We start from the raw sequence: 72,089 nt of genomic DNA, 5'->3' as shown, positions 1-72,089 counted from the left end.
CCATTCATTTTACTCTTTTGCGCCAGGACACGTGTCATGCTCACAATCCGCTTCTACAGTCGCACATCGGAAATATGAGCATAGTGCACGCCTCCCAAGGAAGGGAGAGAAACCAACGGTACGCTACCGCTTGATCTGTAATCTTATATTTACTAAATCCGTACTTACTTAAGCATCGGACAGCCTTCGGCCGGTACCACACCGGTATCCCAAGGTCTTACCGAACGTGTCCTTTTGAAGGGACTTCATCTTCCGAACGGTTATTCCCTACCGAAGACATAATATCACTAAGTTGGGCGAACCACGTGCCGAACCACTTTTTCTTATCAACAGCTTCAATTCCAAAAGAACAACCACTCAAAGTAAGTTTAACATATGGCTTAAAGACCAGATATACAATAATATCAGGAACATCATATGCTTGCCCACATGTTTCTGGAGTGGTTGCATTGTTAAAAGTTGCATATCCCAAATGGAGTCTTGCTAGCCTACTATTAAGTTTTTCATTATGATGAAAGAATAATACTATTGTTACCACATTTGTCTATTCCTATACCACCTTACGTGGCAGATGAGGTAGACGCTTGTGACCTTAGTTGGAAATAAAAAATTGACAACATTAGGAAATGGGCAGGTATAGTTTCTAAGGCTAGAGATGAAAAATACATACCCTCGGCGCCCACCTTGGTTGAGGGGTGCGTTGGTGGCAGTGGAGAAGGCACACCCTCAGCGTCAAGCACGGACGAGGGCATAGGCGTTTGATGCATGGCTGGCCCTCTTGGCGACAAGGCTACTCGCGGTGAAGGCACCGAGTGTGTAGGCCAAGCGGATGATGGTGCCGGAGGTTGCGGCGCTGGTGGCCGACTTTGAACTGCAGCTGCGGGTCATGGCATAGGGACCGAGCTCTTGGCCGTGGACCTTCTCGCCTTGCTCTTTTTAGGAGAGAGGGGGTCCCAGTTAGCCAAGGCACCCTGTAAGGCTTACCTGACCGTCTGAGCAAACTTGGCCAAGATATAATCATCCCACCAAGCCTTGCAGTCATCGTCCACGACATTACATCATCTCCAAGGAACAAGGGTAAGGAATTTCATCCCCCTCTAAAGATCTCGGCCAGACCATGGTTGTGGCCAACATTAACTCTCGAGGACGACAACCGATTTTTGGATAGTGGGAGCATGGGGACTAACTATATCAGACTGAATTGCCTTGCCACATTCTTCGGAAAATACACTCCAGCCCCGCCTTTGGTGAGACCGCAATGAAGGTCTCTTGAGACCAAGAAAGAGCCCCAAATCTTGTTGAGGTCATTCTCTGTTTGGCCGTCAGGAATGTGAGAAAGGTTGTGTGCCAGGTACAGAGGAAAAGGCCAATTTAAGCATACTCGAAACTGCGCCCTAGTGAGGTCGACCAAGTTGTAGAAGAATTTGAAGTAGAAGGCCATTGTGGTGTGCTTTCTGGGGCACCAAGTAAATGCATTCGCTAGCGGCTCAGTATCCTCTATAGTCACGGTTCCTCTCAGCTCTGGGAAGTAGGTCTAGAGCAAGAACTAGAAGGCCCAGAGAGGACCGCCATGCTTCAACTTCATGCCATTGATATCGATTTCATGAAGGATTCGGTAGATATGACCGAGGCGAAAGAGACCGAGCGCCAATTTCCTTCTTTGGGCCAAGTAGTTAGCCTAGTGGGAAACTCTAAGGTCACCTTGCTCGCATGGCCATAGAAGAAGAATTTGCACAACCAGTTAGCAAGAATGCCGAATGCTAAACCTCTCCAAGGGGAGCATAGGAACCATTCTAGGCATCATCTTCCACGCCGAAGGAGTGGTAGAAGCTGGAGTAGTTGAGCACGTTCTTTGCCTTCCCAGCTGTGAGTCTGGCCACTGTAGGCCAAGCGACCTTGAAACTTCCTTTTGGCTTCTGGGCCGTGAGGGCCGCGACCATGTCTAGAACTGTCAGTGTCATCATGTTGAACAGTAAGCTCAGGGTGTTCGTCATCGAGGACCAGAAGCTCAAGGCCGTGGCCAGCAATGAACGATCCATGACAATCGGCCTCTCAAGCAGCTTGATCAAGTGATGATCCCTTCATCCTTCTATTGCAAACTGAAGAAATGCTCCATTCTCGACATCCATCTCTCCCAATCTGGGGTTGAGGTCAACCATTGGGTTTGAGGACGAGTAGCATTCCAATTCTGGTAGTCACCCTTATGGAAAGAAGAAAGGTCTACCATCTCGTCCTTTAGATGGGTTAACCAGCCTTTGTGGCATGCCGCCCTTCAGACGAGGGCCGAGAAGATGAAACTCTGAGGAGGCTTCATCGTAGACCCAAGGAGCAAGAATGTCGCCCTCTACTGAGCCTTGAACTATCGGCAGATGTTCTCGAGCTTGTGGTAGAAAGCTTAAGATCGAGTATCAACAAAAGAAACTGTTGTTGCTGCCATTTGAGAAATCAAAAAAAGGATGTTTCTAAAAATTGTTGAAGCCGATGAAGAACATGAAGAACACCGAGAGCTTAAAACTCAGGAATCGACAAGAAACTCGGGATTTGAATGGGAAACATAAGGGAGTGACCGAAATTTTCAGTATGAGCAAAAGATCAACAGAGGAAATAGAAGAAAGAACGCTAGAAATCGAGTTTGAGGTTCTGAAATTTCAAGGGGAAATTTTGGCAGAGTATGGTCGTTTGAAAATTTTGGAATGAGCGGATGAGCTTTTATGTTGGCGCTTGAATTCGAACAAACGGTCATAACAGTCTCGAGTAGCTCGACTGTCTGGCAAACACTCGAGGGGTTGTTGACGTGTCAAGCCCTTAAAGGTTGTCGTTTCACTTGACAAGTGGAAACGACGGGTCACTCGAATCAAGGCAATAATGAACTCATAACGGAGAGGGGGCAATGTTTGTGCCTAAAATTCTAGACCCTAGGAGCCGACCATCTGGTGACATCCCAGTGGCTGAATTACGGGCCACATATCGAAAGAATCAAACATGTCCCGGTGAAGATCATCCTTCCGCCCAAATAAAGGAAAGGCATCACTAGCATTCCATGGGTTCGAAGCCACGACCACAGTATCAGGGGTTGAGTTCGAACGGTCAGCAGACAACAGATAATGGCTATGAACTGTCCACAATTTCGAGATGTGCGAAGAAGAGGTCCCTTTGAGGAAAACCTGGAACGAGGTTCCTGGGAAAGCAAAAACTTTCCACCCTACAACTATATAAGGGGGAATACTTTAAATCTAAACCATAATGTTGTGGGACCCACATCAAAGTCATAATTACAAGGCAGGCTGTTCAGACCGTGCTGGAACTGGCGAAGCAGACCGTAGGCCAAAAGTTTAGTCATGGCCACAGACAACAGATTCCGAGGATAAGGACCAAGAGTCAGAAAGATGCGCCCATTAACTTGGGAAATGTGCTGATTAACAGCCACTTGAGCCACTAGGAATAAATAAAGGGGCTATCGCCAAAACTGGAGAGATAGATGATGCTCCTCATATCATGCCTTCACAAGCTTCATCTTCTTCCTATAAATACAAGACCCTCAGCAATGTTCAAAGGGTCCCCGGCCAAATAAGCCTCCTATAGAGAAAATTATCTTTACCTTTCATTTATCTTCCTGTAATGCAATTTCAATATCTTTAAATGTTTTCCTAGGAAAGTTCTTCCATCCATCAATATATCGTACGACCCTTGATTTTCAAGGCATCGGAGCACCATCCCTGTTACTTTTCCGTCCAACCCATATATCATACAACCTTTGCAATCGAGCGACGCGTTGGAGCACTATCCAAATCCACTAGCCGTCTTCCACCATCAACCCCAATCAATGACCTTGTAGCTCAGGCCATGAACCTAACGGTCAAGAACTGTTCCTCTCTTAGCCATAATCGCTTTGAACGAAATCAGATCCAAACAAGCACACTAATCCATCCATCCAAATCATCTTTGAATGCATGGTAGATCATGCTAGCATGCCCGTGCAAACCTACCCAACACAAAGTAGGACGACCTGTGTTGGTGCATAATCCCCTCGCCCTGGAGCACCAGGCCATGAGATTTTGCGCAGTCAACATCTTTGGCACGCTCAGTGGGCCAACATTTCTAACCATCGGCCGAGCCATATTCGACGGGGTTTTGTCAAAAGTTTGCGGTAGGAACTTCGTCACATGCGAAACTCAAGAACAAAGAGGCCGAGATGTCCTCCGAAATTCTTGAGTCAACCTCGCCAATTCTGACTATCGAAGCCCAATGTGGCGAGTAGCCCAATGCCTAGAAGCTTCGGTTGTTTGTTCATTCCTTAACGGGCGTAGCATTTTCCAAGTTCATCAACCTTTTGCCGAATTCGGTTAGAGATTGGTCAGATATGGAAAGAGTATTCCATGAGCACTTTTATCGAACCAACCGAGAGATAACCATTGCCGAACTTACAAGGATGAGCCAGATGCCGGGCGAGACTCCCCATGATTACTTACAGTGCTTCAAGACATGTAGGAATTGATGTCAAACCAACCTGCCTGAGAGGGAGTTCGTCAAGATGGCTAAATAAGGTTTGGAATTCGAATACGATAAAAAATTCTAGGGTATCGAGTTTCGTGACATGCATGAATTGACCAACAAAGTTGACAGATACGCGTCCCTTTTGAAAGAAGAGGTTTAGAAGAAAACGGCCACAAAAGGGACATACTACAAAAATCAAGTCGTTAGTTATGCATAAGCTGACGACCACGACGTGGCCAATGATGCCAAGGTAGAAGTCAGTTCAGGCGAAGTTAACATAGACAAACCTTTCATGTGCAAAGAGCTTGTCAAGGCCGACAACAGTTAACATAGACAAACCTTTCATGTGCAAGGTCAAGCTATCGTTTGGCCACAAGATCCCTAAGGGGAATAAGCTCAGAGGAAAGACGCTTTGCAAGTATCACAATTCTTGGTTTGATAGCACTAACAATTATATTGTCTTGCGTGATGTCATATAGAAATTGATAGAAGAGAAGAAGCCTAATTCTAGGAGAAGCCTGCCAAGAACTCCATGACCTAAGGCAATACAGACTGAGGCTAAGAAAGAGGAGAGGTAGGGAAGGAAATCAAAATCCGAAAGAGAGGGGAAAGGAAAAGAAAAAGAGCCAAAGCTCAAGCTTGAACCTGTGATCTATGACAGGGGCATAATTGAGATCGGCCATCCTAGGTCAAGAGAACATAAGAGGAAGACAGTCGATCCTGCCCTCCTGGCAGTCCATAGCTCTCTAGATCGGCCGAATCATCAACCCTGGTCTAGTGCCCTATTTGATCGGCTGGGGGCAAGGCCTTTGCCAGGACACAAAGCGCTCGGCCGTGAAGAGCAGGCCATTCTATAATTGTCTAAAACCTTCAAGCCTCAGGTCTTGCAGGATGACCGGTGTTATAGAACTCGTCCTGAGGGCAAGGCCGAACCCTTGACAAAAACTTAGTTAAGGAGGATGTAGAGATATGCTCAGCAAGACAGATTTGAATTCGGACAGGCCGAAGGATCCAAAAGCCACAACAAGAAGACGGCCTTGAGCACACAACCATCTACCCCAACCGAGGGTTCCACAAGAAGGAATATTTCTACTGGGAGCCCGAAAATCAGACGGTCTTGACCGAGAGGGAAGTACCCTATCAGAGTTATTGTCAGCCCTGAAAAGTTGAAGGTTGTGATCCGGGAGAAATCAGAGGATGGCATCATTGACGTCTACTGTGGGAAGGATCCCCCTTTCTCACCTACTAGGTTATCATTCCTTGAGGAATTCCAAAAAAGACATTCGGCCACCGATCTATACGAAATGGTCTCGAAATACCGAGAGATTATGGAGTTGGCCCTCAAGAACCCAAAGGCCAAAGAACCAGTGACCAAAGCCTTGTACCTATCAACTGTGAGGCTAGGGCTAAAGGGTTATCAACGTACAAGCCTGACATTTGAGGTAAAGATTCCGATTGGCTGGCTAGATGACACCTAATGGCCAGAGACTCTTTGATCGAAGTTAAGAAACTCTTTGGAGGGAAGGCCAAAGCTTCTACCAGTGAGGTCTCTGATGTTAAAACGTCCACAGCCGAAGAGGATTTCTTTGAAGAACTGACAAAGACCCTAACGGACAGCCTCACCAACCTCATGCCTGAGGATGAACTGAGGATGCCCCGATTAAGAATGAATCTACACTGGGTTTATCCGACGTCAAATTTGGAGGAGCCTTCGGACAGGCCGAAGGGTAAACAGCAAAGACTGTGACACGACCGAGGAGCATTACAAGGCAGAAGAGGAGACCAACGGCGATGATCTATCAAGATCAAGTGAAATGAATATCAATATGGTCTTGGTCCTAAGGACAAGCTGAATAAATATCGGCATCTCAAACCATTGTATATTTCGGTTTTTGTAGAGCGAGTGCCTATTCCTAGGGTCTTCGTCGATTGTGGAGCTACGGTCAACATCCTTCCGTACTTCCTGATGAAAAAATTGAACAAAACGAAGGAGGACCTCAACCCTAACGACGTAGGTATGAGTAGCTTTGTAGGTGATAAATCCAAGACTATTGGAGTATTGTCGTTAAAACTTACCATGGCCGATCAAACTGAAGTAGCGGCCTTCTATGTTGTAGAGTCGAACGTGGACTACAACATATTACTTGGCAGAGACTGGATCCATCAGTCTGGCTGCATACCATCCTCACTCTTCCAGTTACTCTTCTTCTGGGACGGCCAAAAGGTGTCAACACACTCGACTGATGAGAAGCCTTTCGAAACCCATGCCATGCAAGCATGGATTACAATGACGACACTGGATGGGTCATCTTGATCGGCCAAAATGCAAATGGCTGACCAACAAGAACTTTAGCCAAGAAGGTCTTGGAGCTAGGTGCCGAGAATGTCCAGAAGGATTCGTCACGAGAGGTGTTGATCGATCTTACCAACCTTTACTAATGTCAGACACCATGACCAGAGAAGAAGGGGCAGCAGCCATGGGTAACCAGTGGAACGACTACTGGAATATTGGGCGATCAGATCAAATTCTTACACAAGTCAGATGAAGGCGACGTATTAACCATTGATGACTTGGACCCTGCACCGGTAAAGTTAAGTTCTTCCATCCATCAATATATCATACAACCCTTGATTTTCAAGGAGCCGGAGCACCATCCCTGTTGTTTTTCCATCCACCCCATATATCATATAGTCTTCACAATCTAGCGACACGCGCTGGAGCACCATCCAAATCCACTTACCATCTTCCATTATCAACCCCAATCAACGGCCTTGTAGCTCAGTCTGTGAACTTGACGGTAGAGAACTGTTCCTTTCTTAGCCATAATCGCTTTGAGCGAAGCCAGATCCAAACAGGTGCACTCAATCCATCCATCCATCCATCCAAATCATCTTCAAATGCACGGTAGAACCTGGTGGCACGCCCACACACACCTAACCAACAAAAAGTAGGACAACCTCTGTTGGCGCATAATCCTCTCGGCCTGGAGCATCTGGCAGTGAGATTTTGCTCAGCTAACACTGTCTTTCTCCTTGCCTGCTTTTTCCTACTCTACCTGCTTTGGACCTCTCGAACCACCTGCCGATGCGTTTATCCATCATTCTCTCTTCGAGAGCACCAAAATATTTTAGCAAAATTCAACACATGGAATATTCGCGGGTGATTCCTTGTCTTTCGATGCTCTTCTCTCTTCCTAATTCCTTGTGAAATAAATAGAAGTAAATAGATCATACCTAGGGTTGTTGGCTAAAGGTCATCTGATGCCTAAGTTAGTTCAATTGGATCTTTGATAAAAGATACGGCAATAACTAAAATGGATGGAGTTTTCTCCCACAGGGAGAGCCGGTTAGCCGTGGCCATGTGAGGAGAGAGAGATGAGAAGGGGCGATAGCAAGAAGAGAGAGAGGGTTTTTTCTGTTGAGAAAGAGTTACCTCAAATGTCTTGTGTAGTTATGTATTTATAGTCTCCTTGTGTGCTAGGGTTTTGGGAGAATAATCCTTATTTGGTTAGGATTATTCTTCCCCAAAAAGATGATAGGAATTACTCCAAGAGATTTGGTGGAGATTGTTTCCTTGATTTTGGGATATATTCCTATCTTAAATCAAAGATAATTTCCTTTGGATAATTATTTTGACCTAAGGAATATTCCTTTTCACGTGTCGTCTTCTTATTGGCCGGTGAAATATGTGTTCCCACAGTATCCCCTTAAGGGATGGGTGCAAGTCACATTAATCCAAATCAAGCACTAGATCCTGGTATGATTTATGACATAACCCCATAGGCATATGTAAATTTATTATGTTCTTCAAGGTATAACCAGGTTCAAATGAATGCCATCACAAAACCAAGAGTCTATCACTGTTCGAATACAACTTTTGATCTTAATTATCCATCATTTATATTTTTCTATGTGAATTCTTAAATTCAATAATTTCAAAGGATTGTAACTAATGTTGGAGAAGGTGTTACAACTTACAAGGCAATATCGAATCACCAAAAGGATGTATAGTTATAGTCTCGCCAACTGTTGAGTCATATTCTAGTTAAGTTTTCTTTTGGTTTCCCTTGACAATGTTGTAATAGGACCTGTAATGTAATTACCCAAGCTCAAGGTTAGACTAAGTTAAGTTGTTCTCCTCTGGCTGTTATCTTCAGAAGGCTCAACATAATCATGGATTGGCAAAGGTAATTTCTCACATTACTTTCATTAGAATGCATTAGGTTATGACTGGTCGTCTTGTACGTGTATGACTAGTCATCTTCATTGCATCATAAGGATCGCCAACTCATGTGTGATTCCAACTGGGTTCTAATGAAGTTTTTTCTTATTCTCTTATATTCTTCTGCTGCCATTTGTCCTTTTCTAACCTAGAAAAGTGAAGTTTTGGGTAAATGGGCCCTTCATTCCTTTTTGGCAGCTGTCACTTCAGATAGGGTTTTTTGAGAGGTGGTTGTTTTTCTCTCCTCCGCACTCTTTCTCTTTGAGTGAACTTCCCATTTTTCATGAGTTTTTCAAATTGTTTTTGAAAACTGCTTTGGAAAATAAAATCTACATCTAGCTAAATCAAACACATACTCATATAGATCTAGATCAGATTCTAGATTGATATATTCAAGAGTATGGTTTCTTGAAGAAATTGATCATTTCATTTGGAATCCAAATTTCTTGTTCATGTTTGGAATTTGAGTTGTGTAAGGTGGTGCCATGGATGAATGAGCTAAGGAGGTAGCTGCCATTGGCATGAAGGACTAGCTGCAAGCTTTGCTACGTTTGGAAAAGAAGATTGCGTGGAGGATGTATAGCTCTTTTCCTAAATAGATCTAGGTTTCCGTGAGCTTGCTTTGTGATTTCTCTGTAAGAATCTTTTTTGCTTAGTGGATTGCCTAGTCGGATTATGACTCCCAGTTTTTCCCAATGGCGGGTTTCTGGGTTCGAAGTACATGGTTTAAATTTTTTTTTTTCTGGTGTTGTGTTCTTGTTGTTGACTAGTCATCATCTGATTATTGTTGTTTATTTGATTTTGATGTATTCACACACACTTCTCACTTTAGTTGTTGTTAGCACAGAGGATGCCTAGATTGATAGTTCCCTTTGAGTGCCTAAGTTGTCATTATAGTGATCTTCTAGGCTTGCAGGTATTGGTTGTTTCTCTGTGTGTGTGATTGTTGCTAGATTTATGACAAGTAGTTGACTAGTCGTATTTCTCTCAGATTAAGTTAAGCTTTGTGTAGTTGTTGAGTATGTTAAATTAGCGTTTAATTTACCCCCTTCAGCTAAGTACCAATTCCACCAACGACATTAGCATTTAAAAGGAAGTATGAAAGTAAATCTTATACTCTTATTATTGAGTATGATTGGAATAAGAATTGGACATTTACATTCGGTTCTTTACTTTGGGTGGAACAAAACTTGTCAAGTTTAGAGCCTAAATATACAGTGAGAAGTCCTATTGCGGTATTACCTAGATACAATTATTTTTAAGTTTGCTCGAGACTTTTATATGAATTTATCGAGATTAGTGTTAAAATTATAATCCATCTTGTCTAATTCTAGATATTGAGCAAACTATCATCATATGAAGTGAACATTGCCAACATCTTATTCGGAATCTCATTTTTTTGTTCTTTCATATAATTGTTCACCCATTTTGATTTAATCCTATGATGGTAGGGTAAAGTTCTCCATTGGCTTGACAACAATTGGTGGTCAACAAGTCAACTTTCTTTTGTGTGTGAGGGTGCCACTGCAAGCGGCTTGAAACCCTAGCAGACTTCTAAAAAATAGATAACTTGCGCCCCAAGTTATTGATTCTTAAACAAGCAATTGTGAATTTGGGTAAGGAATATCTCCCAAGTAAGTTCTTTTCTTGCCTCAGACTGGTGAGGACTACATAATTTTTTACAGTACAAAATTGGTAGTTCTGGCCAGAATAGATAAAGAGAAGACAAACCGTTTTAGGCAGAATTGCCTTTTACAGGACTCAAAAAGCGAATTGGCAACTGTGAAAAAAACAACAGAACATTGGACTTCAATTTATTCCTGGGTAGCTACCTCTAAACTGGGCTAGATTGGATATGTCTATGCTGGATTGAATCGTCAACACCTTCAACTGATGAGTTTCAACTGAAATCGATACGAATGTTTGAGTTTGGCAGAGCTTTAATTAATTTCGAGCCATGGAAGGCTTGTTGAACGGGCAGAATTGAGGCCTCTTTTGTCTGAAGAGGACATAAGTGGCTGGATTAGTGGTGACTGAGCTGGAGTTGCGTTATGGTACCTGTTCTACTTGACCAAGGCTTTCTGTAAATTTGTTGAGGTTTTCATATTTGTAAAAATTCGGACTCTGCTTGACTTGGCTTTATGCTGAACCAAATTTTTAATGAGAGAAATCTCGCTTTGTAAAAATGTTTCTCTAAACTGAACTGAAACCAGAGATTTGAATTCTAACTGATTTGTTTCTTGTGGATCAAAGAGCTTTTGTTGCTTTAGGGTCTAAAAGCTTTCGAGATCAGTTGATATTTTTGAGTTTGTCAGTTGTGACTTTGAGAGTTTTTGTCTTGATTGATTTTTTGGCTGTCCTTTGATCCGTTCACCTCCTCTCGCATTTATAGGAAATGCTAGAGTGGGTTTTTTAATCTTTAATTATGGGCGGCAGATCTTTCAAAAGATCTTTCTTTTTAAATGCCACAAAAAGGGAAGCTATTATTTTGGCAGAGAAAAACCATCAACAATCATCTTTCATGGAGGTTTTTTCCTTGTTTTTTCTGAAAGAAAACCAACTCTCTTTGTTCCCTGTTTGTTGTTTGTAAAAAAAGAACAGTATGTCCTGATAGTCAGTTTGCCTTTTCTGGTGAGCAACCTCCTTTCTCCTTACTTATCTCTTGAAAACGTAGTCTGCTTATCTCTTGGAAAGGCCACCTGCTTATCTCCAAAGAGTCGTGCCCAGAGCTCTTCTTCTCCTGTTTCTCCTACCTATATTTCTGGGGTAGGCGTGGATAATCATGCTATTGAGGTCTGAAGAAAACTCCATCTATTTGCCCAAAATAATCTGGACGAAAACGTTCTCCATATGCTAGTATCCTTTTAGTGAAGTGAGGAACAGCGCAGTGAAGGGTCCGACTGGATTGACAGGCTTCTCCTGAGGCATGGAGCTTACTGGAAGAAGGCTAGAATTTACGATGCAATTCTTCTGTCCAAGTATTCTATCAACAGACATGAGAATTTGCTGGCTGCTGCTCTATGCTTTTGGAATTCTGCCAGCAACACTTTTGACTTCCAGCTGGGCCCCATGTGTTCAGGCCTCATGGAAGACGTGCTGATGCTCTTGGTGACTATGATAGAGGGAAGAATCGAGGGAGATTAGCTAAACCCTTCACCATTCCTGCTGCCACGATTAACCAGAACTGCTCTTTCTCCAACTATTTGAAGAAGTTCAGAACTGAAAGGGATAGGGACCAATAACACATGTTGTTCCTTCTGTATTGGTTGAACATATTCATTTTCCCCAATCGTTCTTTAGCAGTTCTACTTGAATACAAGCATTTGGCAGAAGCTTTGCACAACCATATTGATGTGGGGCTTCGTCCCATAGTTCTTCCTCATCTATACAAGAACCTTCACAACGCCACCTTGGTGAAGTCTATCATCCCAACTTCTGTGCATGGCAGCTTGGCTATCCTTAGCTCATTCCTCTCAAATCCTACAGAAGCTGTAATCGTGCTACCTCAATGAGGGATTTAGATGATCTAGACGTGCACAAGGACTACAGGTGCTCGATGAACAAGATTAATAATAGTGTGGATGCCCTCTATCCATCCTGGGAGCCTAATTCCTGTAGTTCTGGCGAGCTTGATGCCTGGTGGAAGGCTCGGTTTGCTGGTCTATCTATGCAGAGCCAGAAGCCAAAAAATTCATAGTGCAGATGGTCAAGGGCATAAATGCTCAAGTGATTGAAGGTAAAATTGCCAGTTCTGCTCCTTTTGTTTTGGATTTCTTTATTCTGAGATATGTCTTAACTATGTTCTGTTTGTTTGTTTCAGATCCTTCTATGACAAGCAATCTTTGGGGACAAGCCGTCCAAGTTGGGGAAGTGGTTGGTAAGTTCCTAAATTTTGTCCTTGTACTTTTTCCTTGCTGGACTGCCTGCTAACTTCCCTTTATTGTGCAGTTACTTCTGTCATTGCTGCTGGAGATCTGGAGCTCCCTTTTGGGGATAAAGAGGATCAACATGAGTCTTTAGGAAAGAAGGCTCCAGAGGTGACTCCTTCCGCCAAAAAGAACAAGAGAAAAGAGACTGCCCAGGCTCAGAATAGTACTGTCCAGCCTAATCTTCCAGGTAAACTTTGAGGCCCCGTTTGGTTCACGGAATGAATTTGAGGGGAAATCATTTCCCATGTCATTTCCCAAGAGATGGGAAATGGAAGATTCCTTTCCCACGTTTGGTAATGTTGGGAAACTAACCGAGAGATATCACTTTATGTCCTTTCCCACGTTTGTTTTGAGTAGGAGTGGAAAACAAAGTTTGTATAAATTTTCAATTATACCCTTATTAAATCAAATAAAAAAAGAATGCACTTAATGATTTATTGTCATGAAAAATATTTATTTAATATTGGCTCATTTTCCCAAACTTTCCCATGAGGAAGGAAAACAAAATCCAAGTTGGGAGGATGACTTACTTTCCCCGCTACTTTCCCATGGGCTAGGAAATGATTTCGCATGCCTGGACTTACCAAACATGGGAAAGCAATTGATTTCCCATCCCCAAGTCTCCTTTCCCATAAACCAAACGGGGCTTGAAAATAACCACTTGCTGCCTTATTCTGTCCTGTTGATTCGGAATTTCTAACCTTGTTCTCTATTTTTTTAGTTGAAAGTCCCTCTCTTCCTCCAACTAAGTAAAAGAGGCTTAGAAAGAGAGCTATGGTGGAGTCTGAGGAGATAGAAGAGCCTGCACCAGTTCCTACAGCCACCTTTGAGACTGATGAAGAGCTAAGAGAGACTTTCAAAGGTGTTGAGAAGGAAACAAAACTCTCGAATGGAGACAAAGAGAAGAGTAAAAATGGAGAGGAAGAGGTGAGATTTTTTCTTTAGCACAGAACTGATTCATTTTGCATTTATACTTCTGCTGACTTGACTCTGTTCACCTGTAGGAGGAAATTCCTGCTGAAGTAATAGTAGAAAGTATCGTGCTAGCCAAGAAACAACAAGAGGCTCAAAGGACAGAGCCTACAAGCTCAGAATTGGCCCTGTTTGATGAGGTGGAAGCAGAACACTTTGCTGCAGTCCCTGAACCTGAGGTATTTTTACCTTTCCTAATCCAGCTTTTGTTTCTTTAATTCTGCCTAGTCTGGTTTCTTCTAATTAATGCTTCTGTCTTCTCAGGTGGAAGAGGACAGAACTGCTGGGTCTTTAGCTATGGTGACCAACCCTCTCAAACCTCCTATTGTGGCTGTAAGTATTATTATGCCTTAGTATTTTCTTTATGTAGTTACTTGTGTGTAGAACTAACATGAAGCTCATTCTTGCATATCCTTATCCATTCTGTTCCAAGCTCTGCAACCACGGCCTCCTTTGCTGATCCGGAATTGGCAGAGTTTGAAGCTATGGATTTAGATGCTCAGCTGGACAGACTTGAGTAGCTGGCTGCCACTCCAATCAAAGCTAAGTCCAGGGCAGTGGATGAAGCAGTGGAAAGGGTGAGGATCTGGGAGTCAACTGAACTGGATCTAGATGAGAACAAAGAAGCTATTGACCAGTTGATGAAAGATCTGGATTTGCTGCACAAAGGGAACATGGCTCCTAGGCCTATCCTTGAGCTCAGCTTGGGTATGGCAAGAGATGTGCTCAACCTTCACAACCGCTATGAAGATCTCAAGCCTTCCTTCCATGCCTCTGTGTTCTGCAAGACTACTCATGAAGCCAACTTGGCTGACTACCAGAAACATAAAGCAGAACTGGATATGCTGGTTGCTGACTATAAGGAGATCAAGTCTACTGCTGATAAGCTGGAGAAACATATTGAAGAACTCTAGAAGCAACTGGCTGGATTAAGGAAGAGGCAGAACAAACTTGGCGCTGGACTGGGGGTGAAGACCAAAGCCCCTTTTCTTGTGCAGAACATGGTTTCAGCTTCAAAGCCTGCCTTAGAGATTGCAGAAGCCTCTATCCATCAGGGAGTGCTCTTCCAAAAACAAATATCCATCAAGAAGACTGGATTGCAGGAGACTCTTAGAAAACTAGGAATTTAAATTCCCTCTCTTGTAATAAAACTTAGTCATGTAAAGATGACTATATTTCATAAAAAGTCCTGGTTATTTTTGTATTCACAAGAACTGACTAAAAACAATTAAACAACAATTTCATCCTTCACAGCCTTGATCCCAGGGTTTGTTTGTACTGCCTGTGAATCCCACATGGTTGGATAGAACTTCTTCAACCTTTTACCATTGATTGGTGTAGCATGTATGTCTCCATTTTGGTCTTGTAACCTGTATGCCCCCAATCCAAGAACTTGATTAATTATGAAAGGTCTTTCCCATGTGGGTGACCACTTTCCATAACTAGCAACGTGTGTTCCAAGGGGCAGAACTGCCTTCCAGACAACTTCTCCTTCTTCAAAACTCTTGTTTCTGACTCTCTTGTTATAGGCTTTTGACACAACCTGTTTTCCTGCTAAGAGTTTGTTGAGGGTATCAATTCTACTTGCATCTAGTCCCTCCAATTCTCGCAACATTGCTTGTGAGTAGTTTTCTCCAACTAAATCATGTTGCTGGGCAATTTTGATGGACTGAACTGCGATTTGCATGGGAAGAATTGCGTCAAGCCCATAGGTTAGGGCATATGAAGTCATGCCAGTTGCTTCTCTTTTTGAAGTTCTATAGGCCCACAAAGTTTCTGACAGTTTTTCGTGCCATTACCTTGGATTTTCCTCAAGCATTTTCCTGATGATGTTGATGATAACCTTGTTGCTTGACTATGCCTGTCCATTTGCCTGTGCATAGTAAGGAGTGGATTGAAGTAGCTTGATTTTGAGCCCTTCTGCCATATCTTGCATTTCTCTGGATATGAAGGAAGTTCCCTTGTCAGTAGTGATTGATTCTGGTATGCCAAATCTTTGCACAATCTGTTCTTCTATGAAGGTAATGATCTCTTGAGATGTGGTGGATTTGATTGGCTTGGCTTCTACCCATTTGGTGAAATAATTTGTAGCCACAATGATAAAACAATGTTGTTTGCTACAGGCAGGATAGATTCTGCCAATGAGGTCCATCGCCCATCCTCTGAATGGCCATGAGTGCATGATGCAGGAGCATAGGGGTGGATCAAGATAGATATTTACCATTTACTTAGTTATTTCATGATATATTATTATTTTCTTATTTAGGTAGTTTTAGGATATCTTTTATTATTTATGTGTGATTTTGTAATTAATTAGTTTACTTTTGGACCAAGTAGTCTTGGTGCCCAAGTCTTTAAAGCCTATAAATAAGGCTAATGTAATAGTTGTAGGGGATATATGTCGATGATTAATAAAATAGTTTATTTGTGGCATGGATTTGCTATGATATATGTGAGTTTGCACTAGCCCTATATTTCAGTGCTCGTGTATGTGGTTGGTGACCTATGTCCAGACCCTGATCTCCATCAGTGCACAATAAGGCAAAGTCCGCTCTTAGTACAGCTTAAGGATTAGTCACGTGCCACTAAAACCAAAAAAATGTATCAGACAACGGTGGACCACAGTTGTCTAATATGCTCACTATCATCTAATGTGCTCCCAGACCGCCGTATAGGTGAACGCCATCTAATGTGACATTTATATGACGATGGATCATTGTCGTTTGTTAACCACTTAGACGACGGTTTTTTGTCAATAACTGTCGTTTGTTAATCATGTAGACGACAATGTTTGTTAATAACTGTTGTCTTATTGACATCTACATGACATTTTTATTTATTTTTTTCTCGTCTTAATGGCCATTAGACGACGATTTCACAGTTCAGATGACGGTGGTGTCAAAATAGGCAATTAATGGTCATTAACCCTTGCAGTGTTCGTGGGAGTCACCTTTTTTTTAGTCAAAACAAAAAATACCCAGAAAACCAAATAAGAAACAAAAAAGGAAAATGAAGACCAACAACTGGCGATAGTCTTCCATTAGGGTTTAGAAAGGAGGAAGAGATTCTTAGAAACTCAAGTACTTCTTAAATTTCATCAATCTCCTGCTGGCAACAAATTGTTAAGACATGTGCATAAGTTAGATTCATTGAGCTCCAAACTTATCAATATTCAAAGATTAACAAATCTCATAAATTGCACAAGAAGCAAAACCTATCACAATCTGCACACCCCAATCTCGTATTACCGAACCCATAAAAATTTAACAAACTCCATCAATGAATCCACCAACCAACCAACAGTAACAACGAAAGTTTATACCTCAAAAAGACAAAGATACCAACCCATGATTAATACTAAAAAGTGTGAATTCACCTCTAAGCAAAAGATAATGGGAATTCACCTGCACGGTGCACCCACCGTACACAGGTCTGCTTAATTAATCTATGCGCAAAAATCTTGATTGCAAGGAACCAATTTATTACTGGAAGAATGCTTAACATCATATGGTATAACATCAAATCAACTCAATAGTACAATATCAGTACGTTAAGACCAAGGTCTTAAATATCGATAGTTTTGGAAATATTGATGAAATATCGATGGAAATATCGGGAAAATATCGATATCGATAAAAATTGGATAAAAACCACGGAAACTATGATAAATACATGGAAATTTTTAATGAAACTTTAGAAGAAGTTTATTTAGTCAATCATATATTATTTTGACACAAAAAATTGGAAGGAAATGCATTGCATAGTTGGTTTGTGTGATTTAAGTTGATTATATTGCGACCTGACAGACTCTGTGATTAGAAAATCTGAAGTAATTAATGAAAGAGAATTAAACACCCCTTAGTAATTTATTTATCATTTTTTAGTACAATATTTTACACTTTATAAATTGCATGATAAGATACATGAGTAACCTTATTTCACGTTATTCACTGGACATGGTACACGTTGTTATATCTATTAATTTATCAAAAATTGAAAAATAATTAAAGATGTAAACAAGCTTGATTTGTCATGAAAATTAGGCACTTTACCATGCTTAAAAAATAATAGTAAATATTGAAAATTAACTAAGAACATAAATAAATTTATCCAATGAAGAATTAAATAGGAAATAAAGAAAATGATTATAGAAATTTAAGTAATTAAGCAACAATTTATTTCACGTTATTCATTGGACATGGTACACGTTCTTATATTTATTATTTATCAAAAATTGAAAAATAATTAAAGATGTAAACCAATTTGATTTTTCATGAAAATTAGGCACTTTACCATGCTTAAAAAATAATAGTGAAGATTGAAAATTAACTAAGAACATAAATAAATTTATCCAAGGAAGAATTAAATAGCAAATAATGAAAATGATTATAGAGATTTAAGTAATTAAGCAACAATTTGAAGGAGAATTTAGTAATGTAAGTACTTATAATGAATAATAAAATAATCAATAACATTAAATGGATTAAATAGAAAAGAAATATATTATATTAAATAATTTAGTCACATTTCCCACTTCTCAAGTACTTTCACGTTTCCCTGCCTCCCTCTTCCACTTCCCAAGGTTTTTTTTTTCCTTTTTTTTGTCTGAACTTCCCATGGTTGCAGATACACGCAACCTGCCTTCTCTCTCTCCTTTGGGCATTCACCCATCTCTCCCTTTTTATTTTATTTATTTATTCCTCTTCTTCCTCTTCCGTTTCACACACATACTCTCTCTCTCCCTTTCTTCTTCTATCTCTCCATCTCTCTCCCTCTCTTTCTCTTCTTCCTCTTCCCTCTTCTCTCTCCTCCATCACAATCCAAAACAGTAAAACATAAAGACCCACTCCACACCTTTTTTTCCCTCTTCTTCCCTTCTCTCTCTCGCTCTCCTGTATCTGCTTTTCTTTTTCTTTCTTCTTCTATCTCTCCGTCTCTTTCCCTACTTCCTCTTCCCTCTTCTCTATCGCTTCATCACAATCCAAAACAGCAAAACATAAAAACCCATTTAAGGCTGAGTTTAATTTTGTAAGTTCATATCGCGATATATTGTCCATTTAAAGCTGCAACTTGAACGAAAATATTGGCGAAATTATCGAGGAAATTTTCAATAAATTGACTATATATATATATGAAAATGTGCTAAAATATCGCTGCCCCAAAAAAACGATAATTTCGCCGAAGTATCGGCGAAATTATCGATATTTTGATCTATGGTTATGACCCACTTTCCGAAACATAACGAATAAAGTAACTTAAGGCAAAATCATTTTAATCAATCGGCAACCATGTAGTCAAGATTTGTGTTGTTTGTAACGGAGCTAGGAATTTATGTGTGGTTTTGGGGGCGGCCGCGGGGGGGGGCGGGCCGGGGAGGGCAACATATAAACCAAATAAGACATTAAAAAATTTCAAAATTTCAACCTTAACAATGTTTAGAAAAATAAAATTCAGAAAATAACTGTTTATTCAATTAGGTATCAAAATAACACTCGTCGTTCTTTCATATCTCGAAAACCTTTTATGATTGAGTCAATTAGGTACGAAGCTAGTAATTGATTTCAAATGAGTATCACCAGCACGTTGTAAGGTGCCAATTTGGTTCATTCCTTTCCCAGTCTCGAGCTCATCAATTGCAATCATATGCTCAATTTTACTAGCTTGAGTATTTTTCAGTTCATCATTACGCTTGCATGAAGCACCAACAATATTTACAATAGAAGTCAATTTAGTGAAAAAGTGGTGAACATGAATAAAATCCCAATCCTTTTTTATTTGAGTAAAAGTCTACTTCCTATTTGATAAAAGTAATTTTTTAAAACTTTATTTCACTGGCTGCTATTTATTTTTTATTAATATATTGATGTACATTAAATTTCACTTTTAAAAAACCAAAGCTAATATTAAGTTGAAAAACTTAATAGAAAAACCTGGCGCATGGATCTAGAAATGTTCACAGCCTTTGATCAAGTGGTGATTATTATATATACTTAATTTGGAAAGAGAAACACATCTTTTCTTTATTATGAGGGAGCCACAAGCAAAATTATTATATATCCTTCCTAAAATTTGTACGAATAAAGGACCAAACATCAAATATTGTCAAACTTTTAGGGGAGGCCCTGGCCCCTTCAGTCCTTCACATAACTCTGCCACTTGTAAGAATAATGGTAACCCTTAAATTCGCATGATGGTACTATTGACGCCCAAAATAGAGTTCAACTTAGATAGATGTGGAGTGGTAGATGATGTGTGAAGACGTGGGCCTTCAGCATGTATATGTGCCTTCGACAAGTTATTGTCTTCGGCAGTTAGTGACATTCAGCGTAAATAAAGTAAATAAGCATGCAGAAGACACGGTGTACGTGGTTCACCCGAATGATGGGCTACATCCATGGAGAATGATGTTCTCATTATGATAATGTTTGTTTACATTTGTACAAGGGGATTAGACCTAAAGATAAAGTGAAATGGCCCAATGCTTGTGGTACAAAGCCCAAGAGTCTAAGGCCCAAGGGTCCAGACCCTTTTCTAACTAAAGAGTTATCTTCTTTTCTAGGTGAAGGGGAGTTTCCAACTCTTGTAGTCTTCCAATGTGGGACTCTTGACATTGCCCTTAGTTGCGACTTGTAACAAGGCTTCTTTGACTAAGGTGATGACCTCCCAAAGCATGGCACGTGGCTAATCTTATTTAGTTAGTTGCTCAATTAATCACGGTATTAACAGTTACAAACTATCATAACTGAAAAATAGACTGAGAAAGGATGACATAATTAACTGACTCAATTAGTAGAACCATCCAAAAAGAATCAAAGCAAAAGTAAGTCTCAGATGTAGATTTTATGATTTCCTACAAAATAGTTAAATTAAAGTTCTACGTAAGAGATTTAAAGTTCACATCATGACAATTTGTTTGCATGCATGCTGGTCTAATCCCCCAAAGTTTAGGGATTATTATTATTTACGCTAAAATTCTGCACGCCAGCTTATTTTTGTCGAGAAGCCCATGAACAAAATATTTGGGCTTTTATCTACAGGAATTAGAAGTCAAACACCAAGATATTGAAAAAGCCCAGACCTTTTTGAGCAAAATACAAATATAGCCATAATCTGAAGAAAAAAAAAAATATTGCCAATTAAAAAAACTAACACACACACCTTTGGATAAAAGCCCAACTTCTAAAAAATTCACACCACTTGATCTCTACACCAAAAAATCAAGTCAGCAGATCTTTTTCTCAAGAGAACCCCACGCGACTTTCTAACTTTGGAAAAGTCAAAATTTCAACTATCACAGAGGAGTTGATAGAGAGTTAATGAAGGCACAGACTTCTCCATTTTTTGCAACCAAAAGAAAGAACATCAAATCCCTTTTTTTTACAAAGAACAAAGAGGGAACAAAGAGAGTTGGTTTTCTATTAGAAAAAGCAAGGAAAAGACCTCCATGAAAGTTGATTGTTGATGGTTCTTCTTTGCCAAAATAATAACTTCCTTTTTTGTGGCATTTAAAAAGAAAGATCTTTTGAAAAATCTGCCACCCATTATTAAAAATTAAAAAACCCACTCCAACTGAAACTCATCAGTTGAAGGTGTTGAAGATTCAATCTAGTATAGACACATCCAATCCAGCCTAGTTCAGAGGCAGCTACCCAGGCAAAAATCGAAGTCCAACGTTCTGTTGTTTTTTTCGGAGTTGCCATTTCGCTTTTTGAGTCCTGTAAAAGGCAATTTTGCCTAAAACAGTTTGTCTTCTTTTTATCTATTTTGGCCAGAACTACCAATTTTGTACTATGAAAAATTGTGAAGTCCTCACTAGTCTGAGGCAAGAAAAGAACTTACTTGGAGATATTCCTCACCCAAATTCACAATTTCTTTTTTAAGAATCAGTAACTTGGGGCACAAGTTATCTATTTTTTAGAAGTGTGCTAGGGTTTCAAGCCATTAGAAGTGGCATGCTCACGCACAAAAGAAAGTTGACTTGTTGACCACCAATGGTTGTGAAGCCAATGGAGAACTTTACCCTACCATCATAGGATTAAAATCAAAACCGGTGAACAATTTGGCACGCCAAGTGGGACTTCTCAGTATACGTACTCCTAGAAGATATTTCTTGGTGTATGAATATTGGAAGCACCAGCCAGAATCCACGTTGTGCCATGGAAAGAAATCAAGTGGCTCTCTAGGAAGGACATGAATTAGAGGAAAGTGACACTAGGCATTCATCCCATGGCAGCACTAGGAGTAGACGTTCCAGATCTAGTTCTAGAAGGATGAACTAGATACAGGATGTTTTACTCTGACAAGAAGCTGCAGCACAAAGGAGCAAGGATACTCTAAATAACATGATAGCCATGATGAAGTGGCAAGCCAACAGGCAGTTCAGGAAGGATCGTTAGGCTATTTTTGGAAGAATTCCAAACCCAGATGTTGTGGTCAAGCAGCTAGACCTCCCTTTTGGACCTCCGCAAGGATTGGCGTGGCCATACCAAGAGAATCGTCTGATCGCGCAGATAGCTGGAGTACCAGGACAGGGAGAAATCCAGGTTGGACAAAGAGGAGGAGCCTTCCCCATCCAAGAACACGAAGCTTTAGTTCCTCCAGAAGGCCCTGCACCAGTTCAGGTCCCCCAGAACCAGCCAAAACCTCAACCTATTCCACGACTAGTGGTCCCATGCGATCAGCTAGTAGCACTTATGCCTGAGCAACCAGCCGTGTTACCCTACAGACCTACATAACTCGCAACAACGAGTTAAAATAAACCACAAACTAAAAATAATAATACAAATAACATAATGAAAGTACAGCAAACATAATATCACAATTATGTAGAATAACAGTTATGCAGAATGTTATAATTCAAAGATAAAGTAAAATATATGCACTTGTGACGCCGTTCTCTTCCAGTCGAGGGTTCGTGGGCCCAATTCTGAGGTCGGAGCCCAGATCTGCAGTTTACCTGATTTGCCGCTGCACGCGCGTCGCTCCAGCTCCTCTTCAGTTGCTTCCGCCATCTGTCCTACGTCACCCCATTGAGCTCGCCTCCAACTAACTAGGCGCCGAAAAGGAACGAAAACGAAAAAACAGCGGGACCGAAGCACTGCCGAAACTGTTGAGGTTGTTCGCAACTTCTTTTCGGTTCAATTGTCGTTGGGTAGGCCCTGCGGCCAATTAGAATAGGCTGCTCGACAGGCCTGCCCGTGGCCTGACAGCTCATGCCATTCCATGCGACGGCATGCCATTTTACGCGGGGGGGCGTTGGATAGCCCCGTGACACAGCGACAATCGGGGTAAAGTTTGCTCAAATACTCCTAGAAAGCCTAGGATTAACAGGGGAATTGAAGCAGGAAAATAACAGAGTTTCTGAAAACTGCGAGAACTGGATTTCGGGCTAGTAAACGATGTCGGATGCTCGAAAAAGTCCATAGGTCATGGCATGGCAATGAGTTTTACTCGTGACACCGTTCTCTTCTAGTCGAGAGTTCATGGGCCCAATTCTAAGGTCGGAGCCCAGGTCTACGGTTTACCAGATTTGCCGCTGCACGCACGTTGCTCCAACTCCTCTTCAATTCCTTCCGCCATCTGTCTGCTATCTGTACGCAGCCATTATTTTTGTTGGTGAAGGTAACCAAGGTGTTTCCTAAGGCCTTATTATCCTTTTGAAGCATTCTTGGGGCTTGATTTCTGAACTCAGGCACAGGGGACAATTTCTTCAGTTTGCTCCTTATGGCAGACCAACCCATTTGCAGCTGCCGGAAGAAAAAAGCCCCTAAAATGCACAACGTAACTATGCAACTACAGAGAAGGAATCACTGGCAATTGTCTTCGCATTAGAGAAGTTTCAGTCTTATTTGGTCGGGGCTAAAGTGATTGTTTATACCGATCATGCTGCATTAAAATACTTGTTGTCTAAGAATGATGCAAAGCCTAGGTTGATTCATTGGGTTCTTTTACTTCAAGAATTTGACCTAGAGATTAAAGACAAGAAGGGCAGTGAAAATGTTGTGGCTAACCATTTATCTAGATTAATTATTCCAGCAGCTACAGAGGCAGATTCTCTACCATTGAGTGAAAGTTTCCCAGATGAACAGCTATTTGCTGTCCAAATTGATACACCTTGGTTTGCAAATATTGTCAATTATTTGGCTAAGGGTGTGGTGCATCCAGATTTTTCCTACCAGTAGAAAAAGAAGTTTTTATCTGATGTGAAGCACCATTTTTGGGATGAACCCTACTTATACAAGTAATGTCCAGACCAGATTATTTACAGATGTATTCCAGAAGCTGAACAGGAAAGTGTTTTAAAGTTTGCTCATCACTATGCCTGTGGAGGACATTTTGGGCAGAAAATGACAGCAGAGAAAATCCTACAGAGTGGGTTATTTTGGCCAACACTTGTTAAAGATTCATAGAATTGGTGCACGGCTTGTGATAGGTGTCAAAGAGTCGGCAATCAATCCAGAAGGAATGAGATGCCCCAGAAAAGTATCCTAATTGTTGAACTATTTGATGTTTGGGGTATTGATTTCATGGGACCATTCCCATCTTCTAATGGGAACCAATATATTTTAGTGGCTGTGGAATATGTTTCAAAGTGGGTCGAGGCCATTGCAGCACCAACTAATCAAGGATCAGTGGTCCTAAAGTTCCTCCAAGGGGTTATATTTCCACGTTTTGGAATTCGCTCGTTATTCTTAGAGATGGGGGGAAGCATTTCATTAATAAACCGTTTGCTAACCTACTAGCTAAGTATGGGATTAATCATCGCGTGGCTATACATTACCACCCATAGACATCTGGTCAAGTTGAAGTTTCAAACAGAGAAATCAAGTGTATTTTGGAGAAAACAGTGGGCTCGACACGCAAGGATTGGAGTTTAAAATTAAATGATGCTTTGTGGGCATATAGGAAAACTTATAAGACTCCTACTGGGATGTCACCATTGTCGGGGAGGTAGCTGGGGAAATCATTGTTGGACGCCCTTGTAGTAAGTACAAGTACATGCAAATTTCAAAAGGCAACTGGGAAAGGGGAAACTGGCCAACCACCTGTGTAGTCAAATCGGGCAAGTTGCTGGGGAAATCATTGTCGGACAACTGTGTACTAAGCACAGGTACACGGAAATATCTCTAAAGGCAACTGAGAACAAGGAAATTGGCCAACTACCTGTGTAGTCAAATCGAGCAGGTGGCGGGGGAAATCATTGCCGTACACCTGTGCACTAAGTACAGGTACACGCAAATATCTAAAGCCAACTGGGAACGGGGAAACTAACTAACCACTTGTGCAATCAAATCAGGCAAGTGGCTGGGGAAATCATTGTCGTACACCTGCGCACTAAGTACAGGTACACGCAAATATCTAAAGCCAAATGGGAACTGGGAAACTAGCCAACCACCTGTGCAGTCAAGTCGTGCAAGTGGCTGGGGAAATCATTATCGGACACCTGTGTACTAAGTACTGGTGCACGCAAATATCTAAAGCCAACTGGGAATAGGGAAACTAGCCAACCACCTGTGCAGTCAAATCGGGCAGGTGGCTGGGGAAATCATTGTCGAACACCTATGTACTAAGTACATGTACACGCAAATAACTAAAGGCAATTGCGAACCGGGAAACTTGCCAACCAACTGTGCAGTCAAATCGGGTAGGTGGCTGGGGAAATCACGGTCGAACAACTAATTGTGTTCTATGCACAGGTACATTAAAACATTTAAAGGCAACTAGGAAAGAGGAAACTGGCCAACCACCTGTGCAGTCAAATCGGGCAGCTGGCTGGGGAAATCATTGTCGGACACCGGTGCACTAAGTACATGTACAACCAAATAACTCAATGCAAATGGGAATGGGGAAACTGGCCAACCACCTGTGTAGTCAAATCGGGTAGATGGCTAGGGAAATCATTGTTGGACAATTGTGTACTAAGCACAGGCACAAGAAAATATCTAAAGGCAACTGGGAACGGGGAAACAGGCCAACCACCTGTGCATTCGGATCCGGCAGGTGGCTTGGGAAATCAATGTCGGACACCTATGTACTAAGTACAGGTACACGCAAATATCTAAAGGCAAATGGAAACAGGGAAACTGGCCAACCACCTGTGCTGTCGAATCGGGTAGGTGGCCTAGGAAATCATTGTCAGACACCGGTGCAATAAGTACATGTACAACCAAATAACTCAATGCAAATGGGAATGGGGAAATTGGCCAACTACCTGTGCAGTCAAATCGGGCAGGTGGCTGAAGAAATCGTTGTCGAACAACAAACTGTGTTGTAAGCACAGGTGCACAAAAATGTTTAAAGGCAACTAGGAACGGGGAAACAGGCCAACCACCTATGTTGTCAAATCGGGTAGGTGGCATTGGAAATCGTTGTCGGACAACTAGCTGTGTACTAAGCACAGGAACACAAAAATATCTAAAGGCAACTGGGAACGGGGAAACTGGCCAACCACCTGCGCAGTCAAATCAGGCAGGTGGTTGGGGAAATCGTTGTCGGTTACCTGTGTACTAAGTACAAGTACATGCCTATTTCAAAAGGCAACTGGGAAGGGGAAACGGGCCAACCACATGTGCAGTCAAATCGGGCCAACCACATGTGCAGTCAAATCGGGCAAGTGGCTAAGGGAATCATTGTCGAACAACTAACTGTGTTCTAAGCAAAGGTACACGGAAACATTTAAAGGCAACTGGGAACAAGGAAACTAGCCACCCACCGGTGCAGTCAAATCGGACAGGTGGCTGGGAAAATCACGGTCGGGCAACCAACTATGTTCTACGTACAGGTACACATAAATCTTTAAAGGCAACTGGGAAAGGGGAAATTGGCCATCCACCTATGCAGTCAAATCGGGCAAATGGCTGGGGTAATCATTGTCCGACACCTGTGCACTAAGTACTGGTACAGGCAAATATCTAAAGCAAGCTAAGAACGGGAAAACTGGCCAACCACCTGTGAAGTCAAATCGAGCAGGTGTCTGGTGAAATTATTGTCGGACACCTGCGTCCTAAGTGTATGTACACGCAAATAACTAAAGGCAACTGGGAATGAGGAAACTAGCCAACCACCTGTGCAGTCAAATCAGGCATGTGGCGAGGAAAATCATTGTCAGACACCTTTGTACTAAGTACAAATACATGCAAATATCTAAAGCCAACTGGGAATGGGGAAACAGCCCAACTACATGTGCAGTCAAATTGGGCAGGTGGCTGGTGAAATCATTGTTGGAAAACTGAGCACTAAGTACAGGTACACACAAATATCCGAAGGCAACTGGGAATGCGGAAAGTGGACAACCACATGTGCAGTCAAATCGGGCAAGCGGTTGGCGAAATCATTGTTGGACACCTGTGTAATAAGTACAAGTACACGCACATATCAAAAGGCAACGGGGAACGGGAAAACTGGTCAACCACCTATGCAATCAAATCGGGCAGTGGTTGGGGAAATCATTGTCGGACAACTGTATACTAAGCACATGTACACGCAAATATCTAAAAGCAACTAGGAACATAGAACTTGGCCAACCACCTGTGCTGTCAAATCGGACAGGTGGTTGGGGAAATCATTGTCGGACACCTGTGTACTGGGTAAGAGTACACCCACATTTCAGAAGGCAACTGGGAATGGAAAAACTGGCCAACTACATGTGCAGTCAAATTGGGCAGGTGGCTGGGGAAATCATTGTGAGGCTCCAGTGTACTAAGTACATGTACACGCAAATAACTAAAGGCAATTGGGAACAGGGAAACTGGCAACAACCTGTGCAGTCAAATCGGGCAAGTGGCTTGGGAAATCACGGTTGAACAACTAACTGTGTTCTATGCACAAGTACACAAAAACATTTAAAGGCAACTGGGAACGGGGAAACGGGCCAACCCCCAGTGCAGTCAAATCTAGGAGGTGGCTGGGGAAATCGTTGTTGGACTACTGTGTACTAAGCACAGGTATACGCAAATATATAAAAGCAACAAGGAACGGAGAACTTGGCCAACCACCTGTGCAGTCAAATCGGACAGGTAGCTCGGAAATAATTGTCAGACACCTGTGCACCAAGTACATGTGCACGCAAATAATAAAGGCAACTGCAAACGAGGAAATTGGCCATCCACCTGTGCAATCAAATCGGGCAGGTGGTTGGGGAAATCACGGTCAAACAACTAACTATGTTCTATGCACAGTTACACGAAAACATTTAAAGGCAACTGGGAATGGGAAAACTGGCCAACCACCTGTGCAGTCAAATCGGGGTAGGTGGCTAAGGAAATCATTGTCGGACGACTGTGTACTAAGCACAGGTACAAGCAAATATCTAAAGGCAATTGGGAACTGGGAAATTGGCCAACCACCTGTGCAGTCAAATCGGGCAGGTGGCTACGAAAATCATTGTCGAACACATGTGCACTAATTACAAGTACATGCAAATTTCAAAAGGCAACTGGGAATGAGGAAACANTGTACACGCAAATAACTAAAGGCAACTAGGAACAGGGGAACTGGCAACCACCTGTGCAGTCAAATCGGGCAGGTGGCTTGGGAAATCACGGTTGAACAACTAATTGTGTTCTATGCACAATACACAAAAACATTTAAAGGCAACTGGGAACGAGGAAACGGGCCAACCCCCAATGCAGTCAATCTAGGAGGTGGCTAGGGAAATTGTTGTTGGACTTCTGTGTACTAAGCACAGGTACACGCAAATATATAAAAGCAAAATGAAAGGAGAACTTGGCCAACCACCTGTGCAGTCAAATTGGACAGGTGGCTGGGAAATAATTGTCGAACACCTGTGTACTAAGTACATGTGCACACAAATAATAAAGGCAACTGGGAACGGGAAAATTGGCCATCCACCTATGCAGTCAAATCGGGCAGGTGGTTGGGGAAAACACGGTCGAACAACTAACTGTGTTCTATGCACAGGTACACGAAAACATTTAAAGGCAACTGGGAACGGGGAACCTGGCCAACCACTTATGCAGTCAAATCGGGCACGTGGCTAGGGAAATCATTGTCGGACAACTGTGTATGAAGCACAGGTACAAGCAAATATCTAAAGGCAATTAGGAACGGCGAAATTGGCCAACCACATGTGCAGTCAAATCGAGCAGGTGGCTAGGAAAATTGTGGTCGAACACATGTGCACTAATTACAAGTACATGCAAATTTCAAAAGGCAACTGGGAACTGGGAAACAGGCCAAACACCTGTGCAATCAAATCGGGCAGGCGATTGGGGAAAACATTGTCAGACACCTGTGTAATAAGTACAAGTACATGCACATTTCAGAAGGCAACTGGAAACGGGGAAACATGCAAACCACTTGTGCAGTCAAATCGGGCAGGTGGCGCCGGAAATCATTGTCGGACAACTGTGTACTAAGCACAGGTACACTCAAATATCTATAGGCAACTGGGAACGAGGAAATTGGCCAACCACCATTGGAGTCAAATCGGGCAGGGGCTGGGGAAATCACGGTCGAACAATTAACTTTGTTCTAAGCACAGGTGCACAAAAATATTTCAAGGCAACTAGGACCGTGGAAATTGACCAACCGCTTGTGCAGTTAAATTAGGCAGGTGGCGATGGAAATCATTGTGGAACAACTGTGTACTAAGTACAAGTACACGCAAATATCTAAAGGCAAATCGAAACAGGGAAGTTGGCCAACCACTAGTGCAGTCGAATAGGACAGGTGACTTAGGAAATCATTGTCAAGCACCTGTGTACTAAGTATAGGTACATGCAAATATGTAAAGGCAACTGGGAACGGGGAAATTGGTCAACCACCTGTGTAGTCAAATTGGGCAGGTGGCGAGGGAAATCATTGTCGGGCACCCGTATACTAAGTACATGTACACGAAAATAACTAAAGGCAACTGCGAACAGGGAAACTGCCCAACCACTAGTTCAGTCAAATCGGCCAGGAGGCTGGGAAAATCACGGTCGAACAACTAACTGTGTTCTATGCCCTGGTACACCAAAACATTTAAGGCAAATAGGAACGGGGAAACTGGTCAACTACCTGTGCAGTCAAATCAGGAAGGTGGCTGGGGAAATCATTGTCGAATGTGTACTAAGCACATGTACATGCAAATATCTAAACGCAACTAGGAACGGAGAACTTGGCCAACCACCTACGCAGTCAAATCGAGCAGGTGTTTGGGGAAATAATTGTCGGACACTTGTGTACTGGGTACAAGTACACGCACATTTCAGAAGGCAACTGGGAATGGGAAAACTAGCCAACCACTTGTGCAGTCAAATCGGGCAGGTGGCTGGGGAAATCATTGTCGGGCACCTGTGTACTAAGTACATGTACACGAAAATAACTAAAGGCAACTGTGAACAGGGAAACTGGCAGCCACTTGTGCAATCAAATCAGGCAGGTGGCTGGGGAAATCACGGTTGAACAACTAACTGTGTTCTATGCACAAGTACACCAAAACATTTAAAGGCAATTGGGAAAGGGGAAACTGGCCAACCCCTGTGCAGTCAAATGGAGCGGGTGGCTGGGAAAATCATTGTCGGACAACTGTGCACTAAGCATAGGTATACGCAAATATCTAAAAGCAACAAGGAAAGGAGAACTTAGCCAACCACCTGTGCATATATATATATATATATATATATACTGTTTAATCATTATGAACAGAAGTTGGTTGTCTGATAAAATAATAGATATCTAGAATTGTTATATTTTATTTTTATTTTTATTTTTCTATAGCTGTGTCATTTTGATCGAATAAAAATTAGTATCGTTTCTTTATAATTATGATGCAATTATATAAAACAAATTTGTACTATGTACTTTCTTTATAATATGTATGCATGTATGTAGATACACACACATATCCGATCCAAATATAATTCAATCATTTGTTTATTTCATAGCTTGGATACACCAAAAGGTAAGGGACTAGACATTTGGATTCTGCTATCATTTTCGAGGTATAAAAACTCTTCCAATTCATTGTTTTCTAACATTAACCAATATTAGTCATCTTAATCATCTTAATCACTTGATTTTAATCATTTTGTAAGATTTTTTATTTTATTTTCATCGATTGTGCTTGCATACAAGTTATTTACAAGTAATCTTTATTTTGTTGATTGATACAAGTTGAATATGCTTTGATGCTAAAATTTTCCCCCATTTTTAAATATTTTCCCCTTGATGTTCTAATTAAGCATTTTATTTAAATTATTAATCTGGTGAGCTTGGTTGATTATAAATTTTCAATTAAATGTCTCAACTATACATATCGGTTTAACAAGGCTTTATATTAATATATATATATATATATACTGTTTAATCATTATGAAACGAAGTTGGTTGTTTGATAAAATAACAGAGATTTAATTGATGTATAAAATTAAATATTTTTGCTTTATGAATTTAATTATTTGGATTTGAACCTATTAACAAAAACTGTTCTTCTACTTATGTATTTTAGGTTCTTGCTATCGTCCTTCTTTTGCATACGTGTTGGTACAAGTGCTTGACAAATTTTCTCATTACAGGTCAGTATTTTCTAACTTTTCAAAAAAACTGTGCATATCATTTATAACTAATTGATTAGCAAATATTATATCATTTCAAGATTTTCATTTATATAACTCTATTATCATATTTCTACATTTATTTTGCATTCTTAGAATTTAAATGTTATTAATAATGTGAAACATTACTTATATATATATATATATGTTTTTTTTTTCTAGATATCAACCTGTTTTTGGGAAATTGAAATCTTCGTTGATAATGTCGAAGAGAACTAGAAATACCACGAGAAAACAAATCATGCAAGAACCTCATAATCTCATCATTTCAAATGATATACAAGTCCCAAATAAAAATGTTTCTCATATTAATAATGAATATCCAAGCGAGAAAATTCCCATCAACAGTGATCAAAACATTTCTCAAGCTGATAAAAAAAGACAAAAATGTGTTGAAAGTACATCATCTATCAATGTGAATACAGTTGAAACAACACTAGATGAAATTCAATTTCATCGTTTTAATCAAATAAATAAAGGTCAAGCAATCTTTCAAAGAAATAGGCAAGGTGGGTGTTTCCCTTTGCTTCAAAATTTTCTTCAAAACTTGAACTACATTGTGCTATTACTAATAACCTACATTTATGTTTTCTATTCTCTCCATTCTATACCTCTATAGGAATAATCCAAGAATATGCTGATTTTGGAGAGAAGAACCATAAGTGCATTTATTGTGGTGCACTTTTTTGGTTACAAGAATCCATTAAACAAAGATCAAAAAACAATGAGCCTCTCTTTACTCTTTGTTGCCAACAAGGAAAAATTAAACTTCAAAGTCCAAAACCAACACCCTTTTTTTTAGAAAATTTGCTGGATCCTAAAAAAGGGAGAAAAAGTGTATTATTCAGAAAAAATATCAGGGTTTACAATTCTATGTTTGCATTTACTTCAATGGGAACCAAAATTGATAAATCAATTAACAATGGATCAAGCCCTTATGTTTTTAAAATTAGTGGTCAAGTTCATCATTTAATGGGTTCTTTATTACCTCTTGATGGTCAATGTCCTAAATTTGCCCAACTTTATATATATGATACCCATAATGAGGTTTTGAATCGGCTTGATGCAGTTAATTGTAATCAAAAAAATGAAAAACTAGATCAAAACATTGTGGAAGGTTTAATCCAAATGTTTGATCAAACAAATGAATTGGTTAAACTTTTTCGAACAATTAGAGATAGATTTGAAAAAGGTTCTCTTCCTCCTCTAAAGATCACATTGTTAGGCAGGCAATCCAATGATAGCAAACAATATGAACAACCAACATGTGATGAAATTGGTGGTTTAATAGTAGGAGATATAGGCCTTTTTGATTCAAATAGAGATATTATAATAGAATTTAAAAGTGGAGAGTTAAAACGCGTAACAAAATTAAATCCAAAATACATGTCTTTACAATATCCTCTTCTTTTTCCTATTGGTGAAGATGGGTATACACCTGACTTAAAATGCCATTGTACAAACTATGAATCTAAACGAAAAAGAATTTCTATGAGAGCTTTTATAGCTTATCAAATACAAGAAAGAGTGTTTCAATTCGATACATTATTAAAAGGTGGAAGATTGTTCCAACAATTTTTAGTAGACGCTTATGCAACACTTGAAGAAGATCGATTAGATTATATTAGGAAAAATAAAAAAAAATTAAGAAGTGAGGTCTATAAAGGCATTTATGATGCAATTTCAAAGGGTGATAATGATGCTAATAACGTAGGTCAAAGAGTAATATTACCTAGCTCATATACTGGAAGTGCTAGATACATGCTTAACAATTATCAAGATGCTATGGCAATTTGTAGACAATATGGAAATCCTGATTTATTTATAACTTTCACCTGCAATGTTAAATGGCCTGAAATTGTAAGAGAGTTTAACGCAAAACCTGGATACAAACCAGAAGATCGGCCTGATATAGTTTCAAGATTATTTAAAATAAAACTTGATGATATGATTAATTATATCAAATGAGGAGAACCTTTTGGAGAAATCGAAGCAGGTATATTTTAAAAACACACCATTTATACTACTCTCCATTTTTATCATTTTATTAAATAATAAAACTAAGAATTTTTTTCCCTTTTTTTGCCCACTCAACACAGATGTTTGTACTGTCGAATTCCAAAAAAGAGGATTGCCACATGCTCACATGTTGATCTGGTTAAAACAAAATTATAAATGTTATTCAGCAGTTGATATAGATTCTATCATTTATGCTGAATTACCGGACAAAACTGTAAATTATGATCTTTATGATATTGTGGCTCAATTTATGATCCATGGTCCATGTGGACAAATAAATCCTCATTCTCCATGTATGCGAGAAGGAAAATGTTCTAAATCTTTTCCCAAACAATATAAAAGCGAAACAATTTTTGAAACAAATGGTTACCCTGTATACAAACGCCGTGACGATCCAACAAAATTTGTGATAAAAAATGGAATGCAAATTGATAATAGTTTTGTAGTACCTTACAATTCTAAATTACTACAGAGATATAATGCTCATATAAATGTTGAATCCTGTTGTCAATCAATGCTTATAAAATATCTTTTCAAATATATAAACAAAGGTTCAGATAGAGCTAGAGTAGTTTTCCAAGAGAACCAACAAGATGAAATACTTGCCTATCTAAATTGTAGATACATATCTCCATATGAAGCTGTTTGGAGATTGTTTCAATATCCTATTCATTTTAGAAAACCCTCAGTTGAACGATTACCAATACATTTACCTTTAGAACAAAATATTATTTTCAATGGTGATCAATCGCTTCAATCAATTGTTAACCGAAAAAATGTTGAATCTACAATGTTAACAAGTTGGTTTGAAGCTAATAAAACTTTTCATGAAGCACGAACATTAACGTATGCAGAATTTCCTTCAAAATTTGTGTGGGATTCTCGCACTAAGATGTGGAAACCTAGAAAAAAAAAAAAAAGGATCCCTTGGTAGAATAGCTTATGTACATCCTGCATCTGGTGAATTATATTATTTAAGAATGCTTTTGAATTTGCAAAAAGGGGCTTTTCACTTTAATGACCTAAAAACTGTTAATGGTATTATAGAACCATCATACCAAGCTGCATGTAAATCCCTAGGTTTGTTAGGAGATGATAAAGAATGGATTGAAGCCTTAGCAAATGCTGTCAACACAGCCACATGTCCTCAATTAAGGCAATTATTTGTCACAATCATTTTATTTTGTGATGTAGGAAATCCTCAAATCCTTTTTAACACTTATTGGCAAAATATGTCTGAAGACATTTTATACAAATTACGACAAACTTTCGAAATGCCAAATCTAATTGTATCAGAATCTGAATTAAAAAAATTCTCTTTTATTTGAATTAGAACAGCTTTTCAATGTATCTTCTAGCTCTTTAAAAGAGCATCACCTTCCTATGCCTGATGAATATAAAATGTTAGAACTTAGAAATAAATTGCTTAGAGAAGAATTAAATTATGATTATAATAATTTAGAAAAAGAACATTCCATTTTAGTTACACAACTTAACAAAGATCAAAAAGATGTATATGATTGTGTTGTAAAAACTGTTGAAGAAAAAATGCCATGTCTTTTTTTTGTCCACGGTCATGGAGGAACAGGGAAAACTTTTTTGTGGCATACCATAATAAGTAAAATTCGATCCCAAGGAAATATTGTTTTAGCTGTTGCTTCATCAGGAATAGCATCATTATTATTACCAGGTGGTAGAACAGCTCACTCTAGATTTAAAATTCCCTTAATTATTAACAATTGCTCAACATGTCAAATAAAAAAAGGAACTCATCTTGCCAAATTAATTGAAAAAGCTGCTTTAATTGTTTGGGACGAAGCTCCTATGAATCACAAACATTGCTTTGAAGCATTAGATAAATCACTTTCAGATATTTTATCACATTTAAATCCTTTAGATAACAATGTTCCATTTGGTGGAAAACCTTTATTATTAGGTGGTGACTTCAGACAAATATTACCAGTTATTCCAGGAGGAACAAGAGAAGAAATAATAGATGCCTCTCTCAATAGTTCTTATTTATGGCCTTTTTTTAAAATATTCCATTTAAAAGAAAATATGAGACTCTCGAAAAATGGATTAAACATTGAAGAAAAACAAAAAATAAATGATTTTGCTACATGGATTTTGCGCATCGGTAATGGTCAAATTATTGATATAGATGATCCAAATGATAAAGATGCATCTTGGATCAAAATTCCTCAAGATTTGCTTATACATTCATACACACATCCTATTCATTCCATTTTTTTAGCAACATACCCAAATTTTGAAAGAAATTTCAACAATTTTACTTATTTAAGAGAACGAGCTATTGTAACACCTCGAAACACAACTGTAACTGAAATAAATAACTATGCAATTGATTTGTTACCTGGACAAGAACGCATTTATTTAAGCTCAGATTCTTTATGCTCATCATCTGAAAATTCTGAAAATCTTACTATTCTATATCCTACAGAATTTTTAAACAAACTTGAATTCAATGGTTTACCTTCATACTATTTAGCTTTAAAAATAGGAATGCCCATCATGCTATTGAGAAACTTAAATCAATCCTCAGGTTTATGTAATGGAACACGATTAGTTATTACACAATTGTATGATAAAATTATCGAAGCAAAAATACTTGCTAGTAGTAATATTGGTCACAAAGTTTTCATACCTCGAATAAGCCTTACAGCAACTGAAAACAAATGGCCTTTCATTTTTAAAAGGTGTCAATTCCCAATTAGACCATGTTATGCAATGACAATAAATAAAAGTCAAGGCCAATCATTAAAACAAGTTGGACTATATCTTTCTCAACCTGTATTCACTCATGGACAACTTTATGTTGCATTATCCAGGGTTACATCAAGACAAGGTCTTAAAATCTTAATAGAAAATAATCAAGAAGTACCAAATAATTACACTAAAAACATAGTGTATAAAGATGTTCTTCAAAATTTATAATGAAGTTCCAATTTTGATGTATCCATAATTAAATATTTGTATATTTTTCCTCATGCCTTTTAATAAATATATACATGCATTTTTATACTAACAAAAAATATATTTTATTTACAGGTTTAAAACACAATGAGTTTCACTTATATCCGTGATTTACAACCGTTCCAATTTAACAAGAAACTCAAAGTGCGTATTTGCAGAATGTGGCGACCAAAACTTATTGGATCTACTGATCAATTTGGAGGCCTTCAATGTATCTTGGTTGACCAAAAGGTAAGAAAATCTCTTTTCTATGTTATTTCAATTTAATTATAATAACACCACTTAAAGACACCCTTTGTTTAATATCTGTTTCTATTGAGCTCCCTTAATTTTTAGTAGATATTAGCGTGTCAGTGTGTGTTCTTCCTATTATTAATATTGCACCCATTTTCCTAGGAGGCCATAACCATATAAAGTAAGTATAAATTTAGTCCAAATACTTTTATAGAGGATCTAAATAATTAAGAATATTGCAGTAAACTATGTTATCTATAGGCTTTGTTAGATCTACATTCATTATATATAATCTACTTACTTTTTTATTTTAATTTTTTTTTAAAATGAATGTATTATCATATATTTGTATTTCCTTCCTTTTAAATATAATTTCCCCTTATTAATTTTCCTCTTCCTCTTTTTTCAATTATGTAGACAGATGCAATACAAGCTAGCGTCAAAGAGATCGACTATGATTTTGTAGCGACGAAAATAAAAGCTGGTTCCATTTATGAAATAACACATTTCCACACTGGTCGCAACAAACCATCTCACAAAATTGTACCACACGTTGCACAATTGTTCTTTAATGCAAGAACAACTTTCAAAGAACTGCCAACCATTCAGCCACACATTCCACGACATCGATTTTATTTGGTTGATTATACTCAATTGTCCACTCGGATTGACAAAATTGACATCCTAACAGGTAATACTTTATATATTATTAAAAACTATGCATATATATACAATAAGTATTTCTCCAAAAAAATTTCACATTTTAATACCCTCATAATATTTTCTTTATCATATTGCAAGATGTTTTTGGACACATTACTGCAATACAACCATTGGAACAAAAAATGGTGGGCAATGAAAGGCTTGAGGATAAATGTGAAGTCTGCATCGAAAATATCAGGTACAAATATTCAAAAAATATTTATAATTCAAATTCTAAACTATTATATCTCTTTCTAAATATTTTTTCCCCTACATCTAATTATTCAGGAAAGAAAATGTTAGAATAACCCTGTGGGGAAATACTGCAAAAACTTTTGATTCCCAAGCTTTACAACAATTGACATCACCAATATTCGCAGCTTTTACAAGCCTGAAAGTTAAACAATTTCAAGGTATCCAGTTTATTTTCACTTTCCCCACTTTTTTATACTTCATTTCAAATAAAAACAAATCTAATTCATTATTTATCAATATGTAGGGAAAATTGTTCTAAACAGTAGTGTCTCCACATTAATTTTTATCAATCCAGATATACAAGAATTGGCGGCCTACAAAACGATGTATGAATTGTTATCACTTTTATTCTAACATATACCTTTGTTTCCCCATTTACCTAAATTAACACCTCTTTTTTATTATATAAAAATAACAATACCCACAGCTTTAATGACTCCACACATGCTATTAAAATGATGCCTTCTTCCGCCGCTCAACTAATGACACCTCAACATTTAGAAGCTGCTAAAAAGCTATCTGTCCAAGAGTTAAATGTTCTTGATCCAGAGACACATAAGGTAAATACACTAACTTCTTTCTTTAATCACTTTATTATTCATATTTTAATATACAATTTCACAAATTATTCAAACTAATTTTCACTTTATTATTCTCTTATCACTATATATTTTATAATTTTTTTGCTATATTAATATATATTTTTTAAATATGTTTTAGGACACTCATTTTATGCAGAGCAGCTATTACGCGTTTTGATACGCGTAATGGTTGGTGGTATAAAGCATGTCCATCTTGCTTTAAACAACTTAGAACTGCTGTCCACCGTGATGAACTTTTGTGCCCAAAACACAATAATCAAATTCCTCTCCCTTGGTAATACAAATCTCAACAATTTGTTTCATTTTATTTTTCCATAATTTAAACACAATTATTATAAATTATTAAAACATTACATATATTTTACATACAGGTTCAAAGTGAGCTTGGTGCTTGAAGATTCAACTGATGAAACTAATGCTATCATAATTGGAAGACCAGCAGAACAACTGTTTAAAATTTCTTGCAATGAATTGGTTGTTCAAAGAGGTTTTACCGACCAACAACAATTACCAGATGTGATTCTGCAAACAAGAGGACAAGTTAAAATTTTCCAACTTCGATTTGGAAGCATGAGAAGTGATTTCAACAGAAATGATCTACTCATTCAAGCAATCTTCGATGACACAATGCCACTTATTGAACCAACACCGCAATCATCTGACAAAAGTTTGGCTGCACATGATACAGAAAACATTGGCGCCCAAATGGTTCCACCCATTACCCCACTTCTCTCAAAGCAAATTCCAAGTGCATCTTCCACAAGCTCAGCTGATGCTTCTATAACAGAAGTTACCCCAATTTCAAAAAAAAGATACAGAGACGCTGTCAAAAGAGCTCTATTCACCTTTCGTCCATCAAAAAAAGCAAAAAGGTTAGAATTGATATAATAATTAACTCCTTTATATCAATATTTACACATATTCTAACATTTACCAATATATTTCTTTCTTTTTCATTTAGCATTTCTTTAAGTCATGTTCAAACCGAAACCGAATCTGAAAAAATGGTCACAACAAAAAGCATGGAGGAAATTGTATCAGATTCTGATTTACCAATCACTGGCTTAAAGAAAAAATCAAGCATGGAGAATTTGCCAACCAGCACTTCTACCCCAAAAATAGAGTTTGTATTCTCTAATTCACTCATCTCATTTAAATACATATTACATCCATAATATTCAATTATTCATACCGTCTGTCATGTTCTGATTGATGCTTTGTTTTAATATATTATAAGATTCTCTCTACTTATTATATAGGTCAAAAAACCAACCACTATTGGATTAACAATAAATCAAATTTTTGCATGCTGAATGTTTGGAAATACTATTAAATTGTCATATTTACAGGTAAATTTTTTGGAAAAATGTCCATTTTTCAGGGTAGGTTCTGCCCGTTTTTTAACATAAATGTCAAGCCCTTAAATAATTTTTGCTCTAAATAACAGCAAAAAAGTCATATATTCCTAATACATAAGAGAATTAAAAACCTAAACATTATATTTACATCCTTTTTTCCAATTTTTCTTCAATATATTCAACCATAATTATTTTGCCTCTCTTCAACTTTTCCTTTAGATAAACACAAAATTAAAATTATGTTTACTTTGTATTACTTCAATTAGAAAACCATCTACAACTTGCTCATTAGTTCTCTTAATTTTGTAACTTTGTATTTCCTAGATTGAAAAACTATTTATAACTTTCTTATTAAATCAATAAATTATATTATTCCTGTTTATACATAATTAAATGTTTATGATTATTGTCCTAACTCAATTTCCCCCATTCATCAATATTAACATTTACTATTTTCTCACTTTTTTTTATAACAGGATCAAGACCTCCATCAAAGAGAAGAAAAATCATGAAGAAAGTGCAAAACAAAGCTCGCCCAATTAAATAGCATGCTGTACAAAACTATCCAACTTTTGCTATTTTGTGCCTACTTCCTACTATAAACATCTCAATGTATATACAAACAAGTGTAGTATTTTAACATAACAAGTAGGTTGTAAAATATGTTATTACATGCTTTTTTGCAACTTACACTCCTTTAGTTAAACATAATGTTATAAATTAAATCTCATTGTATATATAAACAATCTAACTTTGTCTACACAATTTCAAAACCGCAGCATCGCGCGGGCTTTGCTGCTAGTTACATCGAAACACCAAACCAAACACCTAACTCAACAGTAAGCGCGCTCATCTCTCTCGTCCTCTCCTGCCGCAAAATCACAGCGCAGGTGACGAGCCCCAGCAGCTCCTCAATCATAGCCATGGCCTCCTCCTCCAAGCAAGAGTTTGTCGCCCAGTACCGGGCCAAGTTCAACCGCTTCCCTCGCTCCCAGACCTTCTAGGACGCCAAGGTCGCCTCTCGTGTCGGCGAGAAGCTCGGCCTCCGTCTCCAGGAGATCGGCTTCACCAGCGTGGAGATCGACGTCAGCGAAGAGCTCTCAAGGCCCGTCCACCACCGCATCAGGGTCTTGCCGCTCTTTGATTCCATTAAACGAGCCGGCGTCGTCGTCAATAGGGCCGACGAGCTTGGAATCGCTCCGCCTAGCTAGGGTTCGATTTGATCGATCCAAATCAACGATGAAGATACACAAGTGTAGTTGGTTTCGGTGTGATTGAGATACGCGGGAAGAGTGATACAGTTTTGATTCTTGTACGACTTATAAAAATGAAATTAAAATTTTGCTCACAAATTTTTTGGATGTAATATTGGAATCAGAATTTTGTACCCTTACAAGTGTATTTATTATAAGGATGGCAATGGTGTTAAGTATTTTTCCCCATTCTCGCATGTTCAAATTGGGTATTTTCCATCCCCGCCTTTTTTATTATGAATACAAAACTACTTTGTTGAACGATAAAAAAACACTATGAGAACAACATTTATATCAATTCAATATTAATTAACTGAAAATCTAGACTATTAAAAAAAAGCTAATACAAATCAAAACTACATGTTCAAGACGAGATCATCATTATAGAGGTAGTTCCACCATCACACGTCCTAATAATATTTTTAAGGTGTTGTTAAACGAACCCTAAAATTAACTAAAGACACTCTATCACCAAACTAGTTATTGAAATACTAATTTACCCTAATATCAAAATGACCAAAAAGACTAAATAAACAGAAAAGTTAACATTAAGAAAAAAAAAATTAGGACTTAAAATACAATCCTCGATCACCCTAGCAACGCACCCATCCTCACTGCCCCAAAACCTAAGCGAACAAGTCACACCCAGTCTCTGTTAGTAGTATATCCTTAAAGCCAACTAATTATGTGATAATTAATGTTAAGGACATCTTTTGTAATAACTTATCAAGTTATTCATGGGCAAGACAAGTTGTTTTCAAATCATGATTGTTCTATATGGAGAAATGTAAAACTACTATAGTCTTATGAATATGAAAGTGGACATGAGAACTATGTAATGAGATCGCATACATTAAGACTTATTATGGTCCCAATCCTAAAATGTTCCTGATCTTCAGCCAAGACCAGTGCACACAATATCTTCTATAAATGTAGAGAATGACGAGGTCTTAAGTCATTAGATGTGGTGACACCAAGATTTGTATATAGGTGCTTGTAGGGGAATAAGTATACTGAATGAGATCAAATACATGAAATCTAGAATGGAAGTCTTTACTCACATGTCAAACTAAAACTCATATATTGTAATGATGCAAACTAAATCCTTAGAGCTGAGATATCATAGATGTCTTGTGGCTATATTGTTTGTCTTTGAGGACACTATATAGTTGTATTGTTGAAGACATAACCAAAAATGTGTTTATTAGGACTCTCAATAAAGTCATTGAGGCAAATGAATGTAAAAACAAGGAATCTCTATTATCAGTAAAGAGACATAATGCTCCAAGGATATGACGGATCAAATCTCTAAGCAGAGTAGTAGACAAAATTTGAAAGAAGAAGTCTTCAAATCTTGTCGGGATAATCATATAAAGGAATGATTCAAATTAGGATATTTTACATTATATTTCACTATCTAATAATGTGAATAAGGAGTATTGTAAAAGAGAAGGATTCAATTGCACAGTCATTCCAATTTGAATAGGTTCTTCTATATCCTATTTAGCTCAGATAATCATGACATGTTGCTAGGCGTTAACAATGGTTTGGGGAAGTTCTTAAAGGTTCAATCATAGTTGACATTCACCAATAGGAAGAATTAAATGGTGAGATTTAATTCACAAGTCAACTCAGAGAAATTGAGTCAACCTACTACCATGCTAAAAGGAAACTACGGATCGCACACCGAGAAATGTGATTAGAGGAACAAATGAAGAGAAGAATAAACTTGAGAAACAAATGAAGAGGATAAGACGTTGAAAGTCAACGGTCAAAGTGAAAAGTCAACATGTTGACCAAAACGGTTGACCAATTCAAACTATTCGGACTAAGGATATGACTTAATGGTTAAGTTACAAATCACAATTAAAATATTAATTGTGAAGTTAGTTTGACGGTTGGACTCAATTTGAGCTTTAAAGGCATTTTGAGCCAAATGGCAAAATACCCAAGTACCCATTGGGCCTAGGAACATATGTTGTATGACAACACAAGTTAAATGAGCCCAAGAAACACCATGGCCGAAACTCCCTATTGGGAATTTCTCATCTTTTTGTTGGCTTTGTAAGCCACATTTTGAAATTTCAAGTTAGTGTTTTTGGCTTCCAAACCATGAAGTGTTGATGTGTAGGTGAGACATCCTCTCTCTCATATTTTTAGTAAAAAATTGGACCAATCAAGAGGTAGTCTAGCATCTAAGGCCTCTTGGTTGATATTATCTCCATCTCTTGTCGATTTTGGTGTGATGAACTAGAGGGCTTCTACTTTAGAACCTCTTTGTTGAAAAATCTACATTCTAAGAGGAGATTGAATTACAAAACACTTTGGGTACCTATGGTGGTTTAAAACACAAGTCTTTCATGGAAAATTACAAAACTATTTCTCATCCAATCCTTAAATCCTGTTGCCAATTTCTTATATACTTTCCAAGCCATTCTCATTTAATCATAAACAAAATTTTATAAAAGTATTTGAACTCAAACTTTATACTTAGAAAGCGAAAGCCATACATAATTCTTTAACTTAACTCCATCATGAAAAATCCTTCAAAATCGTTCTCAAACTAAAATTCAAATATGCATAAAATACTATTTAGAAAATTGGAAATCATAAATTGTCAATTCCATAAGCAAAACAATTAATAACCTAAGTTCAAGAACTTCTTAAAACTTTTTAGAAAACAAATGTCCATTTACTGTGCGTCCGAGCTAGCTTGACCCTTCGGGGGTCCTTCTTGCGGGTTCAACAAAGCTCGAATACCTATTTAAGCGATTAAAATATTGAATTAATAAAATAGCTCAACCACAAATACTTAATCAAAACCTTAACCCCACCCCCAGCCTTAAAAGTGCGTGTACGTAACTTAAGAAGGTTCCTAGGCCCATTTTCAACATTTTCTGAAAGGTGGAATGGTCTAAAAAGAACCCAGGTTAAATAAGCGATTACATTCTCATATTGGTCATTCCGGTCCCCGTGGGGGGTCCACGACCTCTGATTAATAATCCGAGAGTTCCTATAGGTTCAACACAATTTACTAAACATGCCTTGCAAGTTTGGTCCGAATCAAACGGTCGGATCACTTGCGATCACACGATCGGACGATTACCATTTACCCCAACTTTGAATTATTGAATCGGAGTATCCGGGATTCCGATTCTCGATCCGCGAATTTTTGCACGATTCTAGAGGTGTCTATATTAACATATTTGAAAATGAAATTGATCCAATAGTCCAAACATATTGAATCCGGATAACGCCTAATATGTGATATCCGATCGACAGTCAAATAGTAACCAAAATGAAATCCGAATATACCATCGTGCTTGGGACGAAGTGGGGATCATTTTAGGGCCAAAACCCAACCTTGACACCTTGCCACCTCCGGTGAGTGTGTAGAGAAATTTTTTGGCAATCGGAAAATTCCAAACCGCCGGCCAATATTCATACTTACAGATCAAGCACATCAAGGGGAGTAACTTTATACCTTTGCTCAAACATGAATTCCACCTTTAAAGCCCTCGAACGAACGATTTCCTCGTTTGAAAAACCTAGAAAGTTCTTGGTTTGGATTCATCAATTCTACTTGAAATTGGGTCGGGTCTTTGAGGGAAATTATAGAGCAAAAGGTAGGGGAGTGTTTTAGAATTAATTTGGTGGTTGGTGGTGGCCGGAGTTGCCCAGAAATGGTGTCGGTGCTCACGGTTTGAAACAACCTATTTTTGGGCTTCACTTTGGCACGATTTTTGGGTTTAATTCCTTGGATATATGGGGGTGGAATTGGTATGGATGTGAAGAGGAGAGAGAGATGAAGAGTTTGCAAGTTGTGGCACTACTTTTGGTGGTCGGACGGCTAAGATATTCTGTCTGAAGTTTGCTATTCGTGGAGGAGAAGAGAGAGGCTAAATCGGGGAGAGAGAGAGAGAGATCTGTTGGGTTTTTAAAAAATAGACTTCGAAATATTTACAGTTATGTCATTGGGCTTTCGTAGATCATAACTTCTTCGTTATAACTCCGATTTGAGCCTATTACGTGTCTACGGACTCATCTCGACGTGCTCTATGCAACGATAGTACTGAAAAATCCCTAGATTCTTTTCTGAACAAAAAGTCAACTTTTAAACAATTAAACTATTCCCGAGTTAAAATTGTCTTTTATTTGAATAAATTAATAATTAAATATTAATTTAGGATCTGGTTATTATAGAGTGAGATAAAGATGCAACCTAAATTACAGAATAAGATATCAACAACCTAAATTATTTGACGGCATACAAATCAACAAATCAACAACCAAAATACAAAATAAGTTGCCAAAAATCCAAGAAATCCATATCAGAAAAATGCAGAAATGGAGTTGAGCAACCAATGCTATAACATGCAAATTCGTGGCCAATACATCTTATAAAATAAATAGGAAATCGACAGACATGATAATCGAATCCCATGAATTCCTTTTCGAGAAGTGATGGAGTTGGTTGTTTTTGATAGCCTAAGGAAAAATAAAAAAATAGAGTTCCAAAATCATAAGATTTTGGAGATAAAATAAATATTATTCGTTAAATCTGAGGGTTGAAGAAGATGAAATCAAGAAAAGGGTATGCCAGATGTTAAAGATCTTGAATATTTTGCTGACCTATCACTAGTTGGGTTTTTTTATTTATTGTCATATGATAAAACAAAAAGATTCATTTGTAGTTAGCACAGAGAAAATGGTTGGAGAGAGAAAGGAAGAAGAAGATGGAGATAGACAGGTGTGGGGCTCTTTCTTTTCGGCAACTACCACGGGTCTGGGCTGTCGTAAATAGTAAAATGGATGAAATTACCCCTTGAGCCTGAGTTCGAAGATCAAGCCCCAAAAATGCTTCGAAAGGACAGAGATGCCTTAAGAAACACCTTGGTTACCATTACCAACAAAAATAACAACAGCTTACAGATGGATTTTCTAGCTTGGCATGAGAGGCTTGTGGCATGGAAGCAAAATTGGCATGAGTTTAGCATTGAAGAGAAAGCTATGCGTTCTTGGGGAAAAAAAGATGAATAGAGTACGAATTTGCTGGGTTTTGCAGGTGAGAGAGGAAGCTTGCTCTCTGGATGTGGTTGTTATGAAGAAGTAGTGGGTGTGCTGGGTAGTTTCCGGCAACTCGACGAAAACTCTTTCAAGCTTTGGAAAAGTTTACCAAAAGAGAAAATGGGAAGAGATAGAAGGATGTGGCTCGAAATTGCAGAGGTTTCAGAGGTGAGAGATAAGGTTTGCTCTCCTTATGTATGTTGTGATGATGGGTAGGAAATGCCTCTTTTTATAGGCACTGGAAGCTATCATTTTCCAAGAAACCCTAATGGTTTCTATCCAATTTGGCCAAGTCTTTCCCTTCCTTTCTCCCCTCATCCCTTCAATCATCCTATTTTGGTGAAATCCACTCTGCCTATTTGCACAAAATTAGGGATTTTTAGGAGCTCAATGTTCTTTCCCGCAACTGCCTCAGTGGAGAACCTACATTTTCAGCCATCTTTCTTCCTTCTTTTCTCCCCTCTTCTATGGCTAGATCTGATGGAAGAAAAAAATGGGTATGCACACTGGTTTGAAGGGTGTTTTGTTCAAGTATCCCTTGTTTTTTTAAATGTTTTTGCTTGAAACTTGTTCCCTCCCATGTGCTGGAGCCTCCCAGCAGCTCTGCAAAGTAGACCTCCAGACTTCCCTTCGTGGCTTTTTGTTCTCCAACCAAGTGCTGGGGCTTTTGCAGCTCCTTATTGTAATTGTATGGGCCTTCTAAGACAACAAGTTGATTTATCAAACAATTGGGCTAACTTCATCAAGTATTGGACTAGTTTGGTTGAAGTGATGGGCTATTTTGGTTGGAATGATGGGCTACTTTCTCTTTTGTGCTCAGCCACATGTTTAGGCCTAAGAAATGAGTTTGAGTTCCGAGGCTCCCAAGCAACCCTTGGACTTCCATTTCTCGGCCCATCAATGGGCCTCATGTCAACTTATTACCATCCATACCACAACCCACTGAAGCAAGCCCCGGGCATTTGCGTGGCTTAGGCCCACTTAAGCTTGTAGCGTGGCGTGTTGCTTATTTGCTTGGCATGGCACGTGTGCAAGCGTATATGATGAACTCTTGCATACCCAAATTGGGTTTCTTTCCAAGTTAGGTATCGTACTGGGCCAGGAAGTTATTCGGGCCTAACCGTGGATTTTTTGGGCCTCAACAACATATTGAAGATGAGATGTGCAGTGCGGGTAGGAACGGAGAGGGAAAATAGAGGAAAAAGAGGAGATGTCTGATGGTTCTTAGTTAGGTATAAGGGTTTTGTTTTACCCGTTTATATGTGAAACCTATTAAAACCATGTTTTAACCTCAATCATCCAATCTAATCCAATGATGTTCTCATATAAAATTCTCATTTAGTGTTCTCACTGGATAACTGCCCAACAAGACTCATGACATCAGAATGAACAGCAGTTCAGTCCCAGAAGTGAACTGAATTGAAGTTTAAAAAGCCCAATTAGTCATGTATTTGTGCTGTTTTCACACGAACAAATGCACAAACTAAACCTAACCTGCCAGTCGCACAAAAGCGTCACAAGAACGGGTTTGATATGTGATAGCCGCCCCATTTCTTTATTTCTTACCTCTGGTCTCTCTGTCTCCGGGAGCACAGATGTTGAAAGTTTTGGAGATTGAAGACGAACAGCAGCCGCGATCTGCAGGTGTGGAGAGATGCTGCTTCCGGAATTGTTGTTTTACGACCGGGATCGAGAGAGATTGTGCGGTGTGCTTGTTTGAATCTCCGTCTGTCTATCTTCTTGATGTTTTCGAGGGGAAGTCTTTGAAGATTGAAGATAAACAGCCGCCGCCATCTGCAGGTGTGGAGAGACGTTGCTTCCTGAATTGTTATTTTACGACCAGTATCGGGAGAGATTATGTACTTTGTTGGTTAGAATCTCTCTGTCTATCTTCTTGATGTTTTCTAGGGAGCAGAGATGTCGAATTTTTGAAGGTGTGTAGAGACGCTGCGTCCGGAATTGTTATTTATCGATCGGGATCGATTGTGCGGTTGGTTTGTTGATTTGTTTGTTTGAATCCCTTTGTCTATCTTATTTTTGGAGATTAAGCCGATCTGCTGGTTTGGAGAGACGCTGCTTCCGGAATTGTTGATTTACGACCGGGATCAAAAAAGATTGTGCTGTTTGTTGGTATGAATCTCTCTGTCTATCTTGATGTTTTCGAGGGGAGCAGAGATGTCGAATTTTTGAAGGTGTGGGGAGACGCTGCTTTCGGAATTGATCTGCAGGATCGAGAGAGATCAATCTCTCTCTGTGATGTCAAATTTTTGGAGGTGTGGAGAGACGCTGCTTCCGGAATTCTTATTTTACGAGAGTGATTGTGCGGTTTGTTGGTTTGAATCTCTCTCTGTCTATCTTCTTGATGTTTGGAGCAGAGATGTTTGTTTGGTGGTGTGGAGAGACGCCGCTTCCGGAATTCTTATTTTACTGGATCGAGAGTTATTGTGCGGTTTGTTGGTTTGAATCTCTCTGTCTATCTTCTTGATGTTTTCGAGGGCCAGAGATGCGAATTTTTGGAGATTGAAGATAAACAGCCGCCTCGATCGGCAGGTGTGTAGAGACACTGCTTCCGGAATTGTTATTTTACCGAGATAGATTATGCGGTTTGTTGGTTTGAATCTCTCTGTCTATCTTCTCGAATTTTTGGATATTTGAGTTTGAAGATGGACAGCCGCCCCTGATCTGTAGGTGTCAAGAGACGCAAGTGCCGCCTAATTCATGAATAATGACTTCTGCCACCACCACAACAGCCGCATCACCACATCTGCCGCTGCAACCCCGGCCACAAAAGCCACCGCCACCCACCACCACCACTTGAGGATGAAACTTTAGGCTCTTACTGCACATAGCCACCCAAAGGCTGGCACACACCCCCATCTCTCCACTGTAAATCCCAATACCCACATTGTGGAAAAACACCAAAACCACCCACATTGTGAAAAAACACCAAACCCATCCAAACCTTCTCTCAACCGTAAATTCCAAGGCCCAAAACCTACCCAAAAATCCGTAGCCATATTCTACAAAAACACTAAACCCACCCAACAACCCATACTCACATTCTACAAAAACACTAAACTCACCTAGAAAACCCAATGCCCAAAACCCATACCCACATTCTACAAAAACACTAAACTAACCCAGAAAACCCAATGCCCTAAACCTGAATTTAATCAAAATGCCCAATGTCACGCTATTCACCTGGTTTGTTCTTATGCTCAATAAAATCTAATGTATATATATTTTTTTAATATCAACTATTCTTCGTAATTTATCATGATTTTGGGGTGTCATTTAGGATTGATGTGATTGAAAAAAAAGTTTTGAATTATTTTTTCTATATTTTTTTTGCCTGGTGCCAACGCCTTGATTATCGAAGGTTTTTGAAAAATGATTTTCCTCTGTTTTAATCAACTTTTTATATTTCTCGTCATAAATCTTTACTTTTCCCAAATCAAAATGACACACCTTACCCTTCATAAAAGAGCATTACTTGTTGCATTACACATTGGGTCTGCCCACACTATTCAGCGGCTATCTCCTCATTGACACTCTTCGGCGGCTATCTCCTCATTGGCACTCTTCGGCAGCTATCTCCTCATTGGCACTCTTCGGCGACTATCTCCTCATTGGCACTCTTCGGCAACTATCTCCTCATTGGCACTCTTCGGCAGCTATTGGCACTCTTCGGCAGCTATCTCCTCCTTGCCACTATTCAGCGGCTATCTCCTCATTGACACTCTTCGGCGGCTATCTCCTCATTGGCACTCTTCGGCAGCTATTGGCACTCTTCGGCAGCTATCTCTTCATTGCCACTCCTCGGCAGCTGTCTCCTCCCTGCCAATCTTCATTTCAACCCACTCTGTTAATCTGTAAGTTAAGGGTTTATGTTTGTGTTAACTTTGTCGTTTGGTTCCAAAAACAATCTTGTTTATGGGTTTATCAGTTTCTTGAAGATTTTTGCCAATCTGCTAGCATTCTTGAAAATTTGGAAATTTGGAAATCGACCAATCACTGTACTTTACCTATATTCCGACTCTGTTTTTTTGCCTTAAAGTTTATGGTTTTTCATTTGGTTTCAAAAATTATAGTTTCTTGAGGTTTGTATTTCCTAATATGTTAATCTGTAAGTTTAGGGTTGTTTACACCATAGTGAACCGAGCAGACCCAGCATCAAAGCGACTAGCACCAAGGCAGCCACGCCTTCTCCCCTGCCGAAGGAAGACACACTTCCGAGGTGCCAGACACCTGCCGAAGCTCCCAACTGCCAAACCTAATCTCCAGGACACGTGTCGCCACCACGACGACTTGCACAAAGTCCCACATTGAAACTTTGTGCAAACCTCCTACTTTCACCTCCCTATAAATAGGGAACAGTACCCAAGTAAAAAGGGTAACTACTTTCTCACTTTTACTGTTACTCTGCCAAAGTTACCACTTATAGCTGACTTAGGCATCGGAGAGCCTTCGGCCGGCACCACACCGGTGTCCGAAGCTTAACGATTGCTTCTACCATTTTGTCTTCTGCAGGTCTCCCACCAGCCTATTTCACCAAGGGCCTCAGCCCTCTTCCCTGCTGAAGACCCCACATATCTCATCACTAAGTTGGCCTCAATATTAGCCGGGCCATTTTGAGCATCAATAGTTTGGCGCCGTCTCTGGGAAATCGACACTAAAATCCCCTCTCTCTCTATCAGCCTAGCTGGCTCCTTCACCCATTAGGCCCCGTCGCCTCTTCTTCACCCCACACTCTGCTATGCCGACCGAGGATAGCCGAGATACCCAGCACCATACCCCCCGCGATGGTACTTCCCGAAGGAAATCTTCGGGAGATGCCAATCTCCAGGCAGACGTCGACCGCCTCCGCGACAGTATTACTAAAATGTCAGAGAAATACGAGCATCTTCATTGCCGGAATGCTGAGCTAGAGCATGACTATCGTGCTCTAAAGTGGAACTGGGAGAGGACTCACGCCCAGGATGCCCAACAAGACCTCACCCAGAATGTTGGGCATACTCAGCCAAACCAGCCAGTACATTACAGCCACAGTGCCCCGGCCCAATCTAGGCTCCGCAAGGGTAAAGATCGCCTTCATCCGAAGCTAACCCAGTCACGATTCTTTTGCATTCCTCCACCGAAGGACCGGCCCCATGAACCAGTCAGGATCTACCAAGATTGCAGGGACCGTATCTCGAACCGTCAACCAGGATTGATCCCTATCCCTGTTAACCTCGAAGACCCACGGGTGACATACCTGGGCCCTTCGCCAGGCCCTGTCCGCGTACCTGATGAGGAGGGTGTCGGGGACCCGGATAGTTGGGAATTTTATAATTCAGAGGCCCGGCTAACTTACCACACCGAGGCGCTGGAAGATTGGGAACATTCCCCAGCCCCTGTCTGCCCCGTCCCCAAGCCTTTAGCGCCCGAAACTCTTCCTCATGCCGACCCGGCCATGAGGCTACTCTTCAAAAAGGTCCGGCGTCTGGAGAGCGAACAACATCGCAACCATCAACCCCTCTAAGCAAAACCACGACCGAGGCCCTTTACTGAACGTATCCTCCACTACCACCAGGAGAAAGATATCCAGCCGCTCCGCATCGCTTTCGACACTGGCACGGAGGACCCTTTCACCCACATCCACTCCTTCCAGTCTGCCCTTGGATGCAAAGGCCTCACTGATGAAGGCATGTGCCTCCTCTTCCCTTCCACCCTCAGCGACGTGGCCCTAAATTGGTTCTATAGACTCTACCCCGGCACCATCAACTCATTCGACAGTCTCAAGCAGACGTTCCTGGATCATTTTATGATCCAGACTGATCGCCTATACTCTGCTGACAACTTGTATATGCTTCGGCAAGCTGAGGAAGAACCCCTTCGGGAATATGCAGCCCGGTTCAGTCACGAATACTCCTGCTGCCCGGATACTGACGATCGCGCTGCCTTCGGCGCTTTTAAGAGCGACCTCCGCGAGTCTAACTTTCTGCTACCTGGTTCATAGCAACCGTTGGAACACATATACAGAGCTAATGAAACAGGCAGCGGTCCATGCTAAGGCTGAATACTTCAATTCCAAGCGTGGCCCAGCCAACTTGGCGCGCAACACTTTCGCCGATCCTCCACCTGCTTTAGCACCCGCTTCAGCCCCACCTTAGCATTCTACCCCGCTCCAAGTACCCAGGGTAACCAACAACCAAAACGGAAGGATAGCTACCAGCATCCCTTCAGCAATAACAAATGTGGCAGACATGACAACCACCACCACTCTAGCGGAGGCAACGCTCCCAAGACTGGTGAACGGGCCCCACTTCCCCTCATTCCCAGGCCCAGGTTCGAGGTTTTTACTACCCTCAACACCACCTATGAGAACGTCCTGGTGCGTGAACCCCTATCATCCCCAAGCCACCCCCCCGGAGACCATCCAGCAAGCCTATGCCAAACACGAGGGTCTTCTGCCGCTTTCATCAATTCAGCGGCCATGACACCGAATCTTGTGTTGCGTTGCGCAACATAATTGAAGGGCTCATCCGTGAGGGAAAGCTGGACAACTATGTACACAACATACCACCCCCGCCTAACCCTCACAAACGACAGATCAACATGATCTCCACCATCAGTGGTGGTCCTACCCTGGCTGGCACCTCCAATAACTCCATCAAACATTATGTCAGCTCCACCTATGCTCATCAGGTCTTCAGCACCGAGCAGGGACGCTTGCCGAAGACACAAAGGTCGGGCTGGGCCCCTATTACCTTCTGCGAGGAGGAGGAGCGTGGTGTTATCCTCCCCCATGATGATCCACTCATTATCCGTGCTGACATTTCTAACTTCGACGTTGGGCGTGTCTGGGTGGACACTGGCAGCTCGGTAAGTGTGATGTTTGCTGACGCCTTCAATGAACTCCAGGTCCCGTCTCACCTACTCGACCGAAGCATCACACCTCTTGTGAGCTTCTCGGGTGATGTGGTCCAGCCCATTGGCAGCATTCATATCCCTATATCAATTGGAGCCGCACCCCAGTGGACGACGATCACTACCCCCTTCCTTATCGTTGATTGTCCCACAGCCTACAACGTTATCATCGGCCGCCCCGCCTTGGCCCAAATGAGGGCTTTTATTTCCACGCATATGCTGCTGCTAAAGTTCCCTACACCTAATGGCACAGGCACGGTGCGCGGCTACCAACTCGGCGCCCGAAGCTGCTATGCTTCAGCAGTCAAATCCACCAATCGCCAACATAGGAGTGAGGCCCTCGCAGTAACCAAGGCTCCCGCCCCTCCTCAAGCTCGCACAGAACGACCTGAGGACCCAAGAGAGGAGTCTATCACACAACAGGCCGAACCTGTGGAAGACCTAGAGCTGGTTACCCTTCATAACGACATCCCGGATCGACAAGTCCGGATCGGCACCTCCATCTCGCCAGAGCTTTGCTCTGACCTAGTCGCCTTCCTCCGCCTCAACTCCGAAGTCTTCGCATGGTCCTACAATGATATGCCTGGCATATCACCAAACATCATATCCCATAGGCTTAGCGTCAATCTTGCCGTCCGACCAGTCCGACAGAAGCGTCGCGCTTATGATCCCGAGCGCTATGAGGCCATGAGGGCGGAGGTGGCCATTAGGCCCTGTAATTTTTGGTTTTAAATGAACTACCTGCCTTTTTGCGTTCCAATATCCACAACAGTAGATTTGATGAATTATCTGCATCTTTTGTCATTGGGTTCTGTTCTTTTTCAAGTTTATGTTTGTGTTAACTTTGCCATTTGGTTCCAAAAACGAATCTTGTTTCTGGGTTTATCAGTTTCTTGAAGATTTTTGCCAATCTGCCAGCATTCTTGAAAATGTGGAAATTTGGAAATGGACCAATCACTGTACTTTACCTATATTCCGACTCTGTTTTTTTTCTTTAAAGTTTATGGTTTTTCATTTGGTTTCAAAAATTATAGTTTCTTGAGGTTTGTATTTCATAATCTATTAATCTGTAAGTTTAGCGTTTAGGCCCTGTAATTTTTGTTTTTAAATGAACTATCTGCCTTTTTGTGTTCCAATATCCACAACAGTAGATTTGATGAATTATCTGCATCTTTTGTCATTGGGTTCTGTTCTTTTTCAAGTTTATGTTTGTGTTAACTTTGCCATTTGGTTCCAAAAACGAATCTTGTTTCTGGGTTTATCAGTTTCTTGAAGATTTTTGCCAATCTGCCTACATTCTTGAAATTTTGGAAATTTGGAAATCGACCAATCACTGTACTTTACCTATATTCCGACTCTGTTTTTTTCCTTAAAGTTTATGGCTTTTCATTTCGTTTCAAAAATTATAGTTTCTTGAGGTTTGTATTTCCTAATCTGTTAATCTGTAAGTTTATTGTTTAGGCCCTGTAATTTTTGTTTTTAAATGAACTATCTGCATTTTTGCATTCCAATATCCACAACAGTAGATTTGATGAATTATCTGCATCTTTTGTCATTGGGTTCTGTTCTTTTTCAAGTTTATGTTTGTGTTAATTTTGCCATTTGGTTCCAAAAACGAAATCTTGTTTCTGGGTTTATCAATTTCTTGAAGATTTTTGCCAATCTGCCTGCATTCTTGAAAATGTCGAAATTTGGAAATCGACCAATCACTGTACTTTACCTATATTCCGACTCTGTTTTTTTCCTTAAAGTTTATGATTTTTCATTTGGTTTCAAAAATTATAGTTTCTTGAGGTTTGTATTTCCTAATCTGTTAATCTGTAAGTTTAGGGTTTAGGCCCTGTAATTTATGTTTTTAAATGAACTATCTGCCTTTTTGCGTTCCAATATCCACAACAGTAGATTTGATGAATTATCTGCATCTTTTGTCATTGGGTTCTGTTCTTTTTCAAGTTTATGTTTGTGTTAACTTTGCCATTTGGTTCCAAAAACGAATCTTGTTTCTGGGTTTATCTGTTTCTTGAAGATTTTTGTCAATCTGCCTTCATTCTTGAAAATGTCGAAATTTGGAAATCGACCCATCACTGTACTTTACCTATATTCCGACTCTGTTTTTTCCTCTTAAAGTTTATGGTTTTTCATTTGGTTTCAAAAATTATAGTTTCTTGAGGTTTGTATTTCCTAATCTGTTAATCTGTAAGTTTAGGGTTTAGGCCTTGTAATTTTTGTTTTTTTTACATGAACTATCGCCTTTTGTTTTCTAATATGCTGATTGATTTGATGAATTATCTGCATCTTTTTGTCATTGGGTTCTGTTCTTTTTTTTCAAGTTTATGTTTGTGTTAACCATTTGGTTCCAAAAACGAATCTTGTTTATGGGTTTATCGGTTTCTTGAAGATTTTTTTTGCCAATATCAAAGCATTCTTGAAAATGTGGAAATTTGAAATCGACCAATCCTGTACTTTACCTATATTCCGACTCTTTTTTTTTTCCTTAAAGTTTATGGTTTTTCATTTGGTTTCAAAAATTATAGTTTCTTGAGGTTTGTATTTCCTAATCTGTTAATGTAAGTTTAGGGTTTAGCCCTTGTAATTTTTGTTTTTAAATGAACTATCGCCTTTTTGCATTCCAATATCCACAACAGTAGATTTGATGAATTATCTGCATCTTTTGTCATTGGGTTCTGTTCTTTTTCAAGTTTATGTTTGTGTTAATTTTGCCATTTGGTTCCAAAAACGAAATCTTGTTTCTGGGTTTATCAATTTCTTGAAGATTTTTGCCAATCTGCCTGCATTCTTGAAAATGTCGAAATTTGGAAATCGACCAATCACTGTACTTTACCTATATTCCGACTCTGTTTTTTTCCTTAAAGTTTATGGTTTTTCATTTGGTTTCAAAAATTATAGTTTCTTGAGGTTTGTATTTCCTAATCTGTTAATCTGTAAGTTTAGGGTTTAGGCCCTGTAATTTTTGTTTTTAAATGAACTATCTGCCTTTTTGCGTTCCAATATCCACAACAGTAGATTTGATGAATTATCTGCATCTTTTGTCATTGGGTTCTGTTCTTTTTCAAGTTTATGTTTGTGTTAACTTTGCCATTTGGTTCCAAAAACGAATCTTGTTTCTGGGTTTATCTGTTTCTATAAGATTTTTGTCAATCTGCCTTCATTCTTGAAAATGTCGAAATTTGGAAATCGACCCATCACTGTACTTTACCTATATTCCGACTATGTTTTTTCCTCTTAAAGTTTATGGTTTTTCATTTTGTTTCAAAAATTATAGTTTCTTGAGGTTTGTATTTCCTAATCTGTTAATCTGTAAGTTTAGGGTTTAGGCCTTGTAATTTTTGTTTTTAAATGAACTATCTACCTTTTTGCGTTCTAATATCCACAACAGTAGATTTGATGAATTATCTGCATCTTTTGTCATTGGGTTCTGTGCGTTTTCAAGTTTATGTTTGTGTTAACTTTGTCATTTGGTTCTAAAAACGAATCTTGTTTATGGGTTTATCAGTTTCTTGAAGATTTTTGCCAATCTGCCGGCATTCTTGAAAATGTGGAAATTTGGAAATCGACCCATCACTGTACTTTACCTATATTCCGACTCTGTTTTTTTTCTTTAAAGTTTATGGTTTTTCATTTGGTTTAAAAAATTATAGTTTCTTGAGGATTTGTATTTCCTAATTTGTTGTGAAATGGATTTAAATTTGAGAAATTGGCTTCTTCTTTTTTTTTTTTTTTTTTGGCATTCTTATAGCTAGAAGAACAATAAATCTGATGAATTATCTTCATCATTTGTTATTGGGCCTTTGTCCTTTATGAAGTTTGTGGTTGGTTTAGCTTTGCCATTCTGTTTGGGGATTTGTTCCTTTTCACGTTTTAACTTTAAATTGTCATTTGGTACCAAAATTGATTCTTGTTGCCTGGGTTTATCAGTTTCCTGAGGATTTTTGTCAATCTGTATTATTTGGTTTAAAAAATTAATATTGTCGCTGAGTCTATCAGTTTCTCTAGTATTTTTGTAATCTGTCTGCATCATTGGTTTGTGTTTCCTAACATTGTTTTGTTATAAAATCTGTATAAAATTAATGAATTACCTGCATTTTTGCTTTCTAATATCCTCATGTTATCGAATTTTTCTCGTCAAGGTGTTTACAATTTCAATAATGCTAGGAACTATGTTGAACTATCTGCCCTTTTGGGTTCTAATACCCACAACAGTAGCTGTCAATCTGCTCCAGCCCTCTGGGTAAGTTACCGCTACTGCTGGGGAAAGAGAAGAAAGATTTGATGAATTATCTGCATCGTCTGTCATTGGGCTCTGTTCTATTTGAAGTTTATGTTTGTTTTAACTTTGTCATTTGGTTCCAAATATGAATCTTGTTTATGGGTTTATGAGTTTCTTGAGGATTTTTGTCAATCTGCCAGTATTCTTGACAATGTGGAAATTTGGAAATCGACCCATCACAGTACTTTACCAATATTTCCCACTTTTTTCTTTTCAAGTTTATGGTTTTGCATTTGGTTTCAAAAATTAATCTTCTTGCTTGGTTAATCAGTTTCTTGAGGATTTGTATTTACTAATCTTGTTGCAAAATGGGTTTAAATTTGAGAAAATGGGTTTAGCTTTGTCATTCTGTTTAGGGATATGTTCTTTTTCAAGTTTTAAATTTGTCATTTGGTAACAAAATTGAATCTTATTGCTCCGGTTTATCAATTTCTTGAGGATTTTTGACAATCTGTCTACATTATTTGGTTTCAAAAGTTACTCCTGTTGCTGGTTCTATCAGTTTCTAGGATTTTTGTCAAATCTGTTTGCATCATTGGTTTGTGTTTCCTATTATTGTTTTGTTATAAAATCTGTATAAAATTGATAAATTACATGCATATTTGCATGATATCCTCTGGTTATCTAATTTGTCTTGTCTCTATGTTTATAATTTCAATAATGCTAGGAACTATGGAAATCAGAGAAGACATTGGTGATCAAAGTAGTGGAGGTGGAAGTGGAGTCAACCTTCAGATGCCCCTGTTGCGCCCCTCAACACTTGGAAGCGGAGTTGGAGGTGACCTGCTGCCCCACTCAACACCTGCCCCTAATCATGTACAAACTGCACTTGGGCACTTAGAAGCTGCACTTAAGCACATACAAGATGCAGCTCTTCTTCAACAAGATGTAGCACAATATGCAACTCTTCTTCCGCAAGATATTCCAAGGCCTGCACCTCCAACTCGTCTTCAAGTGGTCATGAGGATCAGCATGTGGCCATTAATGCTTGGTATGATTTTTAGTTTATTAAGTTGTTTCCCGCATAGCTTCACAGACAAAGTTAAACACAGAAGTTTATCACGATTTGCCCTTTCACTTTCCTTCACTGCACAAATGACATCAACTGTGGGATACGGGGACATTGTACCTGATAGTGTTTGAGGTAAAGTTCTAACGTCATTGTTGAGTTTTTTTCTTAGTGGAGTGTTGTGCTACGCGGGGGATTTATTTTTGATGACTTTATGTGATTGTTTTATCAAATATCTAGGACTTATGCTAGTTCATTGGTGCGTTAGTGAGCATAGGTTTAACATTTTTGTTAGCTTGTTAGAATTGTTGTGCCACTATTTGCACCTATTTTATGTGTAGTTGCAGGTATGTTGGAGTTTCACAGACTCACAGAATTTAACTACTTGGATTGTTTGTATCTGTCTGTGGTTACCATAACAACGCTTGGATACGGGGATATTGTCATTATGTCGGAGGATGTAGTAATTTTTGCTAGTTTTTGGATATGGTTGTCAACGATCATATATGCTAAGTGTACGTATTACTTAAGTTGTAGACTTGCAAGACGTATGGGAATAGTTTGAGACTTGAGACCACGCAAGTATATTGGTTTGAAATACAATTCTTTTCTAATTTTGCTTATTAAGTTTTATTTTGAAGTATTTCGGATTCCATTTTTCCTACATATTTTTCATTGCTAATAATGTTATACTGAAGATTGGAGAAAGAAAAAAAAATTTGTTGTACTGAAGAATGCTGAAAATTATATTTTATTTAACCTATTTAGGGGCTAGTTATTCGACTAAAGAAAAAAGGATTTATCCTAATCTTCTTCCTTGCTCCATCATCTTCGTCCCTAAAATTCACATCAATCAAGCAATTCAAGTGACAATCGTCGGAAAATCACAACAGTTTCAGTCTAACCTTGTCGTTCCCGCCATTCCCTTCTCTGGTGTCACCACCAACTGTTTTTAAAAATAAAAAAAAAAAATCATGGTTAAAAAAATCTTGCTTAAAAAAAGGAGAGAAATTGCAAATTATTAATATTTACTGATTTGGCCATGAGCTTTATAGGTTTACTCCGTGGCTTTTGTAATTGAGTCACGTTGCCCATCAATTTAATCATTAACACAATTAATTGGTTGATGTGGCATAGATATTTTAGTAATTCCAACTATTTAAATATTTGAAATCTAAATTAAATATATTGAGTTCGTTCTATAAATTAGTTAAAAATCAACATATGGGCCCTTATTTTTTAATGACGTGGACTGTATGTGGACAAAATAAAAAAATAAAAAATTATTCAATTAAAAATAAAATAAAAAAATTATTCAATTAAAAAAATATTTTAAAAAAACAAAGGATCAACTTACCGAAGCTCAAATTTTGATTTATTGCACTTTTTGGATTCCCATTTAGAAAGATTATGTACATTTCTCTCTATGAAAATCTGGTTGTAACTGATGTAGGTATTAATTTGGCAAAGTTTCAATTTCAACATTAAATTTCATATTTCAAGTATCTATAGGTGGATTTAATGAAAACAATATGTTTTTTATTTTCCTTTTAAGAATTATACGTGAATTAAGAAATAATCTACTTACCTTTTATGAATAATAATAGTGAACATACTAATACCATGGTGTTCTTTGGTTGTTTGAGCATATATTGTTATCTTGAAAATATAATATACCTAATATTTAAATTTTTATGAATAAAAAGATTACTTATTATCTTATTTTAGTGTGCCTAGGATGTTTTTGTGAATAACGTACCATATACCTATTAATTTTATCTATAAAATAATAGGTATAATTTTTTTTTATTGTACCTATGTTTTTAAATTTTTTGAGTAATAAATTACTTATTATGTGATTGATTTAAATAGAAAATTTAGTTTTTTTCTTTTTCTTTTATAAATGACTAGCTACGCATGTGCCAATCAGTTTTCTTTTTTCTTTTTTATTTTATTTTTAAAATTAAGAAAATATAATAAGGGTAGTTATGTTCCATAAAAGTAGGATCTATTATCTGATTTTGTTTTTGATTTTTAATTTTTTTAATATGAAAAAAATGTGAATTTATCATAGTATCCTCATTTAATTAATAATTTCAATTCTTAATGTTTGAATTAACCAAGAGCATTTTCTGGTATTTTGAATTTTTCACAATTCTCTACATTTTTCTTTATATATATATATATATATATAGATAATATACCTATTAATTATTTCAAAGTACCTATTATTTTATGAATAACTAGCCCCTTGGCACATGCTCCCAATTGGTTTTCTTTTTTCTTTTTTCTTTTATTTTTAGAATTAAGAAAAGGTAACATGGGTAGTTATGTTCCATAAAAATATGACCTATTATATGATTTTAGTTTTAGTTTTATTTTTTTAATATGAAAAAAATGAATTTACCATATTATCCTCATTTAATTAATAATTTCAATTCTTAATGTTTGAATTAACCAAGCGCATGGGTAGTCATATAATGTAATATATATATAGGTGTAGGGGCTTTTTCGCTTCGGCAGCTACATATAGGTTGGGCTGCCGTAAGGTGCAAATAGGTGAAATTACCCCTGCGTTTGAGTTCAATAATCAGACCCCATGAATACTTCGAAAGGGTAGCTGAGTCTTAAGAAGTACCTTGGTTACCTTCACCAGCAAAACTAACAATCGCTTACAGATAAATACTTAGCTAGGCATGAGAGGCTTGTGGCATGAAAGCAAAGCAGTTATGAGTTTAGCATTAAAGAGAGAGAGAGAGAGCTGTGAGTTCCTATGAGAAACAGGGGTTCCAAGGAAAGAGGGAATGGATTCTATGAGGGTTTGTTGAAGAGAGAGAGAGAGAGAGATGAAGCAAAAACTAATCTCGTATTCATTTGCAGGTTGGATTGCGGCATGTTCGTCATGTTCTACATATGGATAAAATAGCACAAGGACAGCCCATTCCAAAAAGTGTGGACAAGAATTTCACGAATGAATATCGACAACAATATGTCACAAAACTCCTACACCACAAACACTGTGTAATTAATCGTCTCTAGTGATTTGCCTTTCGTTAACTCAAGACAATATGTTTCTTAATTCCTCTAGGGCATGTTTGGTAGGCCTCACTAACCTGGACTGGACAAAATAGCACTTAAAACCCATGTTTGGTAAGAGGGAGGACTAACTTAAATGAGACTATGCAGTCCAACAGTGAAAAAAATGGCTCACTAGCTCCTCTAATATAATGAGCCTAAAATGTGGTTCACAAAATAGTACTGTCGCTAAACTGAACAGGTGAGTCCAACACACTGGCCTGGCTTCTCTTCCCTGACGCCATTCATCACTTTCTCTTCCGCAACTTCCCTACCTCAACAAAATTGAAGCTCCAAGAAATATATTTTCTTGATTGAAAAAACTAAAACTCCAAGATCTGATTGGACCCAACAATAAAAGAAAAAAAACGTATTTTTAGAATTTCTTCCGATCCAACTCTGGAAACCCATCTCCTCCGACCCATCGTCGTCCACTGCATTGCCCCCAACCCCAACAACATCAATGGCTCCCTCTCATTTCTCTGCCCCCAACCCCAGCAACATCTATTGGTTTATTTTTTTAAAAAAAAAAAAAAAAACCTGATATGGATTTGGTTGAAGAAAGAGAGGGGAAAGAGAGAAAAATAAGAAGAGAGAAGGAGGAGGGGAGGGGGGCTTTGTTGTCGAATAAAGAGAAGAGAAGGGAGGAGGATGGATGGAGAGAGGAAGAGAGGACGGAAGGGGTGGGTGGGGTTTGGGATATTTGTTTTGGGTTAAAAATATTATCTTTAAGAATATTAAAAATCAGCTTCTTTAAAAAAATATAAGAATTTTTATTTATTTATTATTGTTTTAAATCTTTGAATTGGATTTCTTTGCAACATTTATTTATTTTAAGTCAAAATTCTTAATTAAATTTAAATATTATAAGAATTATTTTTTAGTCCGACACTGCACCAAACATAGGTCTTCACTATTTTTACAATCCAACTTCTTAGTCCGACGCAGCACCAAACGTAGGTCAGCACTTAATCCAGCTTAGTCCAATCCGAGCTAATCCAAGACAGTCCCAGGATTTAGTCCAGTCCATGACAGTCCGCCGTACCAAACGACCCCCTAGATGTTTGTAAATATTTCTAGTTATGGTATATGAGAGCATATGTCCTATACATATAAACTGTAATATAATCTTGGAACAGGATGCAACAAAACGAAAAGGAAACAACAAACTGCACTGAATTTTCTGGTCAAATACTGCAACAAATTAAAATTGCAGTGCAGTTTATATAAATAAATAAATAATCTGCTCAAAAAATGTGAAAAGAACCTCAAGGCAAAGCCATAATCAAAGTACTAAAACTTTGTTCAAAACACATTTAAGTAGGTCAGCAATTGTAACATTCCAATATACTTGCAAAAATTATTCTGAAATTGAATTATGGAACAGGAAACTGCACTACAGTTTCTGATCAAAATCTGCAACAAACAAACAGAAACTGCTGCTCTAATGTGATGTGAAAAGAAACCAAAAGGTAAAGGCATAATCAAGGTACTAAAACTAATATCAAAACACATTTAACTCCTTGAGCAGTTATAACATTCCCACAGACTAGCAAAAAGTATTCTTAAATTGAATTATGGAACAAGAAACTGCACTGTCGTTTCTGGTCAAAATCTGCAACAAATAAACAAAAACTGCAGTGCAGTTTCTGCAACAAAATCTGCTCAAATATGAAAACAAGCATTGAATGGCAGTAAAAAAACTAATATCCACTCATGAAACAATTGTATAATTTTCATTAACTTCAAAAAGAATCATAATATCCAATTCGAAGCTGTGTAGCCAATATAGAAGCCAAATGTTGAAGAAACCAAGTCCAATTCTCCTCTGTCTCAGAATCAACAACTCCAAAATCTATAGGATAAAACCCTGCAAAACAAAACCAAAAGCACAAGTATAAGCAAAAAAGGGAAACTGCAGTGCAGTTTATGAAAACAAATCTGCTCAAATTTGAAAGGAAACCAAAAGCCAAATCCATGATCCAAGTACTAAAACGAAGTTTAAAACACATTTAAGTTCATAAGCAGTTGTAACATTCCCACAGACATGCAAAAATTATTAAGAAAATCGAATTATGAAGCAAGAAACTGCAATGCAGTTTCTGCTAAAAAATTGCAACAAATGAAATCTGCAATACATTACAGTAACTATACTTTGATTTCCATTCTTTCCCGAAGCACAGAGAAGTTGCCCCTTGTACTTGCTCTTCAAAAACGTAGCATCAATGAACAACAAGGGTATTCAATATTGAAATCCAGCAATGCAACTACCAAACGACACAAAAAATCATCGAAAGCGATTAAATCCAGCTTCACATTCAAGAGTGCAGAGAGAACCAATGTTAGTTTTCTTTACGGTGTCCACATACCACACTAACATCTTGAAGGACTTCGGCTCATCACCGTGAACGTCCAATTTAGCTAGCTTTTTGCCAAACCACGTGGTAGTATGAAATGTCTATACCATAATAATCTTTGAACTCGTGTATAATCTCAACTGGCTTCAACTCTGGTTTTGCACGAATTCTGTCCACAATGAGGGAGGACACCACACGAGACCTCATCATCTTACTCTTTGATTCCCGTATCCGACCCGCACATATATGAACATTATTTAATGTATGAATTACAAAACAGCCAGTAGCTTCACAACGAGAAGCATAAACACGCTAGCTATAACCCTCCAATTTCTTATTCGAACAAACAGCAACCACCGGCTTCTTGTCATTGCCGGCATATAAAAAAATTAAATCCTACTTCAAGAGCGTACTTGCACAATTTCAACCGGAACTCCTCTGCACCACCATCAAACTTCTGCCCTACATGATGTATGTACGTCTCCCACTCATTCGACAACAAAGGCTTAGCACTTGCTCTCTTAGACCTGCCCAAAAATTTGTTTCACATGCAATCAACTCCTTATTTACACAAAAATCACCACTATATTTACTGCTCCCGCATAAATCCTTCACTAAAATATCAACAGTCTTCTTATTTGATATCAACTAAAATGTCCTCATCAGTCCAAATCACTATCCGTTTCTAGAAAACAACTCGGATAACTGGGCACCGAATACCGTAACGGGAAACAACCCAACTGACCCCTAAACCTTAGACACAAAGTGACAGGACCCGACCCAAATTTCGCATTGGAATCCGAGCCGGACCCTGTGCGTGTCCGACACCTGGCGGATGTCGGCACGAATGACCTAATTGCCCTTCTATACAAAGCATGATAAAATAATAAGGTTGACTCCTACTGAAAAATCGGCAGAGTCTCCCTTGTAACTGGATCAATACCAACACATTTACACCTGCCAAACAAGTATATATATATATACAACCAACTGCCAGCATACATATATATATATATATATTTCAACAGTTACATTCTAAGTCTAGGGCAAATTATCAAAGCGACAACTAAGAATTTACAAAGGAGTCAATCCTTTTACAAAACAAAAAGTCATACATCAAAAGAAAAGCGCGGAAGGTGGTAAACAGCCCGGTGGTTGATTCATGTGCACGCCTACTGCCTGGGGGCGCAAAACATTAAAAAGGGTGAGCGGACCCAAAAACAAAGTTTAGAAAAATACATAAGAACATACTAACCCCACTGTAAAAACAGTTATACAAACTAAATTCTTCTCTTTATGCACTCAGAAATCAATGCACTCAGATAATTATACATGTATATAAGCCAATCATACTCATGGTCAACATTAATTTCTTAAGTCATTGAAAACAGTTTAAAACTACCACCTAGGTGTACCCTTTATTTCCGTCAATTCCTTATATCCATCAATTCCTTGCATCACCATGGGTGATACGTACTCGTAAGTCTCAGTGACACGAGGTCAGTCCGAGACGCAACTCGCAGGATTCAGGGGACCGTAGTCCATCTAATCCGCATTACTCGCTCCACACGAGTTCGAGTACCAAAGAACTCGTGGGGCAACTGTCAAGCATGCAAACTAAACCGAAGGCAACCAATACAATCCGAAGGCAACATTTAATCTGAAGGCAACATTTATAGATCTGGGTACAAGGTGGTTTAGGAAAATGTAAAATATTCAAAAGCATAGAGCAGCTTTTAACACTAATCTTTGAATAACATTTATTCAAGATCAAATACTGAAACTGAAACTGAACTGCTTCAATTCATTTATAAAACTAAAGAGTCCACTCACTGGTAGTCCGTGCTCGCTGGACTTCTTAAAGGTCCCTCCTGTGGGTCAACTGGTGACCGGGTGCCTGATTCAATGACCATAATATTCTATTAATACAATATAGTATTAATTTTAAAAAACCTGACCCCCGGCTCCTAGAAGTACGTGAGTCAGATTAAAGTTGTTCCTATGGCCATAAAAGCTTTCCTTCCACCTGGGATAGTTTAGCAGTATCTTGAGACTCAAAAAGCTCTAAAGTCCCAAAAAGTCAACCAGGGACCCCGCGGGTCCATGACCTCACAATATGATCCGGAAGCCTCTAGAAGTTTCAATATCTAGGACACAAGTCCCGAGGGTTTGGTCTCGATCGGACGGTCGAATTGATCACGATCGTACAATCGCACGATTTCTAAACCCTAGCTCTAGGGTTCGAGATTTCGGAGTATCCGAGACTCCAATTCACGATCCATCAAATCCTACACGATTCTGAAATTTTCTAGAATAACATATCTGAAAAAGATTACGATCCAACGGCTCAACCTTATTGAACCCGAAAATCGCACAATATGTAAAATCCATTGGAGGCTCAAACGGTATCTAAATTGAGATCCGCGAATTCCTACGCTCTCATGACAACCTAAGGATCTCATCGAGACACAGTGCCACTTCACTACCCTCACCCACACGCCGCCACACGCGCCCGCAGCACTGGGTGTCTAAAGTGATTACGTATCGCCAGAAAATCTCAAAACCACATCTCCAAACTCCTACCCTAGGTATAACACCCTATTTGGAGCCACTTTTGTTCTTGGACCTACCCCAAAAACTGACCGGAAGTGGCCGAACTCGGAGGCCAAAAACTGGCTGAATTTCCAATTTGAAAATCAATTACCTACGTTCAAAATCGATGCAATCCTACCCAACCATCAGCTAGAGCATGAAAAATACGTAGAAATCCATACCTTACTCGTCAAATTTGGAGAAGAAATAAGGGAGAAAGAGCGGTTTGAAGATTTGGAAAAACCAGCGCGATTTTGGACGTTTTTCAGCGGCCGGCGAGCTGCTTGCGACGGGAGCGGGCTGAGGCGTGACGGCGGGGTCGGGCCGGTGAGGTCGGCACCGGTGTCGTGGCCTGTGGTGGCCGGAATTGGTGGTTGTGCAAAAACTGGACGGAGGGGGCGACGGTGCTCGCGAGAGAGAGAGAGAGAGAGAGAGAGAGAGAGAGAGAGAGAGGGTAAATTATTCCAAGGGTAAAATTGTCTTTTCCTCTTAATAAATTACTAATTAAATATTAATTAAGGTTTGGGTTATTACACAAAGTCTTTAAAATATCAACCATGGATGACTTTGATGAAACTGAAAACATAATGGTTTCCGACTTATATGTGCACTTGGCAATGACGCACACCTCCATTAGCCTTGAAAATGCAAACAAAACAACAAACAAAAACAGAAAACAATTCAAATCAGTAAATAATATACATGAGCAGTTGTAACATTCCAATAGACTTCCAAATATTAGTCTGAAATCGAATTATGAAACAAGAAACGGCACTGCAGTTTCTAGTCAAAAATTGAAATAACATAAACAACAGGGCACTTTATGAGACAACATACCCTTAAATTTGAATAGAAACCAAAAGAAAGCCATGTTCAAAGTACTAAAACTAATATCAAAACACATTTAACTCCATGAGCAGATGTAACATTGCCTTTATGAAACTAGAAACTGTAATGCAGTTTCTGCCAACATTCCAACAAACAGATGTTGTTTATGACAGAAAATCAAAAAAATTCAAATAGAAACCAAAAGGAAACCACGATAAAAGTACTAAAACCAAATTCCAAAAACATACAAGTCGATATAAACGAAAACAGGTTCTAAAGTACTCATACCCTCAAAACTTAGGACTGCCAAAAATCTCCACAACCAAACAGCACCTTAAAATCAAATCTGATCATGAAACGAAGAAGATAGGATTTATCATTGAACGCCACAAGATCGCGCCACAAAATCAAGCCACAAAACTGAGCTTAAAATACCCAAAAATAACAGTCATTCAGCATGCAAATCGAACAAAAACGTAGCAGACAAAAGAAAATAGAAAAATGAAGAAAATAAAAGGAAAACCTACCAAAAAATTGAGCTCTAACGGCAGATCCACAACCACAGCTCCGAAAACAAAAAAGGAGACGAACGAAAAAGAAAGAGAACTCGCGCGTTGTTTAAACATTCACGAGTAAAAGCGTCATTTAATTTGTAGGTTTACAGATGGGCCAGGCTTTTTAAGAAGAAGAGTAGAATTGTCTTATCAGTTTTAATTTTTAAGCTAGCCCAACGAATCTGGCCCTCTCTTTGGCCTAATCTAAAATAGCAATTTTTTCCTAGGTATTAAAACCAAAACCAAAATACTCAGTATCTCACATACTAATTAGTAAAGTTAATTATGTCTAATACCTAATTTTTCTTATATAATATCACAAAAGAAGAACAAAACATAGGCAAATTAAACAAAGGTTAACCAACATACCTTTATTTATTTATTTATATATAATCAAAATGCAAAAAGGCTCTCAAACACAACACAAGAAGACTCTCAAATGCAAGCAAATTTTTATTTTTATTTCTTGTGAATCTCTTCTACTCCAACACTGAGTTGGAAAACAATCCTCCACAAGACCATATCAGTGCCTTTATCCTCCACAAGACCATATCAGTGCCTTTCTTTCAAAGTTTTTATTTATTTATCAGATTTTTCAAGGTTCTTCCTTTTTTATAGAGAGATATAGATAAATAAATTTAATAATATATTATACACTTCTTTATTAACTTCTTTTTCTTTATTATTTGATTCAACAAAAAACTTGGTAAACATTCTTTTTCTTTACAATTGGAAGTTTCAAGTTAAAGAAAAGATGCTCAAAATCCAAGTTTTATTGTTATTTGTTAATTTGTTATTTGTTATTGTGTTGTGTCCATTATAAAAATTAAAAAATGCTTCCTAATAAACAACTTTATGTAAATCTCAAAAGAAAAAAAGAAAAAGAAGAAGAAATTTTTCCAAGTGTAAGAGAATATTTGAATAAATATTTTGTTAAAAACACCAATGCTTTACTTGAAAATTTACTAAATGCATCTGAGCAGTGTTTAATTCTAATAAAAATTATAATTTTAGTGTTTAATTTGTCTAAAGGAGCACACTTTCGATATTTGCCCAGGGCCTTAGAAAACCATGAATTACATGAAATTTACAAGGTGAGCAATGGCTCTTTGTTTTTTTTTTTTTTCCCCTTTGTAAATTATAAAGGAATTACAAGAACTTTGATGTGAAAATGAATTATATATACCAACTAACTCTTAATTTAAGGTTACTACAAAAAGTCCCTCATCCGCAATCCCCAAAATTATCAACAACAAAAAAATAATGAAAATCTTGAGGAGTGTACAAAAACAAGCCAAACCACACCAAACCGATTAATTAATTATTTTTAAAAATAAATAAATTCTAACAAGGTGTTTGGGGGTGGTAGAAATCCACCTAACCCGGACATGAGAATTGGTCGAGCACGAGAAGAATAGCAGTCTGGCTATTGCTGGAAGCAAGGGTGCGGCCGGGTTTTGTTTGAGGGAGCTGGGCCTTGCGAGACCTAGCCGAGACATGGAAAGAGGCAATCGTAGCAATCCGGGCTGCACAAGATTACGGATAGAGCTAGGAGGGCTGGAATGCGACCGGGGCTGGAGTTAGAGGTGCGGCAGGGGTTCGTTGGGTCGGGCCTACAAAACGACTGGGCACGGCCAGAAAAATATGGGCCTTGAGAGACGTAGCCGAGCAGTTTGAATGAAGCGGGAGAGCTTGGCCAGGGTTTGGAGGCCGGGATTGGAGGAGTTAGCGACAGGAAATGTCAGGGTTCTTGCGGCCGAAATGCTGGAGGACTTGGGATATCTTGCGGCTGGGACCGCTAGAGAAGAGCTTGGAAAATCTCAGCTGAAATTTCGAATAGCTGTAGCCGCCGGATTCTTTGGGCAAGAATCTTTGGGTTTTCTTGCAAAAATGCGGCTAAAGTTCATTTAGGTTGAAACCTCTTTGCTTTTATATATTTTATATATATATATATACAGTCCTGATCTCTTGGACTACAGGGGTCCAAGAGATTTGTGGTCACTCATCGTTAGATGTAAATTCAATGGTTCACTCACTCTTGCACTCCTTTTAAGAAACTTTTTTGAACCGTTGGATTAATATCCAACGATGGGTGACCACAATCTCTTGGACTCCTGCGGTCCAAGAGATCGGGACTATATATATATATGCGCACAAAAATATATATTTATATATACATATACAGTCCTGATCTCTTAGACTATCTGGGTCTAAGAGATTTGTGATCACTCACCGTTGGATGTAAATTTAACTGTTCACTCACTCTTGCACTCATTTTAAGAAACTTTTTTTGAACAATTGAATTAATATCCAACGGTGGGTGACCACAATCTCTTGGACTCCTGTGGTCCAAGAGATCGGGACTCTATACATACATATATATTTATATATATATATATATATATATATTTATATATATATATTCATATTTACATTATATATGAATATATGAAATAATATGAAGTTTAATATATATTATATGGGTGGCAATATAAGAGATATTGGAGGCTCAAGTTTAAGCCACCTATTCACGCCCAGATTTTTGGAGGATTATGTGCACATGACGGAGGTCTCACAAGGAAAGAAATCAAGGGATTTTTATAGTAACTCCGAGTGTTCCAAAGCAAGGAAGAATCAAGCATGTCAGAATATTTCAATCAATATAATCCTACGAATTTAGGGGGCCTTGGAAAGAAAGAAGTTTTAAAAGAGTTGACCTTTGCCATTCAATGGCCAGCCCGTGGGCTGACGAGTGCCCTATATAAACCTTGCTCAATGAAGACATCAGACACACAACATCAGACAAACAAACTTATCTCTCGTCTCGCACTTTTCTTTTCCTAAACTTAGGATTTTATTTTTCAAGCACCTAGTGTTGTGAGTTCTTCCTTTTTTTAGTGTAAGTTTATCTTTCTTGTCATTTAAATTCTTGTTCGATTTATATTTCTTGTCATTTAAATTCAAGTTTATTTCAATTGTTTTACCTTTCATTTTTATCGCACTTCAATTAAGTTTAATTTCAAGTTTATTCTATTTTATCGTTCTTATCGCTTTCATTTCGTTCTTGCTTTATTTATCGCTTTGATTTATTTTATCGCATTTCAATTATTGTCTTTACATTTATACGCACATTTAATTTAATTGCATTATTTTTACATAAAATCCTAAAAATCACAAAACATCAGTACGAAACCTAACCATCCTCGAGCCCGAGGAAGTGAAAGAATCTAGGCTAAGAGGAGGTTCCTTGCTTGGCTGATCAATCGTTTGGTCAGAAGTTAGAAGCACAACACATCCATCTACTCACGTTCCATTCAAGCCCAAATTCGGGGTTTGGAAGTGGCACGCCCCGCATTCAAAAGAAGAATGACCAAAAGTTCCTTCTGTCTGCCGCGCCGGCCGAAAAAAGGGAAACACAGGGGTGTTCTCAAAAACTAGGTGCTCTAAGACACCATCTGAGTGGATAAATTTCCTTTGTCGACCATAAAATAATAATAGTATCCATCCTTGCCCTTGATTGTAGTAAAAATGAAATTCCAACTCATTGTAAGATAAATCAAGTAAATAGTGATGTTAAAGACACGGAGGTATGGATGCCTGTAATGGAGTAACATCCAATAGACGGAAGACATATGAAATATTTGCAATGCAGCCCGCCACATGTTATAAAAAGAAATGCAGTAAGTTAGACAATAATTCCACATGTCCTATGCTTATTGGATGCTACACCAAATTTCTCCCTATAATGAGCAGTCCCCATGTTATGACATCCAATCCACCAAGGACATTGTGATTATTCAATTTTATTCTCTCTCTCTCTCTCTCTCTCTCTCTCTCTCTCTCTCTCTCTCTCTCTCTCTCTCTCTGTGGCGATTCCAACTTTTTTTTGTCGTGTGGGTGCTCTTGCTATTTCAGGGAATCTACATCATATTAAGGACCTTCGGGAGAAACTAATCAAACTAATCAAAGTAAAGAAATTTTTTTTTTTTTTGGGTCAACATCAAAGTAAAAAGTGATCTTAAGGGTAGTCGTTCCGTTTTTATCGGACTTTTTGGAAAAATTAATCAAAGTAAAAAATGATGTTAAAGACAATCGCTCATGTTCTAATAGGCGCCTAGTGAGTGAGCAGCCTCTCACGAGTATGTTTTTTTCTTTCTAGTAAGTAAAAATGTTTTAAGACATTCATGACTAAAATGCTACATACGCGCGATACCTTCTATAGTACTATATCCACAACAATAAGAATGAATGCAAAAGACTTGGCAAATAAGACAACCTACTCTCGACCATATATAGCCATCACAAAGAATGCGTGCTATCAACCCCTTAACATATGAAATCATAACCTATATGCTACACAATGTATAGCTGATTGCTACAAACATGTTCAAATGACATTCATGACCAAAATATCTACACACTTTCTCACCCAAAATTGATACCTTTTGTAGTTTTCACCACAATAAGAAACGAATGCGAAAGACATGGCCAACAAACAGACAACCTACTCTCTCAACAACCACATAGCCAATCACAAACAATGCATGCCTATCAACCCCTTCCCATATCAAATTCAACCAATCACATCCTACCTTTATGAAACTCCAAACCCATTTGATTTCTTCTTGATCACCATAACATTAACACCATTTGACACCACCCAAACTCTCTGCTAGCTTCTCTCTCTCTCTCTCTCTCTCTCTCTTGAACATGGAGAAGAAAAAATTACTCTTGCTCAGAGATGAAGCATTGTTGCAGCACCCAATCCTCCTTCTCCTAGTTCTAGTTCTGGGGTTTGTTGTCATGGACCCACTGCAA

At 38.6% G+C, this 72,089-nt stretch overlaps 2 protein-coding genes across 2 annotated transcripts in view; both read left to right on the top strand.

The window, feature by feature from the left end:
• Window positions 1–36,899: 36,899 nt before the first annotated feature.
• LOC117612419 lies at window positions 36,900–39,930 on the top strand. The gene is made up of 8 exons (XM_034341104.1): window positions 36,900–37,113; window positions 37,224–37,323; window positions 37,413–37,537; window positions 37,624–37,705; window positions 37,807–37,939; window positions 38,123–38,255; window positions 38,353–38,853; window positions 39,816–39,930. Exons 2-7 carry the CDS (start codon window positions 37,268–37,270, stop codon window positions 38,361–38,363), a joined length of 540 nt encoding a protein of 179 aa, XP_034196995.1. The 5' UTR covers window positions 36,900–37,113; window positions 37,224–37,267; the 3' UTR covers window positions 38,364–38,853; window positions 39,816–39,930.
• Window positions 39,931–71,981: 32,051 nt separating this feature from the next.
• Window positions 71,982–72,089, top strand: part of LOC117612421 (protein STRICTOSIDINE SYNTHASE-LIKE 13-like) — a 1,979-nt gene continuing 1,871 nt past the window's right edge. The window contains exon 1 of the mRNA XM_034341106.1: window positions 71,982–72,089. This exon is cut by the window's right edge and continues 266 nt beyond it. Within this exon, the coding sequence (XP_034196997.1) occupies window positions 71,982–72,089 (108 nt within the window).

Source organism: Prunus dulcis, unplaced genomic scaffold, assembly GCF_902201215.1.
Source record: "Prunus dulcis unplaced genomic scaffold, ALMONDv2, whole genome shotgun sequence".
In the NCBI taxonomy this organism is placed as follows: Eukaryota; Viridiplantae; Streptophyta; class Magnoliopsida; order Rosales; family Rosaceae; genus Prunus; species Prunus dulcis.
Note: the sequence above shows the minus strand (reverse complement) of the source record. Positions and strands in the feature narration are given on the sequence as shown.

Excerpts from the sequence above, each read along its gene's own strand:
- LOC117612419 (XM_034341104.1), top strand. The coding sequence starts at position 37,268 with ATGGTGGGCAATGAAAGGCTTGAGGATAAATGTGAAGTCTGCATCGAA. Across the intron at positions 37,538-37,623 it reads GAAAGTTAAACAATTTCAAG|GGAAAATTGTTCTAAACAGT; the intron begins GTATCCAGTTTA and ends ATCAATATGTAG. Across the intron at positions 37,706-37,806 it reads TTGGCGGCCTACAAAACGAT|CTTTAATGACTCCACACATG; the intron begins GTATGAATTGTT and ends CAATACCCACAG.